General features: G+C 38.7%; 2 protein-coding genes across 2 annotated transcripts in view; one reads left to right on the top strand and one right to left on the bottom strand.

The window, feature by feature from the left end:
* Window positions 1-15,917: 15,917 nt before the first annotated feature.
* LANCL1 (LanC like 1) lies at window positions 15,918-37,102 on the bottom strand. Its single transcript, XM_032217057.1, has 9 exons — window positions 36,988-37,102; window positions 29,896-30,013; window positions 25,550-25,757; window positions 22,806-22,941; window positions 21,870-22,016; window positions 21,033-21,215; window positions 18,171-18,347; window positions 17,025-17,097; window positions 15,918-16,093 (listed from the first exon to the last, which is right to left on the bottom strand). Exons 1-9 carry the CDS (start codon window positions 37,066-37,068, stop codon window positions 16,017-16,019), a joined length of 1,200 nt encoding a protein of 399 aa, XP_032072948.1. The 5' UTR covers window positions 37,069-37,102; the 3' UTR covers window positions 15,918-16,016.
* Window positions 37,103-69,267: 32,165 nt separating this feature from the next.
* CPS1 (carbamoyl-phosphate synthase 1) overlaps window positions 69,268-72,089 on the top strand; it is a 168,560-nt gene continuing 165,738 nt past the window's right edge. The window contains exon 1 of the mRNA XM_032233904.1: window positions 69,268-69,405. Coding sequence (XP_032089795.1) covers window positions 69,280-69,405 — 126 coding nt within the window. The 5' untranslated portion in view covers window positions 69,268-69,279. The remainder of the gene's footprint in view (window positions 69,406-72,089) is intronic.

Genomic DNA, 72,089 nt, shown 5'->3' with positions numbered 1-72,089 from the left:
ACACAAGACTTCTTGATTTGCTTACTTTTCAACAATTATTTTCCTTTTCTTCTCAAAACATTTTAGCATATTTTTTTTATTAAGGTTCCTATTAAATAGACAAAACAAATAAAAAACCTAATGCAAAAATACAATAAAAAGGAAAAAACATTTAGAAAGTGCAGTACCCTCCAAAAAGAAAAAGAAAATATGAGAAATTTCCCCCTTCATCCCCAAGAAGTATATTCAACATTAACAATTTATCACTATCTCATAACACAACCAAATACTTCTTCATTTCATATGTCACCCCTTCTCTAAATCTTCAGATTTTCTTATTAATCAGCAAAGATCCAGAAAAATTAATGAAATTACCCAGTAACCTAATTTCTCCTTTAGTTTAGTCTAAATTCCCTTATCCCTCTCTTAACAATTAAGCATTGCAACAAAATAATTTCAAAGCTATCAAACATTACCAGAAATAATAAGGTGTGGCGCAGTGGTTAGAGTGCAGCACTGCAGGCTACTTCAGCTGACTGCAGTTCTGCAGTTCGGCTGTTCAAATCTCACCGGCTCAGGGTTGACTCAGCCTTCCATCCTTCCGAGGTGGGTAAAATGAGGACCCAGACTGTGGGGGCGATATGCTGACTCTGTAAACCGCTTAGAGAGGGCTGAAAGCCCTATGAAGCGGTATATAAGTCTAACTGCTATTGCTATTGCTAACTCTTTATTTAGAGATCAAAAATTAATCCATCACACTATTAGACATTTGCCAAACTATCCAATTCAGATAACTGACCATTATCAGAAATAACAACTCATTATTTAACCTGCCCAGTCACCTTGTAAGGGAGATGGGTGCCATAAAAATGTAATAAATAAATAAATAGTAATTCAAAAACCCACAATCAGTTTGTATTTTTCCTTCTACCTTTCAACCATACTGAAGTCCCATAAATAAAAATCTAATTCTTGTTTTTTTCAACTATTTTTGCCTCATCTCTCAAATTTCTTACCATCTCAAGTCCGCTTGTAATTTCCATGAAGTGACTCTAGTAAATCTCTTGTATTTTGATTTAAAAGGCTAGTCCGCAACCTCTTTTTCCATTCTTAAGCAATCATCCAATTTCATGTATGAATTCAGTACTTCCATCTTTTTTATAAGTGGTCATTTAAAAAAATCTATCTTGGGATCAATCTGTTACCTTCAGAATATTTGTTCATCTTCAGTAACAACTTTTTGTCCCAGTAAAGAGTTAAAACATTCAAGCATTTCACAAGCCACAAAATCAAACATTTCTTTTAAAATAGCCATCTTGGGCTTTAGAAATCAACCTTCAAAGTCTTGTTTCATGATTGATATGTAAAGGCGACAGATTGGGGAGGGGGGGGGTTCCTACAGAAGAGGCTCATTCTAATTAACCTCAATGTCTTTTTTTAAAGTGAATTTCACAAAGTCTTAGCATTTTATAAAACCTTCCAGAAACAACTCTGTAATCACCTCTTTACTGTACATTGCAAGAAAGCACAAAAAAAAAAATACCTTATATTGATTTTCTTTGTTTTAAAACAAATGGAAAAAAAATCGCATCCAGCAATTGGTAGGTTGTGATTCCAAAGGATTTTCAATCCTAAAGAAGCAATAAAAAAGTAAAACTTCAAAGTGATTAAAAATATGACGTTGTAGGTCACCACGCTCCAGATGTGGGTTCCTACCAGTTCGCACCTATTCGGTAGAACCGGTTCGTCAAATCTACCGAACTGGTTAGAAGAGGTTCCATCAGTGGACCCGGAAAGCAGGCCACACCTACAGAAGAGGTTCCAAGCTCTTTTGAAACCCACCACTGGTCCTTGGATATGATTATTCTACACTGTCATGCTCACATTTATAAAACTCAGGGCCTCTGTGGAAGGTAAGGATGGCCACTGTGTTTGTGGTGCAATCAGAACATTGCGTGTGTTGAAGTTGTTTTAACGCAAACCAAAGATGCCTTTTAAAACAACAAGTTTCCATCCTATTCTTATGGATGCCAGTGCTGTGTGTGAGGTAATTTAAGGTGGTTCTGACAGGTGTCGTCGGCATCTTCATATCCGGTCACATGGGCGGTAAGCCACTCCCACCAGTTCACATGGCCGGCAAGCCACTCCCACAAAGGAGACCACACCCACAGAGTAGGTTCGAACAATTTTTGAAGCCCACCAGTGCCACACTCCAACTAGATTCCTGATAGTTTATAACTATAAGGATTGAAATATCAAAATACAACAAATAAAACGATAACTCCTTGGGGTCAAACAAGTGGCCACACTAATTAAAAGCTGTCTGAAAAAAAAAATCTCATAACTGTGTCTCTGAATGTCTTAATGGAGAGCACCTCAAGAATCTGTAGAGAGAGATGGCAGCACCACCAAAATAATCTCTCTGTTGGTTCCATCCCAGTCATACATGGGAGCAGAGGGTGAGCCGGTAGCGGAAATTTTAACCGGTTCGGAGAATGGGCAAATATCAACCTCTGGCTGGCCCCTCCCCTCCTCTCCCTCTTCCTTCCAGGAGTCCCCACGCATCCCGGGTAAGTATATGCTAGGCCAAAAATGAGAGGCAGTGTATGTGGGTGCCCCCCCCCCCCCCATGCTGTTTGGCTCCCAGGGGGCTTCAGTGAGGCTTGCTAGGCCAAAAACGGGGGGTGGGGAGGTTTGATGCCGCCCCTGTCCCCTACTTTGGCTCTCAGGAGGCTGCAGAGGGTGTGGGGGGGCCTTCAAGGGAGAAAGAAAGAAAGAGGGAGGGAGGGAGGGGAGAAAGAGAAAGAAAGAAGGAAGGAAGGAAAGAAAGAAAGAAAGAAAGAAAGAAAGAAAGAAAGAAAGAAAGAAAGAAAAGAAAGAAAGAAGAAAGAGGGAAGGGAAAAAGAGGGAAGGAGATAGGATGGATGGATGGATGAATGGTTAGAAGGAGGGAGGATGAGAAGAAGGAGAGGAAAGAAGGACCACAAACCTGGCACTAGACGCAGCTTCAGAGCATGCTTTGAAACAGCACAGCAATCCAGGGCTGGTAAATACCTCGGAGATCATCTAGTCCAACCCCCTGCTCCAGCAGGAGATCTTATATCATCTTGGGTTATTTTGGTGCCTCTAACACAGAGGAGAAATTCCCAGAAATCCCACCACTGCATGGGAGGGTGATCAACTTCCCACATGGTATTTCAACCTAGACTTTATTGTCACTTTAAATGTACACTAATGAGCATACATTAAAATGAAATTTTGCTGCATATAGCTCCACTGAAATTGCGTTACACACACCTACGTTGACCATGAGCCCCCCCGAAGTTGAATCTTAATAAAATCAAATTGTGATGTTAGATAGAGAGAGGTTTCTGGGGAAATAGTTGCAGGACACTGGTGGCGCTTACCAGGCTGAAGGTTGTGTCCAAGGATTGAAATATGGATTTCACATTAGACCAGTGGTTCCCAAACTTCAGCCCTCTCTAAGCGGTTTACAGAGTCGGCATATCGCCCCCAACAATCCGGGTCCTCATTTTACCCACCTCAGAAGGATGGAAGGCTGAGTCAACCCTGAGCCGGTGAGATTTAAACAGCCGAACTGCAGATAACAGTCAGCTGAAGTGGCCTGCAGTACTGCACTCTACCCACTGCGCCACCTCGGCTCTAACACAACTTACATCAATAACCCACTGCAATGAGATCCACTAACACAGCTGGTCCAGCAAGGATAACTATAGGCCAGTGGCCCCAAACTCATCTCAATCCACGCTTTTTCTACTTTTCTGCACACATTTCACAACTTGCTTCCTTTTTGTTGCTACTTGTTCCACAACTGATAATCAGTTTCCACTTATACCTGTGTACATCTGAAACCGCCATCTATCTGCTACTTTCAGTTCCTTATATCTGGCGGTTTCATCCTCCTTATTCCAAATATACTCATGAAACTATCTACTTTGCACAAGTTGTAACTGTTCAGCTGTTTGCAAATATTTTTGGTACATTATGATAAAGCAGCCGTAAAGTGTGATTTGGACATCAAGTGTGAAACCTACTGGGTCAGTCTGGACAGCCTCTTAGAACCCCTTTACTTCTATATTAAAAGTCACATAGACAAGAGTTGGAACTTGCAATAGAATAGGGACAGTTAGAAGTTACTTAAAGGAAGTGTCCCCATTCACTAACCACAGGATATTCTTGCCAATGTCCCTATGTCCTAACTTATGTTAAGAGTCCAAACCACAAAGTTCAATTAAAAGTTCGTTAATAACATGTAAGCCATACCTGAAACAAAAGGAGAAGAAAGAAAGAAATGTGTTAAGTATTTCCGTGTTGCAATGCTTTTGAGAATGTATAAGAATGCGTGCTTCGATAATTAAGGTTGTTCAGAACTTGCAATGCTAAGCCATGGGTAGCTTTCTGAACCTGGCTGCCAAATAAACTTTTCCTGTATCCTGAGATGTCTAACGCCTGTCATCTTCTGCAACAATGAAGTCATCCTAAAACTTTGGTTCATTTTGCTTTCCAGAGGACTGCTATTTTCCACTTAGGCCCCATCAATTCCAATAGATCAACAGGGTATTTTCCTTCTCCCTCATTAGTAAGGACTCAAAAGGTAGATAAAAGTACCAAATCCAGTCTAAACTTCTGGCTGACTATATGACAAACCATAATCATTTCTCTCATGCCTTTTTCCACTTTTAGATAGATCAACAATGTGTGTGTGTGTGCGCGTGTAATTCTCATTTTGCTGAACTCTTCAAAGAGAAAAATGTTTAACTTGAAATATTTCTCACTTGCTGATTTAAAATCTGAGGATTACCACGCATAACGCTAATTCTGGTAATTCTGATTTGCCCTTTCTGTATGTTTAAAAATAACAATCCCTTTTGTAATTCATCCAGCAGTTCAGATTCTTGGAATTGCAATGATCCACAGTCCATGTATCTGGTATGGTTTTCCTATATTTCTCCACTACAATCAAGATGTACTAAAATCTATTTTAAACCAGCCCTCTAGCATGAAGAGTTTGCAGTTAATAAATTTCATAGGGATTTTATGTAACTATAACTTAAATGTTGACACCCACTATATCAGAGGCTAAATTTCAGAGACTGGAACACATATATTCATCATTAATCTGTGAGTGGAATGAAATGAAATGTTACTTACATGTTTTTAGTATCACTGTTGTGAATTCTGTTGTATATTTCTAAGACTTTTAGTTGTATTATTATTGCTATTTAGTCTTTTATGCCTTACTAAGGAAAATGAAGTAAATGTTTTAAACGAGGCACAAATGAAAAGCCTTAGAAACTGAAATCTAAATTAAATGGCAAGAATAAGCACCAAGATTCTGCACCTTCTTCTCCAATTGACAGGGAGCATGTGTGAGGTGGGAATGAGTAGCTACATCCTTTTAAGAGATCTCCTTGCTTGATCACTGTCATTACAGTTGAAAATGTAAGGAAGACTTGGTCCCTGATTAGAAGTTTACATTCTGTTCTCTGGAGAAAGGAGCACTTAGTCCCTAAGGAAAATGCAGGATGGGAAGGAATCACTCTTTCCCCCAACACTTTTGACAGATGAAAGGTGCCTTAACTACTTCCCTAAATGGGGTGGAGGTTAGTTCTTTTAATTATTTTATCAACGATTCATAACAGTTTCTGGAAGACGCATGAAATACATGAGCTGAGTAGCTTAATAGATTTTTTAAAATTCTTTTGGAAGCCAGTTTCATGCCTTCAGTCCTATTGCATGGCTTGTTGAAATGCCTTCTTGAAAAGCCCATCCCAAACACCTTATTTAGCAGTGGAGTCAAAAGGCATGTGTCTTAAGAATGTCATTCTGCTTCTCGTGTATCTTATGAATTCTGAGGTCATCAGTAGAAGATATCCATTCGCTAAGACTGAGATAATAAATCTCAGATAATTAAGCAGCACTCAAAATAGGATAAAAACGGCCTCCGCAGACTGGGTCAAAGAGTTTTAAAGCATACGCACACATAATGAGGCTAAAACACACAGAAGACAACATGTTAAATAATTTAAAGTTGAGAAAGTTACACACACACACACACACATATCTTCGCATACTCTTGGTGTATGCATGAAACACTCATGGGAATTTTCAATTAAATATTTCTGAGACTATTGCAGTTTTCATCCTGTTTTCATCCATTGCTTCTCTAGGTATCTTTTTCTTAGTGATCTGGATTTTGTAATCCATTAATATTTTGCAGCCTTAAGGCTATTATAATAATAAAGTCAACCTTAAATTGCCATGATAACAAATTGACATACCGAATCAGATTAATATATAACTTTGTACACAATTCTGCACAAATGTATGGGCTAGTGTTGCAAATTAAAGAAAAAATTCTTCCATAAGCAGTTAGTGAGGATAACCATACATAAAATTAATTTTGACCAGCTTTTAACGTCTCAGAAAATCCTGTCCAATTCAGAAACCGTATAACAGTATTCCTATACAACTGGGACTCATTGAAGAGATTACCTAACCCGCTAACTATAGATATTAATTTCATACTGGGAACAACTGAGGTCACACTGGCTTCTCCAGGCTCATAAAACTTCTGAGCAGGTTGTTCTGTCTCAAGAGTCTGATAAAAATTAATTTATAGAAAGAGATATAGGAGGTTCTAAGAGGTCTGGAACAAGTGCTGCTTAATGGCCAAATGTTTCACCTACAATCTTAGAAATATGGACATTGGGCCTGTCACTAGACATTTTTTGATTGGTTCTACTACCATATTGCTGAATCAACACAGACTCATGGTGGTTTATAAAACAATCAACAAAACCAAGGGTGACATTAAAAATATCCCCAATAAATACATCAAAACAACCAATAACTCAACAAAGTTACAATAATGTTTTTTTCTTCCTAGTATTTTCCTTCCAAATGCAGGGTTTTTTGGGGGGGGGGGGAATCAATGGAGTATTGATTAATTGATGGATACAGGAATTGACAAACCAGCTTGTCACCTGAACCTAATGTCATAGGCCAGTGGTTCCCAAACTTGGCAACTTTAAGACTTGTGGACTTCAACTCCCAGAGAACTATACAGCAGTGGTTCCCAAACTTGGCAACTTTAAGACTTGTGGACTTGAGAGTTGAAGTCCACAAGTCTTAAAGTTGCCAAGTTTGGGAACCACTGTCATAGGCTGAGAGAAAATGACTGGTTCAAATTCACCCAGTCAGCTTCCATGCATAAAGTGGAACTAAACCAGACCATGAAATGAATTTCACAGGAAGATTAAGATTACTTGTGTTGAGATTATAGTTAGCAGTATCTTGTAAATATCCCGTGTATCTCTTTCTTAGAGTGGGTACACCACAATATCTTTCAAGGTTGGAGATATCACCCTCTTATAAAGATGTGCTAGCAAACCTCCTGTTAACCTTTTTCTCCATTTTTTCCTCGAGCCAGAAGGGCCAGAGGTGGTAGAAGTTATACAAGAGAAAACCCTGCCCATTTCATCAGAGTTCAGAATTTCAGATGTCACACAACTTACCTCATCACAGATACCCATAAATAATCAAGATTTTGGTAAATATGAACTATTTTGTTGGCAAAGTGCTGAACAACGTGAACAGAAATGCTAGCTGGAATCCATTGATTCACCCCTCTCCAACAGGGAGTCAGCATTATTAAGGAAGGCTGAGAGTCTTTTATTTATTTATTTGTTTGTTTGTTAAATTTCTAGGCCGCCCAATCCCGGAGGACTCCGGGCGGCATATATAGAAAGAAAAAAAAAAGAGAAGCAAAATAAAAGAATAATTAAAAAATTCCCAACACGAATAGGTTTCTGATCAGGGCTGGACCTTAACAATAAGACAGCATAATAACGGCAGCAAGACTGTTGGTGGCGCAATACTGGAAGAAGGAAGACTTGCCTACAACTCAAGAATGGACATTGAAAGTTACAAACTTAGCCGAGATGGCTAAAATATCAGCATATCTTAAAAGACCACTCAAATGAGAGATATAAACGAGACTGGAAAAAATGGATTGACTATATACTAAATAAATACGGGACCAAGAAATTCCAGTTAGCCTATGCTTAAGATCAGGAATGATTTAAATGGTTCAAAGTTAGCTCAGCAAGAAGAAGCTAAGATCAATGTAGAGATGTCATTAATTTCTTTATTTCTTTTTTTCTCAATAGATTTTAGACTATGTTTGTTAGAAATCCATACCGTGTACGGGGTCTGGGAAGTCGGGGGGGGAAGGAGGAGGGGGGTTGGGGGGGAGGGTGGAGGGGGGGAGGGGTATACATTAGGCTAGACAAGAATTTGGTGGTAAACTAGAACTATTTTGACACACAAAAAATTGTACTCCGATGTCTCACTGATTGAGGAATGATGAAATGTTTGTTTGAAAAGAAATAAAACTTTTGAACACTGAAAACAAACAAACAAAAAAAAATAAGGTCAACAGCCCCAGGCCTGCCGGAACAGCCAGGTTTTTAACATCTTTTCTTGATGCAATAAGAGAAGCGGAGATGTTTCCACCCAGTGAAGGCTCAAACAGATACTATATGTAGACTCGGATTCACTTCTTTTTCTTCACCAGCACTCCAGGATTATTATTATTATGGCTTCATACTTGTTTGGTTTTCAATATGCAAGGGACTCAGGTTGGTTCGCAGAGGCCATCCAGGGGCAATCCTGTTGAGAATCTGGTTTGCTTCTTGTTGCCGATTACTTTTTCCTAGTGATTGCCAGCAATTCATCCAAATAGCAATAGCAGTTAGACTTATATACCGCTTCATAGGGCTTTCAGCCCTCTCTAAGCGGTTTACAGAGTCAGCATATCGCCCCCAACAATCCGATAGATAGATAGATAGATAGATAGATAGATAGATAGATGATAGATAGATAGATAGATGATAGATAGATAGATAGATAGATAGCAATAGCAGTTAGACTTATATACCGCTTCATAGGGCTTTCAGCCCTCTCTAAGCGGTTTACAGAGTCAGCATATCGCCCCCACAGTCTGGGTCCTCGTTTTACCCACCTTGGAAGGATGGAAGGCTGAGTCAACCTTGAGCCGGTGAGATTTTAACCGCCGAGCTGCAGGACTAGCAGTCAGCTGAAGTGGCTGCAGTACTGCACCCTAACCACTGCGCCACCTCGGCTCATTCCCCACCTCTCAAATCCTTGAGAGGACAGGGGAATTGGTCTATTCACCTGCAGAGGGTGTAGTCAACCTCATTTAGAGCAGGAAATTGACCCTGGGAAAGGGTTAAAGAGTACTCCTTCCATTTTCAAATCATACAAGCACTGTGAGGCGAAAACATTGCTCAACATACAGCTATCTGTTTTTAGTTTCCTGGTCTGAGCATTAGTGAGAGCTCGGAAAGGATTAGTACAGGGGTGTCAAACAGGGAGCCCGCGGGCCGCCTGAGTCATGCACATGCCACGCCCACCCCAGCTCCGTGAATGGGAAAAACATTGCAAAACATCACATGATGCCACGAGTTTTGACATCTGTGGATTAGCATAACGACTGAGAAGGAACCACCCCAAGTTTAGGAGTAGAAGGAACAGATTGCTCTGTTCTGCATGAAAGTCAGTTAAATGAATCTATCCAGTAGAATCCAGAATTCTTTTGGAGCAAGGAATTATGCTCCACAAATACTGATTTTCCCCTTCCATTCAAAATTACCCAAGACTGCTGAATGGAAGGAGATGAACTATTTTAAAATGAAGACAAATGGAAATATGACTGAATCCGTTTATGCCCAATGGTCCTCACACGAAGCATTTGTTCCAGTTATACGTTCTGTTGCATGCTCAATAGCAACTATTTATGGGCCTGGCTCCAACTAGATTTGTTGATGAGGTGGAGGAACAGCCCCTCATGGTTTTGGTTAGTCACTGTAAAAACTGTTAACAAATTGTGGCTGCTGTGAACAACACAAACTCTGCTCAATCAGAACTTGAACCACTTGCCGGGAATTGCTGAGGTGTGATGAAAACTTTTCAAGAAACGTCAGGGCTTCTGTATTTGCTCCGTTCAATCCCAGGTTCTTTTCATTCAAAGCCCGTTATTAACCACATTCCTTTCTAGTGTTTTTCAGACAACCGAAGATCAACACAGGCATTCATTTGGGGGAAACTAATTCAGTAACTTTTTAAGGCACAAATGGCTAATAAGCCTGTGGTTCATGAGATGTGGCATGGCAAACACTTGTGGAGACCATGCAATCTCTCTTCTACTGTGTTCCAATTATACTAAACAAATTATATCGATTATATTATATTGATACATAGACACAGAAACCAACTTCTATAAACATGTGCAATGATGAGGTAAAAGGTCAAATAGAGTTAATTAATACCCACAAGTGCATAATTTTGCTTATTTTTGTATTATTTTTGGGTGAAGTCTCATCTATGTGGATTTTTCTCAGCTGCTTCATACATTACCTGAGTAGTTTTGTGAGGTATAGCTTCCACTTAGATGCTGGTCTAGATCAGAGTTTCCCAACCTTGGCAACTTGAAGATGTCTGGACTTCAACTCCCAGAATTCCCCAGCCAGCATTCGTTTATTTATTTATTTATTTATTATTTATTTATTTTATTTATATATTTGCTTGTTATATTAAATGGTAAGCAAATTACCGAATCTCTTCAGTAATTAGACCAGTGTTTCTCAACCTTGGCAACTTGAAGATGTCCGGACTTCAACTCCCAGAATTCCCCAGCCAGCATTCGCTTATTTATTTATTATTTATTTATTTTATTATTTATTTATTTTATTTTATTATTTATTTTATTTATATATTTGCTTGTTATATTAAATGGTAGGCAAATTACCGAATCTCTTCAGTAATTAGACCAGTGTTTCTCAACCTTGGCAACTTGAAGATGTCTGGACTTCAACTCCCAGAATTCCCCAGCCAGCATTCTGGGAGTTGAAGTCCAGACATCTTCAAGTTGACAAGGTTGGGAAACACTGGTCTAGATTATATACCGAACATACTTTGCAAGAACTTTTTCTTCAAGTAGAATTCCTTAAAGGTAGATTTAGCATCATCCCCCAAAGAGGGATTGATTGTTCTACAGTTCTTGTTCCAGTCCCTTTATAAGCGATCAGTTACATGGACATTTAACCAAGGAAGATTCAGTATGATTCTATATCCCAGTTGACTGTTAAAAAAGAACTGGAATGTGTCCAAAAGTGACAAAAATAAATGATAAAGGATCAAGCAATTCTGCAACAGAATTATCTTGCCATCGAAAGATGAATCAATGCATTTCATCTAATTCAGTGTTTCTCAACCTTGTCAACTTGAAGATGTCTGGACTTCAACTCCCAGAATGCTGGCTGGGGAATTCTGGGAGTTGAAGTCCAGACATCTTCAAGTTGCCAAGGTTGAGAAACACTGGTCTAGTTACTGAAGAGATTTGGTAATTTGCTTACCATTTAATATAACAAGCAAATATATGTTAATATCTGACAATATATTTAATTATCTTTCAAGAGCATCCTAGTGACCATCCACAAAACTGCAAAATGGCAGTATAATTAAAATTAATTAAAACACCTTTTGATTTCACAATAATAATTTACTAATTAAAATGCATTAACATAACTTTTTAGTAGTTAAGGGTTTTAAAGAACATTAAAAATGTTCCTTTATTACCTTAAAGTGAAATTAATTTCATGCATTTTTATATATAATGGACACGTCAGAGAATATTTTAAAACTTGGCTGTCTGCCTCGTCATGCCAAGTTAAAAATGATAGAAGCAACATTTGTATATGATGCCGTTTTCTTGTTTAATATCCATGTTTGATATGCTTTAAGGAGTATGACTTAAAGGGTTCACCGACAAAACCGCGAAGCCCTTATCCGCGCCGACATAAGTGCGGAGGGCAAATCCGCGCCGTCCGAAGCGCTAAGGAAAAAGGCGACCCTAGCGTGACGACATAACCGCGGAGGGCAAATCCGCACCTTCCGAAGCGCTCAGCACCCTAACCCTAACCCAAACCCCTAAACCTAATCCTAACCCTTACCTTAATTTAAATCGGCTTTCTGCCGCCGCGCTGTTTTAAAACGCCCTTCTGTCGCCGCGCTGTTGTCGCCGTGGTGATGACATCGCGGCTTTAGCGACGCGGTTTTGTCGCCGCTATTTTGACTAGCGCAGTTTTGTCGGGCCACGGACTTAAAGATATATGATTTGAGATTATAAATAAAATATCTTGAATTGATCAATATCTATAGGGCAAGAGTTGCTGAGTGGAAGGCACAGCAGAAATTATTACTGCTTTATAAAAGAAAGACAATTAAAGCTGATTTGTTTTCACCTTTGGCATAAGGACTGGCTCTTTATAAACATAATGACTAATATTGTTCCATGTGATTAAGGTTTAATATGTTTTTTAATTTATTTTTTATGTCAGTACTTTTTCTTTACCTCTTTTTAACAGCATATTGGTAGTAAAAAAAGCATTCAACTAGACTGCCATCTGTTGGCAGTGGAGACATACAATTAGCACATAATATTTGAGCAAAAGACTAAAATTGCATTGCCTATGTAATTAATAATTTCTGTATAAATCCTTTATACATTTACATTAGATATCATGTTACTTGACTACAGGCACACTGATAACATTAAAAAAATGTACAGCTGTTAAATCAAAACAAGCTATTTACCTCTATCAGCAAACATTCACTAATATAGTAAATTACATTACATCATAATAAATGTATTTTCACATGTTGGGAGATTTTTTAAAGATGCCAACAACATAATTACTGTCCCAGAAGAGACCAAGGAAGGGAATTGATTTTCTCAAGTCTCACAACTTGAAGCAATAATGATCTCTGCCTATAGTTTCCATGGCCTTTAAAATACCCGCTGGCATAAATGTTCGGGGACGATACTTTCTTCTAAACAAAGTTAGCCATAGCAAAGGCAGTTTTTATTCTGTCAGCCTCCGAGTCGTCTATATGAGATGGATGGCCATATAAATTTATTACACAAATGAGTGAATCAATATGCTGATAATCCAAACCTGTCACATTTAGCCCCCTGGAATAAAAAGCTGTAGCTAAAGACACAAAGATTATGGCAACTCCTTGATCAAAGGCTGCAGGCTGATTCCAGCACAGGGGAGCTCAGGGGAGCAGGAGATGCATCTTTCTCCCCTCCCGTAATTCTTTCTGGAGATGGCTTAGGTACAAAACAGCAAGGCCTACTCTTCTGGCCCATCGCTTTCCTCCTTTCTGATCCAATGACGGCAGCCTACTGGCCTCAGCTGGCTTGGGCCATGTTCTTCTTCTCTTTAGGTCATCACATTTGTGGATTACATTATTCTACTCTCTCAGTTCTTATCCCACTGCCCCATTCCTGCTTTCTAGTTCCATAATCAAGTATGATTCTCAATTCACAGCTTGATTAAAAGGTATCCTAAGGTATCCAAAGATATGGCAACTCCATGTTCTGTGATCTTATCTACCATATTTTTCGGAGTATAAGATGCACCAAGGTTTTGAAGAGGGAAATTAAAAAAAAAAAGTAGGTAGGTAGGTAGGTAGAGGGATAGACAGGGAGAGAAAGATAGAGAAATACAGTAGGTAGGTAGGTAGGGAGAGAGTAGTTAGGTAGGTAAAGGGATAGAGAGAGAGAAATAGAGAGACAGAGAGAGAGTGTAGGTAGGTAGGTAGAAGGATAGAGAAATAGAGAGAAATACAGTGGATAGGTAGGTGTTTCTGCTGGCACAGCACTTGATCAATGTAATTCTCATCAATCAGTTTAAAGAGCTTTCCAAAAGGGAAAAAAAAAGTTTTTGCACTCTGCAAACCTCCCCAAAACGGGCCCATTTGTTTTCTCCAAAAAAAGCCATGAAAGCCTTGGGGGGGCTTGCAGAGTGCTCCTGCGGGGGGTGGAGGGTCAAAAACGAGCAAAAAACGGGGTCATTTTTTGTCAAAAAATTGCATGTATAGCCTTATGGAGGCTTATAGAGTGCTGATGGGGGCTGGGGGGGGGGGAAACTGCCCATTTTTTGCTCATTTCTGCCCTCCCCAGCCCCCCCGGAGCTTTCTGGAAGCCTCCATAAGGGGATGCACAGCCATTTTGGTGTAGGGGCGGGGCTTCGGGAGGCAAAAAATGCTGCATTTGATGTATAAGACGCACCCAGATTTTCAGCCTCATTTCTGAGGAAAAAAGATGCATCTTATACTCCGAAAAATACTGTACTTTTGCATGGTTTCACAGAAAGCAAGATGGGCATAACCTCCCATCAAGCTTGATAGAAGAAAAACTTAAGGTAGCAAAATCTAACCAACTTGACTTACCTCAGGAAAAAGAGAAGTAGGCCACGCTTGGTTGTATCTACATGTAAGACATCATATTGCTTATCCAAAAAGGGAACAGTGGGATGTATATGTACATTTGTATGCCTGAACATGGCAATAACAAGCCACTTTATTGCTGCAAAAAAAAACCACTGTATAACTGTGTCCATATGGTTATCAAAAATTGAGGTTGACTTGCGGGATTCTTTACTTGTGTAATTCATTTTTAATTTATACAACACAGCTGTAATCTGATCATTTGTAGAATTTCCTTCCTTTAAAGAGCTATTATATTTTCTCTCTCCCCTCTTTCTCTCTATCTGTGTGTACTTATATGTTTGACATTTACAAAGAGCAGAAAATGAGATATTTGTCCAAAACAGCTTTAATTCAATGAACCTTAACAACAAAGCAGACTAGAGTATGTTCCAAAGGCTTCAAACTAATTATCCACATAAACAGAGCTTATACAGTACCTAAAAGTCAAATGAACAAGATACTTTTATTGATATTCAACATACTGAATACTGCTGTCTGAAAGTTATGAGCCTCCAGGTAACTGCCCCCCCCTTCCCCCCAGTTCATATTGGAAACCATTGCAGCCTTGAAGTAACTTATGCCACTATAAGATGCAAGAACTACAGAACAGTTCCTTTTAATCATTTGGAATCAGCTACCTCTTTTTTATGAAATGTATATTTCAGTATTTGTCTTGAAAGATTAGCCAGGTGTTAATTTAACTATGTGAGAAGAATCATTTCAGCCTTTTTTTTTTTTAAAGCCGAAGTACAGTTTGCATTTTACCTTAACTCAAGCTAATACTAGTCAATTGGTAAATTCTTTTTTTTATATAATAAATTTATCAGAGTTTACAAGCTACTAATAAATACTGAGTGATACATGACTGTTAATAAAAAGATTTCAGACAGGTCTCCATACTATAAGCCATATTGTTCTAACCTGTCACAGGTAAGAAAAATGCAACGGTAAATATAGCCACACATATTCAATTCCTGTTGGAAGTGTGCTATAAACATTCATCCAAGAGTTATACGCTTGGTAACAAGTTGCTGATAAAGACAGCAGTGCATTTGTTTTAACAACAAACATGCATAGAAATCAGAAGGATATATGTTTCAGAAATGGCTTTGAAAAATTCTTGTGTTAGCCATAGTCTTTGTTTCGGGAGTCCCAACACAAGGAATATTCCTTGCCAGAATATAATCACAAGATCTGCCCTATAGTTACTAAGCAAGGCAAACTAATTGACTGCCAAATATATTATGCTTTTTATCTTCAAAAAACATTAGTCAAGTTGCAGCCCCTCCAATAAAACAGATAAAACTATTTTGTATTTTGTGAATCTAGAACAGTGTTTCTCAACCTTGGCAACTTGAAGATGTCCGGACTTCAACTCCCAGAATTCCCCAGCCAATGCTGGCTGGGGAATTCTGGGAGTTGAAGTCCGGACATCTTCAAGTTGCCAAGGTTGAGAAACACTGATCTAGAATGCTTACAAAAAAAAGCTAGTGGTTTTTAAAAGTAGATCAGATACAGACGAGAATGTAAACACGAATACTCCTCTTATTGTTTGAATTTTCTAGCGAAAAATTAAGAAATTAGCCTACTTAATCTGCCTTTTCCAAAGAACCGAATAACTTCTTGTCAGTATTTAATATTGGCTGAGAAGGGATTTATAGTTCAAAAGCTGGGAATCTGGCTTTGGTTGGTATCAGAAGATCAGCAAGAAAATATATTGTTCCAGCCATTCCTGTAAAAAACAATAACAACAGACAAACAATAATTATGCTTAAACGGATGCCTGGCCTTCAATCCGAGAACTATTAGCAAATATCCATAGTAGGTAAAGAAATCTGGGTACTTAAGTTTAGACATCTCCAGGGCACTTAGGATGGAAGAAGATTGATTTAGAAGAGCAGACAACATGTATTTTTGCAATGATTTATTTATGGCAATAGTGAGATACATAGCCAACGTCTAGATGTAATAAAAATTTCTGAGTGAAGAATGAACTGAAAGTGCTGCATGATGGCTGCTAGATGGAAAGGTGAAACAGGACAATTTTTGAATTAATTAATTAATTAATCCTAGATATGCCATTAACTAGCCAAAAACCTTACGGCGGGACATCTGCAATACTAGGATATACAAAATATTTCCAGTATTATATAAGTATTAATGCTAATTATAATATAGTATCATCAATTCCAATGTGTTATAGAAGAGGAACAGAGAAATCCATGTTATATTTTTAATTTATTTTTCTTTTTGTCAGTTTGACTTTGAGGTCCTCAAATCATTTTTCTTCATGAAAATCCATTTTAGTAAGGCAGACATCCCCCCCCCCCCCAAAAAATCCCAGAGACAACCCATTTGTCGGCTCTAATAGAAGCCTCATATAATCAAGGACACTTTTAGTTGTGTTGGGATAACTATATACCAGCATTCTCAACTAATAAATAATCCCTACACATCTGGAGGGCAACAGATGCAGGGAACTACATACAGAAATATAACCTTCAGCTGCAATAATTTGATTTGATCCACATGTATGCTATTATTAGCTTACGCAGAAATTTGAGTGTATGAGACCATACTTCAGTTATCCAATCCCAATTGTTACTATTGTTCAGCCAAAAAGATTAAGATTCTGAAAAGAGGAAAAACAAAGTGACTATTACCTTCGAAAAGGGAAAAAGGAGTATCTGGTGTCCGACATCCATGTTGCCCGTAACTTAAACACCATTCTGCAAACTAAAAAAAAACCAAAAAACACAACACCACCACTTTTATCTAGTAGAAGTAATTTTTGTAGGAATCATTTCTTACAGTCTTCATTAATTTTATGCACAAGATATGTCTCAATATATGCTAATACTGAAAATGAATCCTAGACATAGAGAATATTTGCTGATAACAATATATGTGTAGGTGCTTTGTAAGTATTTTCTAAGCTCCTTTTGCAAACATTTTAACAGCACAAAAATAAAAAAATGACTGGTAAAACAAACTCGGGGGGTGGGGGTGGGGGCTTGGGCGGGAAGAACCTCCTCCTGGCGTAAATCCAAGCCTTCTGAGTCAAAAGCCGAATAGAAGCACACATAGGGGACAAGAAAACTTAGGATAGGCAGATTAGACAAGGCTGGGGGAATTTTTCACATTCAGGCTCCTAATCCTGATTATTCCTGAGCTTTAAGATGGGTGGACTTCAAGGCTTAGAATTTTGGTTGGGGAATTTGGAAATTTAAGTTCAATTAACCTAGAATTATTACGACTGAAAAATACTGTACTAGAGGATCACATATCCTCCAGAGCAGGCTTTTTTATTTAAGAGTGAAAGGGCTGCAGAAAATAGGGCAAATGGCAAAAGTAATCTCTTTCTCCTACAATAAATTTCAATTACCACCACCACCAAAATTCAAAGCCAGTGACTATATAAGGAAAAAGAAAAGAATAACAAGTAACCTCGCTTTAAGCTCTGTGACTAATAGGGAAATGATAAGATTGACAAAAGTGGCTTCTGTGTAGGCAATTTGCAATATCAACAATTTTCCAATGGTAAACTGTGTTTTTGCATATTTGCAAAAAAAAGAAAAAGTAAAAAAAGGTAGCAGTTCAGAAGTTCTGCAGATCTAAATCCCAAGCAATTTGTTACCTTTCCCCCCCCAACAGTTTGAGGCTTTTTAAAAAATCCAGATAAAATAAGAATAAGACCTTTCAACACAGATCATCAAAGTTGTATGAAGTAGTCAACTACATTTTGTCTGCCTGGTTAATTTTTCTGCAGGCCAAGCTAGACATCTTGTCCCATATAGACATGTGCTCACCTTGCAAGCTCTGTAGAGATATTTCATGTCTTGAGTAAGGTTGTACAGTGCCAGGAAGGCATATGCGTTGCCTGCAGTACCATGGCACAGCCCGTATCCTTTCTTCAGCAACCCCCAATGCCATATCACATCAGCACATTGCAAGGCATCACTGAAATACTTCTGTTCCCCAAACATCTGAGAAAACAAGCAGCATTTTGTTCTCTTATTATTGGCAGCTTTTTTCATCATTCGAGGATGAAACAGAAAAGGCTCAACGTATTCTTGCTAATTAGTGGCCATTCACACTCTCTGTGGAACAAGAACAGAAAACGTGGGAAACACTGAAAAATATGATCATAAAAGTCCAGTCAAACACAATACCACTGAAAAATAAAAGCGAGAAATCCAAGAAGAAATCACTATGTCTGCACAAAGATCTCTCTGATAAACTGAAAGATAAAACGGGTAAGTACAAAAAATGGGAAGAGGGACACATAACTAAGACAGAGTATAAACAGATAGACCGAATCTGCAAAGATGAAGTCAGAAAAGGAAAGGCTCAAAATGAACAAAGGCTTACAAAAAAAGTCAAATAACAATAAAAAAATTCTTTCAACATATACTGTAAATAACAAGAAAAAAGCCAAGGAAACAGTTGTTGATCCATCAAAGAGAGATGATGGCAAGGAAGTAACGGGCAGTAGAAAGAAAGCAGAGCTGCTTAACTCATTCTTTGCCTTCACGCAAAAAGAAACTATAAGCCAACCTACTAAAATCAGTTTAGGTTAGGCCTCCTCCGAGTTCCATCTGCCAGTCAGTGCCGACTGACAACTACGCGGAGGAGAGCCTTTTCAGTAGTAGCTCCGACCCTTTGGAACGATCTCCCCGTGGAGATTCGTACCCTCACCACCGTCCAGACCTTCCGCACAGCCCTTAAGACCTGGCTAGCCCATCAGGCCTGGGGACAAAGATAACTGTTCCCACCCGAATGAGGAATGAATGTTGCTTACTATTTTACTTCGATGTATTGTTTATGTCTATTGTCTGTATACCCCCCCCTCATTTTATGTAAGCCGCCCTGAGTCCCCTCAGGGAAAAGGGTGGCCTATAAGTATTAATAAATACCAAATACCAAATACCAAAATCGTACCTGTAAAAGGCAGACTAGAAAGTATTAATAAATACCAAATACCAAAATCGTACCTGTAAAAGGCAGACTAGAAATAAAAATTAAAATAAGCAATAAAATGGTAAGAGAACACCTTGCCTGATCTTGATGGATACAAATCACCAGGACCTGATGTTCCAGAGTTCTGAAGGAGCTGGCAGATGTTATCTCAAAACCATTGTATAATACCTTAAAAAAATCTTGGAGCACCAGGGAACTATCAGAGGAAAACCACACGCGCACACACAAATAACCAGGAAACTAGAGACCAAGCAGCTCAATGTCAATACCTGGGAAGATACTGGAAAAGATAATCAAAAAAACAGATCTGTGAACTTTTAGAAACAAAGTTATAACTAGTAGCCAGCACGGCTTTGTTAAAAACAGATCATGCCAAATCAATCTTTCATTCTTTGTGACTAAATTAGTAGATCAAGAAAATGCGATGGACATTCAACAACAAAGTAGGCCACAACCTACTTCTTGGTAAGCTAGAAAAATGTGGGCTCGACAGCATCACCACCAGATGGATTTGCACCTGGCTGACAAACCTTACTCAACAAGTAGTCATTAATGGTACTACATCTACATGAAGGGAAGTAAGCAGTGTGGTACTACAAGGTTCTGTCTTAGGTCCATATCTTCATAAATGACTTAGATGAGGGAATTAGAAGGGGAACTCTTCGAAATTGCAGATGACACCAAGTTAGCAGGATCCAAAAATGTCTTGACAACTTGAACAATGGGTCCTATCCAACAAAATGAAATTTAACGTGGAGAAGAGCAAAGTTTTACACCTGGGGAGGAAAAACGTACAGATTAGGCAAAACCTGGCTCAAAATCAGTAACTGTGAGGGGGACATTTGAATCCTAGTGGACGATCACTTAAACATGAATCAGCCGTGTGCAGCAGCAGCCAAAAAGCTAATACAATCCTTGGTTGTATAAAAAGAGGCAGAGGATCAAAATCACGTGAAGTATTAGCTTTATAAAGCCTTAAGTAAGACCACACTTGGAATACCGTATCCAGTTTTGGTCACCACGTTACAAAAAAAATAATAATGTTGAGACTTTGGAAATGTGCAAGAGCTACTAAGATGATTAAAGGCCTGGAGATGAAAACATATGAAGAATGTTTGCAGGATTCGGGTTTGGCTAGTCTGGAGAAAAGAAGGACATGGGGGGACATGATAGCAGGATTCCTGCATTTGAGGGGCTGCCACAAAGAGGAAGGGGTCGATTTATTTTCTATAGCACCAGAAAGCAGGACAAGAAACAATGGATGGAAACTAATCAAGGAGGCAAGCAACCTGGAATTAAGGAGGAACAGCTTCTCCTTAACTAACCAGTGGAACAACTTGCCTTCAGAAGTTGTGGGTGCTTCATCATTGGAGGTCTTTAAGAAGAGACTGGACAGCCACTTGTCTGAAATTGTGTAGGATCTCCTGCGTGAGCAGGGGGCTGGACTACAAGACCTCCAAGATCCCTTACAGCTCTATTCTGATTCTTCTGACTGTCATTTTCCTTGAAAAGATCTCTTGAGCAACAAATGGAAGAATTGTCATTGCCAGCTGTCACCATTACACAGAAGTAAGACCATCAAAATGTATGGCAGGGGCATATAAAATCCGTTTTAGTTACAATGGACATATCAAACAATCTGACAGGAAGGGACAAAAGTCTTGTCCGGTTTTCTAACTATTACTACCTACCTTGTAGGCCTGAAGGAGCATGTAGATAACACCGGGCGCGCCGTGGCACCAATGGACCAACAAATCTCTGTTGTCTCCGATGCAGGGGGGGTAATTGCCAGAGACAAACTTTAACTGGCAGATATAATCCACGCTTGGCTTGACCATGTTATGCAATTTTGCTTGACTCACGCCAAGACCAGGCTGCAATAAGAAAAATACCCACGATCTTAAATCGGTCATAAGATGCTACTTCATCTGTGTTTTAAAGCATGGCATTAAAAATATAAAAGATGGAATTGCCCCTAAATTGTCTGACTCTGGAGGGGGCTGTAAAATACTCCAAACGTCGGATAAGCGTGACCATGTTCTCAATACCTAATAATAACAAATTAAAGTGAGATTTATTTTATTAAAAAGGAGTATCATAATTCAGAAGAGTACTATCAAGTCATATTAAAAGCAGAAGAAAAAGATATTATCGTTTAGCAATTATCTGAAGAAGCTATCAGGAGAATCAAAGCAAGGTGCTCTGAAGCTTTTTATTTTCTCAGTTTCCATCTAAAAAGATTTCAATTAAACTATTGAGTTTATTACACTTGTCTTATGTTTCATGTGCTGCTATTCAAACATTTTAAAATAACCTAGTTATAATTTTGGCTTATAGTTGCAACAATTTTGTACATAGGATATTAATTTCTGTAGAAAAAGAATATTTGTCGCATTTGGAAACTCAAGAGTTTTATTTTACAACTTGTGCCACATTAATGGTGATGAAATCTCTGGCCATGTCTAAGCCAACATGAATGGCTGTACTCTTCTAAACAGACCTTTTCCTTACTGTGGAGTGCCTCTCACCTGCAACAGGTAGTAATAAATTCCTGCTAGACCATGGGCTGCTCCTACGTAATACTCCTGGTACCATTCGTACATGAGTGGGCTCTTAGCTGTGAAGTTCCTCTTCTGCGCCAAATTCTCACCAGATGCCATAACTGCTTCACAAACCTACAGGGAAAATCAGAAATAATGATGGCCATGCTTCAAAATTTTGTAGCTGGCATAAATGAAAGGGGAAAAGCATGACAATAATCTTTTTTAGGTATTTTATATAGCAGGATAGACTTAAAACTTTTAAATATTCCAGTATCCCTCCATCAAGTTTGCTGAGAAACTGCCTCACAGGAGTCTCACAGATAAAATGATTACATAATCTACATCTCTAATCTGTTCATAGCCAAGTGGGATTTGAATAAATATTTTTTTCTTCATTTACAATTATCATGGTGGCCGATAAGGAACAGTGTTGTAATTTTTTAATAAATGAGAGAATAAATTAGATGTGGGCAATAATATTTCCAGGCAACCCCTATCTCCCACCTCCCCCCAAAAATGGGGGGGGTGGGTTTGGGACCTGTCCAATTCTGGGAGTTGAAGTCCGGACATCTTCAAGTGGCCAAGGTTGAGAAACACTGCTCTACGGTCACATGATCAAAATCCAGATACTTGGCAACTGGTATGTATTTATGATGGTTACGGTGTCCCAGCGTCCTGTGATCACTTTTTGCAACTTCTGACTAGCAAAGTCAATGGGGAAGCCAGATACACTTAACGGCCATGTTAATAACTTAGCAACTGCTTTGATTTACTTTAAAAAAAGGTTGTAAAATGGGGCAAAACTGACTTAACAACTGTCTCGCACAGCAATGGAGGTTTTGGGCTCACTGTGGTCAAAAGTCAAGGACTACCTGTATTTTGAGTAGCTCAGGATACAAAAAGAAAAAAGGGATAGAATACCTGTTGGATGTGATTTGGAGAGATCTTTTCCTCTCCAAAATGTTTGTTCACAAACAGCAGAGCGGATAAATACCCCATACGTCCATAAAGCATTTCATCGGGGATTCGTGGATCTGGTTTAGGCAGCTGCAATAAGCTTGGAGGGGAAAAAAGTCTATTAGACTTTATAATTCAATGGCAAGGAAAGTCCCCCCCCCCCCCGAATGGTATGAATGTTGTGTTTTATTTTTACTTATGTATTGCTTTTATGTGCTATTGTTTGTATCCCCCTCCCCATTAGTTGTGAGCCGCCCTGAGTCCCCCCAGGGAAAAGGGCGGCCTATAAATAAATTTCAAATACAAATTCAAAATACAAAGGATTTCTAAGCATCTTTAAAGTGCGCTATAATTTATTTTACTATGATATTACATTACATTGCATTACACGTAGTCTTCGACTTACGACCACAATTGAGCCGAACGTTTCTATTGCCGAGGAAGACTTTTGTTGAGTTTTGCCCCCATTTTACAACCTTTCTTGACACAGTTGTTAAGTGAATCACTGCATTTATTAAATTAGTAACCTGGTGGTTAAGTGAATCTGGATTCCCCGTTGACTTTGCTTGTCAGAAGGTTGCAAAAGGTGATCACGGGACCCCGGGACACTGCAACCGTCATAAATACACGCCAGTTTCCAAGCAACTGAATTTTGATGACATGGCCATGGGGATGCTTAATGATTGTGTGAAAACAAGTCACCTTGTTCAGCGATGTTACAACTTCAAATGGTCACTAAATGAACTGTTGTAAGTCGAGGATTACCTGTACGTTACATTATCCTTATTTAGGCTCTCTTCAAAAATATACATATATACTATTTTCTATCAAAATTTACTCTGCGATTTTGTTCCCACTGTTGGCGGTGTGTGTATGTCATGCTACAATCACTCTGTGATTTTGAACTCTTTTTTATTCTTAATTTTTTCTTCCTCTAATAAATTATTTTACAATTTCATTTTTTATTCCAATAATACCATTAGAGGGCACTATGTGATTATACTGAATTCATATTCTCAGAACAGGAGTTAAGAGTGGGGGAAACAAAAGAAAAAATTCCCAACTGAAACAAAGAATAGAGAATGCGTTTAAATGAATACTGTTCTGATGGAGAATGTGTGTCTTTCTCCAGTTCTGTATATAAAAGCCAGAGTCAGATGAGACTACGCAAGCTGCCTAAATATATTTCCAGAATTTGGGGCAACAGAGAAGCGGGATGACCTGGAATCCCTATCTTTTGGAGAGAGGAGGGGAGGGAAGGAAGCCCAACACAAAGTGACAGGGCATTATACAGCATACACTGAAGAACATAACCAAATAGCTAGCATTGTGTATAAACATTTGCACAGCCTATGGGCTAGGGTTAGACCCTCCAAAGTCCAGATAGGAGATTCTACAGAAGGTGGTGGAGAATAAGAGGAATAAGGTCCCGTGGGACTGATCCAGACAGATAGGCAGGTACTAGGCCAATAAACTGACACTGTGGTTGCATACAAGGGCCAGAAGACAGTGGTGATGTTAGATGTAGCAGTTCCAAGTGACAGCAACCTCAGGAAGGAGTAGGAGAAGCTGGAGAACTTGGACGGCCTGAAGAAGGAACTAGAGAGTATGTGGAAAGTAAAGGCCAAAGTGGTATCAGTAGGGCTGGAAACACTCAGGCCTGTAACTCTGAAACTGGAAGAGTGGCACCAATAGAACTCAGAAACATCAGAGCGCAGTGCTAGGAAGTATTCAAACATTCTTGGATAACTATAGTACAAGAAATATAAAAATAATGTACAATATGCCTTCTACATTGAAATCAATTTAAAGTGGCATCAGAATTTTATTATAGATATAAAATAAATCTTACATATGGTTACAACAATCCATAAAATGTACATATAGACATTTTCATACCAATGACTTTTATACAAACCCATATAAAATGAAGGTGACCTGTGTATCTCAGATCCCGTGCAGTCAAAATATCACTGTTCATATGCCATTGCTTTAAACAATAGAGATTTGCATTTTTTAGCAAAATTTAAATAGGAATTACAAATTTGGAAAAAGTGTTAGCAATGAAGCTTTAAATTCAGATGATTATTCAAGGAAAATCTATGCAATTTACCAATGTTTTCTCTATCCAGTCTGTCAAAATTAATCATTCTAAAAAAGAATGTACTTCCCTTCCTAAATATTATAATTTCGTTAAGAGTGACAGCTTTATTCATTGTCCTATTATGTCCGAAATAACAAATGTTGCACTCAACATCAACCTTCTGGTGGAAACAGCTTTCCCTCCTCATAAGTAAGGCTATATCTATATCTATCTATCTATCTATCTATCTATCTATCTATCTATCTATCTATCTATCTATCTATCTATCTATCTATCTATCTATCTATCATCTATCTATATCTATCTCTCTATCTATCTTTATTTAGATTTTACAACCCCCGGTATGCCCAAATATGGGAGGAAGATCACTACTTCCATTCTCTGTCCTTCGGCTCGTCATAAGAGACCATCCAGGCAGAAACCCAATATTTTTTTTTTACTGTTGCCTTTTTGTTACATTTGTTATATTTGTCCATTTATTTATTTATCAGCACAAACATAACATAACACACACACACACACACACATATATATATATATATATATATATCATGGAGAGTTTAAGGTATCACTGAGCATTTACTCAAATATTTTGAGACATTACCGAGCAATGCAATCTTCTGCTTGCTTGTCATTGTGTAGTTTATGATATACAACTGCAGCCACGGCCAAAGGTCCAGCATCACCACATAAGAAAGTGATTGACCGCTTTGTCAAGCAGCTAAGGCTCTTCTTTATATATTCTTGAGCCATCTGAAGATAGTAGGGGTCTCCATATACCTCATGTAGATGGAAATATAGCAAAGCAATGCCTGAAAAAGGAATTACACTATTTATTATTATTATTATCATTAAACCATTAACAATAATAATTTCATTTCATTAAGTATGGTTTCCTTGACTTACGATGGCAATTGGAACTGGAATCTTGATCATAAGTTGTGATGGTCATATGTCAAGGTACCCACAAGGGCAGACCTTATATTATGACAATTTTTACAGCATTAAGCAAACCATGTGTTAAGCAAATCACATGGTATTAAGTCTAAATCCATGCTCCCGATTTCATGGTTTGTTTGTTTTTTACCAAAAAACCCCAGCAGAAATCAGAAAAAAAACAACAGCCAACCTAATCATGGGATTATGATGCTGTAATCAGTCGTGATATTTATAGGTCATAAAGCACCTTTTCCAATGCAATTGTTAACTCTGAAAAATCATTAAACAGGAGTCATAAGCCAAAGACTACCTATAAAATTATATTGTCTATTAAGACAAAGCCTTTTTAATTGCATAGTAATACAAAACAGAAAATCATGTAATTACAGTACTAGCATTTTTATGATAATCCTAAACCATAAAATCATTCTAAAAACAGGGAAATACGCTAAAGTTACATTAAATGTACTATCTGCAGTCTAACCATAAATATCCATTGTCACACATTTGAAAGATAAATTCTAGATAATTTTGGGTTAATACTCCTAGGGATGGACAAACAGTCTGTATTTCTGACAATCATGGTTACCATATACATAATACTCTTGTGAGGATCTTATTGATAGGAGCTTATATTTGATGCATTTTCATCTCAGATGCTAATGTCATTAATAGACATAACTTTCAAACCTAAAATTTTAATATTTAATACCTTGGAAAACTTTGATCATATCACCTTTCTAAGTCCATTCATCAACTGCAGAATGACTCAGTGATATGTAAGATTAGTACGGTCGATGAGAAGCAGTATAATGCAAAAGCAAAACAGAAAAATTGATGATGTTGCGAGCTGACTCGTCTTGAGACCACCTGCCCTGTCTCACTTGCTGACCTAGGTGGGCACTCCAGCCGAATAAGCTGGTGTCGGTTGTGACGACTAGTCAGTCTGGTTCCTTGAAGGTGATCCTTCGTCATGGCCGATGATGTCCACCACCGCACGGATCGCTTCACTTTTGGGGGAACCCGAATCAACGTTGTGGAACTGCTTCTGTTGGCCTTCTGAATGGGTAGCAAGAACCATCTCCAAGCAGCGCACAGGAGAAATCATTATTCAGCATTTCTAAGTTTGCGTCAGTGAGAGTTTGAATATTTGATGCATAAGATATGTCAAAAGGTGATGGTTTTGTTTTATAATTCTTACATTTCCATTATCGTGATTTAATTATGTCAACTAATTTTTAGAAACCAAAACAGATATAGATTCATATCCAAATATTAACAAAGACTTGGAGACTTTGGAATAATGTCTTTTTTCACTGTAGCCAAAATGCAATGATAATCTTTTATCGGAAAAAACACTAACAGAATGAAGAATGATCAGCAAGAAATAAGAAGTATAAACCTAGCAAGCCATAAAATGCCAAGGTCAAAAATGGGACAGTGATTTACTGATTTAAAAGGACATTAGGAAATGTGAATTATTGCTAGTAAAGAAGGAAAGTTGGTAAATGTATTAAGTACAAATGAAAACATTATTAATGTTAGTCTGAAGTCTTCAAGGAAACAGTATGCATTCTAGAGGCATCTTCAAAAATAACACTGTAGGAAAGAGTGACACAGTAGATCCAGATTTTTCATTTTTTCGATTTATAGCACTATAAAGTACACTTGTACTTTCAAACTCATTAACCATTGCTAAGAGAATGCAGACCTCTGTATTTAAGCTTATATTAAAAAAATAAAAAAATAAAGAGAAAGAAGAGCTGCTTGCAAAATTACTTTCTCTTGCTCATAGAATATTTTTAAATTTAGATCATTTTCTCATTCTGCATAGGTAATCTCCCAAGCGTCATACCAATTCAATTATGCATGAATATTAAAGACAAATCTCTATTTCCTGCTGAAGTTAATAACCTTGTCCACTCTCTAGGCAGTTTCTGTGTTAGTACTATCAATGAAGGCTGTGAAAAGGTATTTTATCCTAAGTCTCATCTGCAATGCTATGTACCTGAAACTATTTTTAAGAAGAAAATGTCTTATTCTGGATATCACCATATTTCCTTCAGCTAATTAGTCACAGCACAGTATCAAAATTTTAACAGCAGCATGGAATAAGCCATGTTTCCACATTTTAATTTGTATGATATGGAGTTTGCAGACTTTAGGGTTAGATGTCACTTTTGGTTGAAGTTTGCAGATGAAATAAAAAAATGGGCTCAAATAGAAAAGTAGGTATGGAAAATGTATTGTATAGGCCTGTGAGAATAACTGATACTCCAATATTCAAACTCTAGCAGTATTCAGATTTTTGCTTTTTCTGAATCTGAAAGTAAAAACTGTTCAGAATCATAAGAATTTACAACTTTTAATTTTTAAACAAAGGCTGAGATGTTTATGATACTGCAGAAGGTACTGAAGGTTTCATAACAATTAAACCACTATGGGTTATAATCAAATCTTACACTCATTATTTTAACTGTCTTTAATGGTACTAGTATGACACTATATTTCTTTAACAGTCCCTCCTATCTTATCTATATTTTTTTTTCCTGAGCAGCTAATTTGTCTTGAATTGGTATAGTACAACGTAGCAGTTTGTTACTCCCCCATCACAACTGGTTTACAAAAGATCCAAAGACCCCTTTCTTTACAGAGAGCTTACACCAAATGAAGAAAGCACAAGAGGTATATACAAAATATAAGTTACAGTATATATTTTGCCAAAAGTGGAACTAATAAAAATACAACTTTCAAAGGTAAAAGCCACGGGCAGGATTTTAAGGGGGACGGTAGCAGAAGAGGGCTATAAAGTAGGTAAGGCCATACCACATGTGGGCGGGTAAAGATTTGGAAAGTTTCTTCCTTTAAAAAAGTCCATATTGATATGGCTTGATACACTACAGTTCTCATCAGTCCTCAATGTCAAAATGGAGGGAAACGTACTGGTCATTTTCAGAAATCATAATCCGAGGACATTCAAAGGGCTACAAAATGAAAGCCTGCAGGTTGCCCACCCAACCTATGATGAGGAAGAAAGAGCATAATATATAATATTTTAATATAGATGCCTACTGCTTGGTGACAATAAGATGGGAGGAAATGTAGAGTTAAACTTGCTGTTTAACCTCAGTTCCAGGATACGTCTAAATGGCATCAGCCTCTACAACAGTTGAATTGTGACAGAAAGCGTTGGGGATGGTCTCTCCCAGTATTATTTATTAGCAATCATGTAAGTGTCAATTGTTTTCAGATTGCCACAGAATTAATTACATGAAAATATACTCAACAAACCTTTCTCTACAGAGGCAGTTAAGAGAGGTGGTCTTACCTGAACTGTAATTTTAGGAGTTGTTTGCAGGATGGTCCAGTAGTGGTACTGTGATAAGATTGTATAGTGCAGGGTTTCATTTTTCCCAAACTGGAGCCCACATTAGTTTATTCATTAATCATGGTTAAATGTGATGTGTGCAAATGCACTCCTAGTTTATTTCAAAAGAATAATTTGAAACTGGCTTATCAAAAAGTAAAGTTAACAGTACACTAGTTTAGAATTCCAGTATAAGAACATAGAGCAGTGTTTCTCAACCTTGGTGACTTTAAGTCCTGTGGACTTCAACTCCCAGAATCCCCCAGGGAGTTGAAGTCCATAGGACTTAAAGTCATCAAGGTTGAGAAACACTGACATAGAGACATCTCTGATAAGAAAGGTTGGCAGCCAATGGGCTGCAGCAATAGCAAAAAGAGGAAATCTTTTTTCTTTCTCTGTCCAGAGAATTACTATCACATTCAGGAATACTTTGGAAATTCAGGAGACAATCCACCCTGAAAAAAAATGAATAGCTTGCAAATCCCTTGATAAATAATATTTGCAGGATTCCCCAAGTCTTTCCTTCTTTGAGGCAGATTCAATCCCAGCAGTAAAATAAGACCGTATGTCCTCCAGCCATTCTTTAAACATCCAGTTTAAAACATGCTATTTAACATTCACATTTTGCAGCTCTCCCATCCTACCTGCCCAGCCAGTATAACAAGTGCAGTCCCTGGGGTCGGCAGATTTCAGACCTCTTTCCATCTGTTGGAGAAGCTCCTTGATTTTATTATTCACATGCTGACTGAATTCAGGAGTGAGCTGTAGATGTTAATAAAAACACAGTGGTTATGTCTCAGCAGACACACTGTCACTCATCAAGATGTGCCAAACTAAGTACTTTGAAGTGCTCTATACTTTTAAGAGAACCACCTTTTTAGAAGTATAAAGGAAATAAACAGCTGCCAGACTGGAAGCAGTTAATTTAAAAAGGGAAAGAAGAATCAAAATTCATTTTTATAGAAAACCCTATTACTGCAGGCACACTTTCTTCCAAGTAACTATTAATTAAGAATTTAACCTTAAACATTTAAAACTGTATTTCTCTCCCCTGGTGATACATGGGCCATCCATGCCTATTACCTTGAGGTTATAGCCAGTGCAATACTTTCCCCCGAGGGGACCTTGAAGGCTACTCAATTTTTTAAGAGTAGATTCTGCTAGATGATTGCCATTAGACAAATAGGACAGAAATAGCATCGTACAATATTACTTGACAGTCTGCGCTGACTCACCACAATTCTACCACATGGAAGCTTTTGTACAGGGCACTATAGATTAACCAACATTTGCTGTGGCAAGCATAAAGCGCTTACCACAGCAAATGAAGGAGATATCCATTTCTTAATGGAGTCAAGTATTTATTGAAGCTCCAAGCCTAAAAACCCTTTCAGGATTGAAACGTTGCGATGAACACTGGCATTGTATAGAAATACATACATAAATACATGAAGGTTGAAAGGGAAATTACGCAGGAGCTCATTACTATAGGAGATCCCTGACATGGAGATCCATCCCGTTTAAAGATCTTCAGCAAAAGAAAACCCAAGGTAGTTTGTCCCATTGTTGAACTATGGCTATCAAGAAATTTTTACCTCATATAGAACCAAATTCCATCTCCTTGTAAACCCATTATTTCTTTTCAAATACATTTTATTTATTTCATTTTCATTTTCATTTTATACAATCACTTATATACTGTGCGTAACAAAAAAACAAAGAGAAAAAAAACAAACAAACAAAAAAAAACCCCCCCAACATAACACTTCAATCCCCCATACACCCTCTCTTCTCCCCCTCCAACTTTCATTTCACCCCTCCAGCATTCCCCTCTTCTACTTCCCTTCCCCCTCAGACATCTCCCCCTCCCTCCATCTCACCCTCCTTACATTCCCTCTCACTCCCTCTTTACTTCTCCCTCCTCTTTCCCTCTTCTCCTCGCTTTGGTGTATCCATCAGTTTGTTTTTTTTTTTTTTAAAAAAAAGAATAAAAGAGAAAAAAAAAAAAAAGGAAAACGAGCCGCAGTATACAAGTGAATTCTTATTGTTCTAAGAATTGAGACTGTAATTCCACCCTCCCCCCTCCCCCCTATAATCCCCCCTCCCTAACCCCCTTACGGCTTCGCAGGTCCCATACCCGGCATAATTCTTTAACAAGCATTTGAGTATAATAAGGCCAGCTAACTTTAAAACTAAAAAAAGAAAAGAAAAGAAAAGCCAAAAAAAAAAAGGAGAATAATAAAAAATACACACACACCTAAAAAGAAAGGGGAAACAGAGAAGGGTCAATAAACCCACTACGTTAACACAGCTTCCCATTATCTGTAAATCTTAAACAATGTAGCTCATTCCAAATTTCGATTATTTTACTACTTGCAGGGTTTCAAACTATATTAGAGCCAGGTAAGTTGATCAATTAGGATTCCCCAACTAAAAGTCTCATTGCTTTGTCTATCTATTCAAACCTTTAATTTCTCTCTTTTTTATCCGAATATCCAAACCTTTCTATAAAACCATTAAACTCAAGTACTTCTTTCATTTTTCATTTCCAACACCTCCCTTTCTATCCTTACCCACCTCCACATGTAAATTTTTTACCTTCCACCCTGCCTTTATCCATGTCCATATATATATTTTATCCGCGTCCATTGCTCCTCCCATATTTACTCCACTTTCCTGAAGACTCTCCGACCAATCTTTCTTGACCTTATATTGAAATAGCAACTCAAACAAATATCAGCTTGCATTCTAGCCCCAAGTAGTCTAATTAAGCTTTCGCTACCCTTCCCTCTCCCACGCGCCTCCCAACTCCGTTCGTCCCAGACCACAACTCAAAAAGATCGCAATCTCCGCTCTCCTCGCCTAAGAAAATAATTCATGCGCAATTTGAGTTAGAATTCAGACAAATCTTATATACAATATGTGTCCACAATCAGCAACGCTTCTTTCAGTCTCCATGTCTCATCATCAATATACCACTTTTCCATTTTATCCCAGACGGAAATCATAAAGCTTTAAGAACATCGCTTAGTCTTTATTCTTTAGTCTTCTGCCCTTCCGGAAGAGGAAAGCAACACCCTCCGCCTTGTAGCCACGTGTCTCGCTGTTTGTCTTCTCCTTCTCCTTGTCTCTCTCCAGGTCCGGATGAATCAGGAAGTCCCGCCTTCAGGGTCTCGTAGTAAAATTCTCGGGCTTCACAGACAGAGTTAATGCGGTGTTTTTGGTTGCCAAATGTAACTGTAATACCAGCTGGGACTTCCCATTTGTATGGAATCTGAGAATTTCTGAGTTCTTCGGTTAAGAAAGCGTACTCTTTCCTTATTCTTAATAATTGAAATGGTATCTCTTTAAAAACAATCAAGTCCTGTCCGTCAATTCTCAACCTCTTGCTGTAAAGCCTCTGTATTATCTCATTTCTGGATTCCCTTGTGGTAAAGTATATTATTATGTCCCTCGGAAGCTGTCGCTGTTTTGCTACCCAGGAATTCTGGCGGTAAATTCTTTGAATCTGCCAATCAAAGTTAAATCCCGGACTTCCCACCAAGCGGCTGAAAGCCTCAAAGAAGATCTGTTTCAAATTCTCCTGTTGGTTTTCACGCAGTCCTCTAACCCTTATTGCAAAGGCAGTCTTATTATAATTTATCATGACAAGTTGTTTTTGAGCATTTTCCATTTCCTGTTGTAACGTTTGAATTTTGGATATCAAATTAAGGTTAGTTTCTTCCAAAAGTTCCAATTTGTCCTCCGCTTCAGCAATATAATCTGTCATGACTGTCATTACTCCGATCATATCCTTCTTTGCCTGAGCAATTTTAGCATCAAATTGATCATATAAATCCGATATCAGTTGATTAATTTCCTGTCTGAAGTCATTAAGCGTTTTGAGAAGAAATTCTTGTGTTAACAAATCTCCCGTGGAGGGTGTGGGAGGCAAGGGTAGCGGCTTCGTAGCAGTTTTTAGAGATATGTTATTAAGGAAGCGCTTCTGTTTAGATTTGGGAGCCATTCCAAAGTAGAAATAAAAGACAAGCAATCAAGCGAGCCAAAAATCAAAGTCTCTGCTCCCCTCAGTTAATCTTTTAGCAATTAGTACAGAGAAGCCTTCAGGAGGGTAGGGCTGGCTAAGTACGTCACATCAAACACAAAAACTACGAGATCGCCATCTTGTGACGCAGCTAAAAAAGGAAGGGAGCCTTTTGCGAAATTGAAGCTGGTATTTTAGATAGTAATAAAAGAAATTCCTCAGGAATGGTCCCCGCCCGGATTGACTTTTAAATAGCTTAGCTTTGTCCTGGGGGGGGGGGGGGGCAATCTGCCTAGGCTGCAAAAAAGGCAGCGCGGAAAACTGGCCGGAGTAAAGGCTCAGCTAATGTTGAACCTCTTCTCCATTCACAGCAAAAAAAAAAAAGCTATGAATTACAAAGAGATCCTAACGACTGACCTTCTCCCTGCCCCTTTCTGCCAGAAAGGGGAGATATCTATAGATCTTATAAGATATACGAACCAGAGTCCTGGCAGGAGCTTCGTTGAGCTCCCGACGGCGGCAGGCTCCACCCCCCGAAGCCCGTAAACCCATTATTTCTTGACTTGTACTCTGGTACAATTCTGAACACTTTTGTCGTCCATCATTTCAAAGAGAAATGATTATTTCTCTTTGCTCTTCTATTTATGTTTATGCAGCCTAGGATTGCAATTATTTATAGCTGCATCCCATTGTTGATTCATATAGAGGTTGTGATCATCAAAGCAGCCAGAACCTTTTGTTGGCGAGGGAGGACAAAACCCTTTTTTTCTTACTTACCTCTTTGAAATCATGGTGCGTCTTATAGTCCAAAAATACAGTGTGTGTGTATCTATGTATTTTGTGTCAAAACCCCTGGTATGCCCAAATATCGGAGGAAGCCTACTGCTTCCTTTCTCTGTCTATCGGCTCATCCTAAGAGACCATCCAGACAGAAAGCCATTATTTTCACTGTTGCCTTTGTTACATTTGTGTTGCATTTGTGCTGATCAATAAAAGGAGACAAGTATAGATCTATTTCAAGCTATTTAGCTCTCATCATATATATATATATATATATATATATATATATATATATATATATATATATATATATATATATGGGAGAGAGAGGGAGAGAAAATGTATATACACACACTGTACTGTGTTGTCTGAAAAGAGCTCAGATGCATGTATAGTAAGTGACCATTTGTAATGACAATAGCGATGAAAAATTAACTTTGCGGCCAATCCTCATAAGTCTGTAAAGCACAGGAAGGCTTAAATAAGACATAAGCACTATTGCTGTATCATTTAGCTTTGTTTAATAACCAAGTTGTTAGCCCCAACTGTGATTGCTAAATGAAGGCTATCCATACACAGCGAAAAACAAATGCAACACAACTAATGCACTTACAATAACTGATGTTTATTTATCTTGAAGCAGAATACATTTTCCATAAAGTGTTAGGTATATAAAATCATTATGAAATACAATAAGTGGAACCATTTAATCAGTAAATATATACATCCATATATAATAGCTAATATTCATACAAGGAAGACTTGGGTAAAGATGCATCTCTGGGAGGCATCTGAAACAGGTCCTAGCAGTTATTGCTAAAGAGCAATCTACACAATAACTTCATCAAAAATGATTCTTCTCTTGAATGTTGTGATTCTTTGGAAAGTTAAATGTAAGATACCAAAGTCTTCTCCCAAGTTAGCTAGGCCTTTATATGTCAATAACAAGATCAATGATGATTAAATCAAGATGATCAATCATCTTGATTTAAAGCTAACACAGTCAGTGATGTCTCTTCAGTACTGCTACATAAACTTCATAGCTAGATGCTTCACTCAGCATTTATTGGTTCCCTTGACCCTCTTCCACCTAAATTGCCTGACATTTTTTTATGATTTCAGAGATATGGCAAACACAGTGCTGTTTATAACATACCTGGGTTTTTACATTCATATTTGTGGATGGCACAGTACATATTTCTGCACAGCATAATAAACACTTCATACTCTAGCCAAAAATCTTATTTTGAATGTATAGGTTATCTTTTGAAAAGCTAAAGCTGTTGCCAAGTATTCTGCCTAAGGGTACTGACAGAGTAATTACAATTCAGAGTTCCTGGTTTTCTTAGGGATGTTCTCATGACACACCCTTCTCTAAAGATATCTGTTGTAATGTGAGCAGCAGCCACAAAAACATACTTTAATCCAAGTTTCATAATCAAGACAATCTCAATATTTAGAAGGCCTCCTTAATTGGGGTTTGAAAGAAATGGCATAGTCCTGATTCTATGCTTTCCATGTACACAATGTATGAGTGTGAATCTTCTGTTTCTTCATAGTCATGAAGGTGATGCACTTAAGAAAAAAGAATTTCACTATCCTGCTTCCCAATCAATTTAACACAATTAAAAGTAATTTGCTTCACAACTGGCATGACCTATTAAGGTAGCTAAGTCAATGAGCACCCTTATTGGTTCCCTTGACACTCTTTCACCTAAATAGCTGCCCGGAGTCCTCCGAGATTGGGCGGCTTATAAATAAAATTAAACTTGAAATAAAATTATACTTGAAATTGCCTGACATTCTTTTATGATTTCAGAGTTTGGCAAACACAATGCTCTTTATAACACACCTGGGTTTTTACACTCATATTTGTGGACGGCACACATAATTCCCCCCCCCCCCCGATTCCCATCACCACTCAAGTCATTAAAAATTATGGAACTGCATTTCCGCGCTGCAGTAGGTGACACTAAGATTTATCTTCCTTTATCAAAAGCATATTAAACTTAACCCACAATATTACCTGATTTTTTTTTTTGGGGGGGGGGGAATGTTTTTACAGAGTTTCCTTAAAAACACTGAGAACGTCTTACCTGCCCTGCACCTGAACGCCCCCTGCTGTACAGGAGTGGGCATTGCATAAACAGAAACCACGCCAATGCTGTAGATTGGTCAACTTTAAGACTTGTGGACTTCAACTCCCAGAGTTCCTCAGCCAGCAAAGCTTACCTGCCATGTACCTGAACGCCCCCTGCTGTACAGGAGTGGGCATTACATAAACAGAAACCACGCCAATGCTGTAGATTGGTCAACTTTAAGACTTGTGGACTTCAACTCCCAGAGTTCCTCAGCCAGCAAAGCTTACCTGCCCTGTACCTGATCGCCCCCTGCTGTACAAGAGTGGGCATTACATAAAACAGAAACCACGCCAATGCTGTAGATTGGTCAACTTTAAGACTTGTGGACTTCAACTCCCAGAATTCCTCAGCCAGCTTTGCTGGCTGAGGAATTCTGGGAGTTGTAGTCCACAAGTCTTAAAGTTGCCAAGGTTGGAGACCAATGCGATATAATTTTGGAAAGGAGAATAATGGATTTCTATTTTTAACTAGCAGTTGTAAGGACGAACTAGGGGATATTGTTAAAGTAATTCTTCTTTTCGGCATTTGAATTCAAAGTAAGACTAACGACCCAGACTCTGGCAAACGACGCTGGGAAAGGTCCTTCATGAAGGCGGCAAGACTGAAAAACGGTAAAAACGGCAGCTTGTTGACATTTATTATACGGCTTAATTATGAGGGGGGGGGAAAAAAAGCCCTTTCTACCAAAATACTCCCTCAGCCGCTTCCAACCTCGGCGGCTTTTTTAAGTTCCGCGGAGGCTGAGGGAACACCGGCGTAAAAGGAGCAGCGGGAAGAAGCCAAGCACTCACCCGCCCTGAAGGGTCGAAGTATCCCGCCGCCAAGGATTTGTCGTAGTCCGCAAAAGGGTTCGGAAAAGCCCTCTCAGCCATGGCGGCGCCAAAAAAAAAAAAGAAAGAGAGTCTCCCGCTTCCGCCACCCACAGAACGGCTCCGGCCTCAACCGGAAGCCGCCGCGGGCGTTGCGGAGCGCGAGCAGCGCCCCCTACCTGCAAATACCGTGCAAATACCGCCCCCCTCCCGAATAGCAGCAGCAGCAGCAGCGCCGGTCGCCTAGGAGAGGGAAAAGGAGGGCGGGGCGGCCGATCCTGACACTGATTGGCCAGCCCCGAGCCCGCCTTCGACTTCCGCCGCCCAATCGGCGCCTCCAGCCTCGACTCCCACGCCGTGGGTTTCTTAAAGGGGCCGGCGCCCTTTTAGTCCTAGGTGATGAGGCGATGGCCCCTCTGCTGCCCTCTGCCGGGCGACCGGGGCAAAGCTCCCCACCCCCGTAACGGAGCTTTCCCCCCCGGCAGATTTCCACGGGTGTCCTCCGGACTCTACCCGCGTTATTGTTATTTGGAAGAGCGTCTCCCTAAACGGGGCTTCTTGGACTGGGATTGAAAGCCTTGCAGCTCCTCCTCCTGAGCCTCCGCCCCCCGACGCTGCAAACTTTCTGGGAGATCAGAAGCTCGCTTTTCCCCCCCTTACGACGTCTAGCATTTTGCAGAGTGACTGATATTAATAATGAATTCAGATTATGGACAATTTTTTTTTGCAATTTTATTTTATTTTTAAACATAAAAAAACAACATAAAAAAAATTCTCATCCATTACCTACAGCATGTCGTTTGGTTACAAGTGTTTTTTTGCATCCATGTTCTCTTTTTTTTAATAAACATATTTTTTATTTCCATTTTCATAACATACAATCACATGCATACTATACATAGCCAGCATCATATAGTATTAAATAATGATTACATCAGTTCCTCTTGTCATCAACGCCCCCAAAAGATTAACACCCATTATTAGCTCTTCTACTCTCCATGCAACTCTTTCTTCTACCTCTCTCTTACTTCCTATCTTCCCTCCCTCTTCCTTTCCTACTCTACTTCCCCTTCCTTTCTCCTCCTCCTCTCTCTACATTCCACTCCTCCTTATCCTCCTCATCTTCCCCCCTTCCCCTCTCTCCTATCCTTCTCTTCCCATCTTTCTTCTCCCTTCTGCTTCCCACTCTTCCTCTCATTGGTGTATTTCCACTTCCATACTATATTTCCTCTTCCTTTCTCTTTCTCCTCTCTCCCCTTACCACTCCTCCTTATACACCTCATCTTCCCCCTTCCCCCTCTCTCCTATCCCTCTCCTCCTATCTTCTACTCTCCTCTGCTTCCCACTCTTCTACATCCTGACTTCCCTCCATCATTTTCTACTCTACTTCCCCTTCCTTTCTCCTTCTCTTCTCTCCCTTTACCACTCCTCCTTATACACCTCATCTTCCCCCCTTACCCTCCCTCCTATCCCTCTCTTTCCATCTTTCTTCTCCCTTCTGCTTCCCACTCTACATCCTTTCTTCCCTCCATCCTTTTCTAGTCTACTTCCCCTTCCTTTCTCCTTCTCCTCTCTCCCCTTACCACTCCTCCTTATACACCTCATCTCCCCCCTTCACTCTCTCTCCTATCCCTCTCTTCCTATCTTTCTTCTCCCTTCTGCTTCCCACTCTTCCTCTCATTGGTGTATTTCCGCTTCCATACTACTCTACTTCCCCTTCCTTTCTCCTTCTCCTCTCTCCCCTTACCACTCCTCCTTATACACCTCATCTTCCCCCTTCCCCCTCTCTCCTATCCCTCTCTTCCTATCTTCTTCTCGATTTGCATCCATATTCTCAATTACATTTACAATCACAGGTTTTTCATCTAATATAACTAGATACCTCACTTTCATTGTGCAAGGTATATTCAATTGCAATTCATATTTTTTTCCCCAATAAACCTAATTCCCTTACATTCTTGATTACGGACGTTTATTAAAGTGCAAACACTAATATTGGTTTTTATTGTGTTTTAATTTTTAGCAAATGCATTTTTATTTTTCAGCCCCGCGAAGACATTAATTTGAGATGGGTGGGAATATATAAATCCATTAAATAAATGTTCGAATCGTCTACTTTAAAAAAAAATATTAAAATAGCTTACCTGTAGTTTCACATCATATCCATCCTGCATCAGACTTATTACTCCACACGAAACCTCTGAAATGAGTTTCCTGTATTTTCCCACTTCAGTTTCACTTCAGACCATTTCACGGCATTTATTTTTTTAATATTTCTGATCGTTCCTTAAATGATCCTTATTTACCCTTTATCACTGAATACCAAAGCATGAAAAGAAATCTGCATTTCTCTGCTTTCTTTGACTACAGGTAGACCCCATTTTCATAGGTTGGAAGAAATATCCTTCTGGTTCAGTTCCAAGCTGGGAGAAAGACACTGGAAACACGGAGGCTGATTCTGAAGATGGTTTAATGGTGAACAGAACAACCAAGGGTTGTGATTCTGGTGCAGCTGACAAAATGGAGTTGAGAGGGGGTGTGTGTGTTATACCTTCTTTGGTCTTTGAGCTTCTTGTTCCTGTGCAAGAACATGTCATCTAATATTCTACTGGCTGTTGTTAGATTCCTATGGGGTCATGTAGGGGGTCATAGCTGGCTCTAGAGGCAAAAGAGGAAATGCAAATCCTAGGTCAGTGGTGATGGCTAATCTTTTCCTAAAGCTGTGCCAAAACGGTGTGTGCTATCATGTGCATGTGTGCCCACGCACCTGAGCATGCACGAGTGACCCCCCCCACCCGTGCATGCATAAGCAACCCCCATGTGTGTGTGTGTGTGGGGATTTTCACCCTCCCCAGGCTCTGGAGGCTTTCCTGAAGCCTAGGAAGGATGAAAACGGCCTCCCCTGGTCCTTTGAGACATATTTCTTAAGATATTTCATTCCTGGGGAGGTGGGGTCTCTCTCTCTCTCTCTCTCTCTCTCTCTCTCTCTCTCTCACACACACACACACACACACACACACACACACACACACCAAATGCCATTTCTCACTTAAAGAGCTTTGGGTTAGTTCTGCCATAGCCTGTCCTGATTCTATTTAAATGCATGTGTGGAGTAATAAGTCTGTAGTGATACGCAGGATGGATTTGATGTGAAACTACAGGTAAGCTATTTTATTTTATTTTTAACAGTAGACGATTCGAGCATTTATTTAAGGGATTTATATATTCCCATCCATCTCAAATTAATGTCTTCGCGGGGCTGAAAATTTTTTAAAAATGCATTTGCTAAAGGCTCTATATTTTGGGGGGGGGGCAACTTTTTTCTTTTTACAACACTTTAATCCCTTTATTCCAGGTGGAGTTGAGGTGATTGAGCCGAGGTGGCGCAGTGGTTAGGGTGCAGTACTGCAGGCCACTTCAGCTGACTGTTATCTGCAGTTCAGTGGTTCAAATCTCACCGGCTCAAGGTTGACTCAGCCGTCCATCCTTCCGAGGTGGGTAAAATGAGGACCCAGATTGTTGTTAGGGGCAATATGCTGACTCTGTAAACCGCTTAGAGAGGACTGAAAGCCCTAGGAAGCGGTATATAAGTCTCACTGCTCTTGCTCTTGCTATTCATTCAGTTTCCCTGGCTCCACCCCAAATAAAGGGATTAAGCGGTCATTAAAAAAAAAAGGTTATGCCCACTCTAAAACCATGAATACTAAGTGTGTGAGTTACAGCAAGTCAAGTCTGTCTCAGCCGAATTGATTGTTATGCAAATAAAATGAAAGAACTCCCCCCTTCCCAATTAGCTGCCTTGAACAACATCTTCCTCTTCCTACTTCAAAAATTATCATCAACATGGCCAAAATCTCAGCATATTTGAAGGACCATTCAGATAAGAGATATAAATCGGAATGGAGAGGATGGATTGATTACATTCAAAATAAATATCGGACTAAGAAATTTCAATTAGCTTATGAATGAACAAGGAATGTTATAATTTATCTAAATTTAGTTTAATAAAAGGGGAGTTAAAGTACAAGGGGGAGGTAGGATGCTATAGTTAGTTAGCTTATGTTAGTGTATCATTGTTAAATAGCAATAGCAATAGCAGTTAGACTTATATACCGCTTCATAGAGCTTTCAGCCCTCTCTAAGCGGTTTACAGAGTCAGCATATCGCCCCCACAGTCTGGGTCCTCATTTCACCCACCTCGGAAGGATGGAAGGCTGAGTCAACCCTGAGCCTTGGATGGATAGATAATAGATAAGATAGATATAGAAGATAGATAGATGATAGATAGATAGATAGATAGATAGATAGATAGATAGATAGATAGATAGATGATAGATAGATAGATAGATAGATATAGCAATAGCAATAGCAATAGCAGTTAGACTTATATACCGCTTCATAGGGCTTTCAGCCCTCTCTAAGTGGTTTACAGAGTCAGCATATATTGCCCCCACAGTCTGGGTCCTCATTTCACCCACCTCGGAAGGATGGAAGGCTGAGTCAACCATGAGCCGGTGAGATTTGAACAGCCGAACTGCAGAACTGCAGTCAGCTGAAGTAACCTGCAGTGCTGCATTTAACCACTGCGCCACCTCGGCTCTAAATGTTTATACCTTGTATTTTGCTCTGGGAAGTTGGGAGGGAGGGTTAGAGGGGGGAGGGTTGGGGTGGGGGGAGGGAAGGGGAAATATTTGTAAAACTTTTCAATAAAAAAAGAAATGTTTATTTACTAAAAAAATTATCATCAACAGCATTCTATTCTTATGCTAGAATGCAAGTTAATAACAAAAAATGGGTTCTTGTTTAAATCTCTAAAACAAATATATCACACTGAAGGTAAATTCTTATCTTGGGTAAATATTATCAACATTTGAATTTGTGACCTGTTTTAATTATCTTGTTTCCTTCATGTGTAAGCTTAAGTCAGCCTTTGAGGTTTCATTTCCCATATTGAAAATGAGAAAAGTCTATCCTCAAAATTAATAAAATATCATTTTGGAAGTCTGCTGTGCATATACCACATTTTTACAGAAACCCTCCTTCCCTTCATTCTGGCCTATAGTTTAAATATGTACACATGTCAATTTAGATGATCATCCAAAGAAGGATTGCAACACATTATAAGGTCTGAGTACTTTTTCACTTTTCAAAAGTTTTATTTTTCTTTTAAAACAAACATTTCATCATTCCTCAATCAGTGAGACATCGGAGTACAATTTTTTTGTCTGTCAAAATAGTTCTAGTTTACCACCAAATTCTTGTCTAGCCTAATGTATACCCCTCCCTCCCTCCCCCCTCCCCCCCAACCCCCCTCCTCCTTCCCCCCCCCGACTTCCCAGACCCCGTACACGGTATGGATTTTTAACAAACACAGTCTAAAATCTATTGAGAAAAAAGAAATAAAGAAATTAATGACATTCTACATTGATCTTAGCTTCTTCTTGCTGAGCTAACTTTAAACAATTTAAATCATTTCTGATCTTAAGCATAGGCTAACTGGAATTTCTTGGTCCCGTATTTATTTTGTATATAGTCAATCCATTTTTTCCAGTCTCGTTTATATCTCTCATTTGAGTGATCTTTAAGATATGCCGATATTTTAGCCATCTCGGCTAAGTTTGTGACTTTCAATGTCCATTCTTGGATTGTAGGCAGGTCTTCCTTCTTCCAGTGTTGCGCCACCAACAGTCTTGCTGCCGTTATTAAATGCAAAATCAAGTTAGTCTCTACCACTGTAAAGTCAATACTTATACCTAGTAAAAATAACTGAGGAGTAAACTTTATCCTTCTTTTAAAGATATTTTGCATAATCCACCATATTTTTATCCAAAATGCCTACATATTTTCATATATGGTGGACCTGCCTAAAGGTTAAGGTCTGAGTACTTTTGACTGATTCAAATATGAGTTTAGCTACAAATAAATCCCTGATTTAAGGGATTACAGGATCGTTAAAAAAGGGAGTTGCTATAATCTGAATTTATTATGTTATATTATTGTTGTACAGTTTTGTTTTATTGTTCTGATCGCGTATCAAATCATAAACAAAGGGCTGGCACACTAGCCAGTTGTTATTTTTTCCTAGCTCTTTGATATCATTGGCCATTATCACACTGTGGCAGCTCATTCCAAAGATTAATGGATACTGTTCAGTGACATCAGTGAAAAATATAATTTGAAAATGTATTTTGAAAATAACCAGAACCCAATTTTTTCCCTCCCTTGTAGTTAGCAACACAAAGGAGGAGGTAAAATGTGATTTCTTGTATAAACCACAGGGACACACCGTGGTTTGACAGTGTGGGTGTATTTACTACTCTTGATGCCAACTTCTTATGGGTATATAAGGAAAGAAGTTGGATACGGATTTAAAAAAAAAACATCAAGGGAGCAAATATAATGTAGGGTTGTGGGGAAATTGTGAAATGACTTTAAAAATATATATTTTAAATTCACATTCTTTGTGTATTTTCTCTGATTTGATAGGATTTAGCTGTCAAGTCGGTATTTATTTATATTTATTTTTTAATCCTGCTTTATTATTTTTATAAATAAGGCAAGGTAGCAAATACATTTCTTTCTACTTCTATTTCCCCCACAACAACCAACACCTGTAAGGTGAGTTGGACACAGAGAGAGAGAGACTGATCCAAAACTCTTGTCTTAGTGGTTTCCTGAATGTTGTCAGGAATGGGGTGTGCCTGAAGTCAACAGAGAGACTGTTTTAGAGACACCTCCCCCCGCAAAGCAGCATCTTTTGCCAGCTGAAACTTTTTTGGAAGTAAGACATCAGATGGAATTATTCTCAACCTGTCTTCATGATTTGGGACAATTCTGGTTGGCAAATTTATCCTGGAGCTAACTAGATCCAAACATAAAGTTCTTTGTAAGTTAAAACCAGCATCCTGAAAACTGTAAATTGTACCCAGAAACTGATAAGGAACCAGTATAGGGTCTGAGAAACAAATGGAATGTGTTGTTGATAGCAGATGTTATATGGTAGTGGTCTCCAACCTTGGCAACTTTAAGACTTGTGAAGCAATTCTGGAAGTTGAAGTCCACAAGTCTTAAAGTTGCCAAGTTTGGGAACCACTGCTCCAAAGTAAGCAACACAAAGATTAAAGAATGACATCAGTTCTCCTCTTGGTGTCAACTCTGAAGCTGGCTTGACTAACTTATTGTTTTGGGAAAAGGGGAACTTTCACTTTTTAATTAGGTGAAAAACGCGGGAACTTTCACAGTTGGTTTTTCACCAGTCTGGGCCAAGATGATATCTCCAAATAAAACTTTCTTTTTTTTTTGCAGAATCTACCTGCCTTGGAGTTCTGTTTACTATGGGTGTTTTACTTGGAACTTTGACACTTGGTATTTCTCATCCTATATTTATATATTTCCAACTATTCCTCAAAAGTATGGTATTTCCAATACTTAATAATTTTGTTTTGATGCAGTCAATTTGGGCAATTAGATAAAAAAAAACCCTCCCTGGATTCTCTTTCCTTAACAGAGTCAGTTTAACTGTGTCAGTTGTTAGTTGTGATCCTGCCTTGAAGTCTGTGTTTTTAACATGTTTCAATCTGTTGTAAACAAATTCAAATTTGATATTTCTACAAAGTGTGCTTTGTTCGTACAAACCTACATGTATTTAATAAAGCTACTGGATCTGAGCTGCAGACATCCAGATCATATAACCCCTAGATGGCAGCAAAGTGATTCCGAAAACTCCACTGCTCTCTTTTGGTCCAATTGCAGCCCAGATCTAGTTGCTCTCCTTGAGCATATTGTCACATTAAGTCATGAAATGACTTAGTTTGTTTAAAAAAAAAAGGATAGTTGAAACAAACCATAACTTATTTTATTCTCTTTTTTTTCTCCTTGCTTGATTTTCGTTAGTGTATTTTGTCTTATTGAACAATGTATATTTAGAAAGATTGTTCTAATATAAAATATAAAAAGATACCCAAAGTGCAAAGAATTCTGATATTCCAGACAAACTTGATTAAGGTAAAGGCTAATTAATCTGAATTATAGCAGCAGTAACAATAGATTTTATTACGATCATTGACCAAAAATATAAAGAAAAAAAAAGTTCTGATATAATGAGTAAAACTAATAAAATGTATACAACAAAAATGGTCAAAATATGATGGTGGAAACACAAAGAAAAACTTCGCTAAATACATAGAAATAAAATAACGTTGAACAGACACGGGTTTCAAAAATTGTTGGAACCTACTCTGTGGGTGTGGCCACCTTTGTGGGAGTGGCTTGCCGCCCATGTGACCGGATATGAAGATGCTGACAACACTTGTCAGAACCACCTTAAATGACCTCACACACAGCACTGGCATGCATAAGAATAGGATGTAAACTTGTTTTTTAAAAGGCATCTTTGGTTTGCGTTAAAACAACTTCAACACACGCAATGTTCTGATTGCACCACAAACGCAGTAGTCATCCTTGCCTTTCACAGAGGCACTGAGTTTCATAAATAGGAGCACGATAGTGTAAAATAATCATATCCAAGGACCAGTGGTGGGTTTCAAAAAACTTTGGAACCTCTTCCGTAGGTGTGGCCTGCTTTCCGGGTCCACTGGTGGAACCTCTTCTAACCGGTTCGGTAGATTTGACGAACCGGTTCTACCGAATAGGTGCGAACTGGTAGGAACCCACCTCTGAACAGACAGTAAATAAAAGGATCTGGTTGGCTGCGATATTTGATTGGAGGAGGAGTTATTAATTGCACTTGGCCACATTTTTAATAAGGGCAATAATTTGGAAAAAACAGGGGGTCATGCAGGAACAGAATAGTCCCCGTGATTTCCCCTCTAAAACAACTTCTAAACTGGAAGCTCAGTTTAGAAGCATTATTTAGCTTAAATGTCTTGCCCACTTGAAAAAACCAATTAGGTATGTCTGAATTACATGGGCTGACCCTTGGATGTAGATAAATACACATTATAATCGAATTATAAAAATACTGAACATTCCTTTTTATTTCATTTCATGTCATTTTACCAGTTACTGGTTCCTTGAAGCAGAGATATTAGTAAGCTTCTCAAACGAACTTCCCTTGAGGTGTCAGTTGAAATGCATCCCCTCCAAAGTGACTCAACTGCCATGGAACCTTATGCTTCTATGTCTTTATGCATGCATTATTTCTTATTTAAAAAAATATAATCTTTGACAGTTGGCAACTCAGCTCAGTGTCTCATTTGGGCTGTTACCAGCATTTATTTATTTTATTTATTTATTTATTTATTTGAACATTTATAGGCCGCCCTTTTCCCTGAGGGGACTCAGGGCGGCTTACAATCACAAAGGAAAGGGAGTGTAGGACAGTGCAAAAAGAAATGTGAACAAAAAATAAATTAAACAATAAAACTCAACATTCACTCAACATTCGGGAGGGGCGAAAATAGGCTTAGCCCCAGGCCTGACGGGCTAGCCAGTTCTTGAGGGCTGTGCGGAAGGCCTGGACGGTGGTGAGGGTACGAATCTCCACGGGGAGATTGTTCCAGAGCGTCGGAGCAGCAACTGAGAAGGCTCTCCTCCGGGTAGTCACCAGTCGGCACTGACTGGCGGATGGAATACGGAGGAGGCCAACTCTATGCGATCTGATGGGACGCAGGGAGGTAATTGGCAGAAGGCGGTCTCTCAAATAGCCAGCATACCTTGCAAAATGAATAGAATTCTCAATAAACGGAGAATAAGAAGGCTGGACTGGGTGTCACGATAGGGAGAATTCCATGTTTTGGTTCCCTCCCGTTTCAATTGGTTTCAGGAAAAGAAAAATCTATGGACACTTTGCCTCTTCTTATTTCTTTGAATGACAAGCTTTCTGTCTCCTAAACTATATCTCCTAAGGCCATATCAGTGAACTCCAGGTTTTTCCTTAGATAATTTGTACTAAAATCAGTGGTGGGATTCAGCCAGTTCGCACCTATTCGGGAGAACCGGTTGGTAACTTTCTAAGCAGTTGGGAGAACCGGTTGTTGGAAGAAATCTCATTTTGTTTTTTCCCCACTTTACAGGGCTAATCCTGTAAGGAAGGCAGGAAGGAAACATTCTGGTGTTGTTCCTAGCCTAATCTTTATTGCCCTGCTTACAGAAACTGCCTCTCCGGTTAACCCTTATTCCATTTTAACAGCTAAGGCGAAGCGCCCATCGACCTGAATAATATTGAGTTGGCCACGCCCACATGATCACATGACCACCGAGCCCCACCCACCCAGCTGGTCATTAGGGTTGGTAAATTATTTGAATCCCACCACTGACTACAATATATGTGCTTTACACTGGCTACTAGGAATAATGCACATTTGCTTATTGTAATTGATTACAGTATTAAAATTCCTCATTCTCTCAACCATTCAGAGTTTGCAAAACGGTATCGATGCTCACTTATAACTAAATGTAAAAAAAATATATGCTGCAATCTCTCCACTCTCTTTAGTTGTCTTTTACAGTTGAGGTGGCCATTTCTGCAGGCATTTCTTCCAGAATGTGATAAATCAATGCTTCTGGGTTTCATGGAAAGCTCAGTTCCACTAGCCTGGGATTTATAGGGCTTTAACTTTTAGTTCACTGCTAGGAGTTGCTGTACTTTCTTATTCTTTGGTTCTGTAGTCTGTACATATACTAATCCAGAGGTGGGTTATCTTTTTCAGGTGCTAGATACCAACATGTAATTTTACTGCTCATCCTAAGCCAAAACAATGCTTATGAAAGTGGTTGAATTTCGTAAGGCAGCCAAATCTTTTTAAGACATTGGCATTCTGACTGAAAAATCAAACAAGAATCATTCATTCATTTTTCATTCTTTCTTGAAATCAGTGATAAGAGCAGCCATCTCATAATATTTGATATTCTCAAGATAGTTGAGCAGTTTGTGAAATGTTATTTATGCTTATTTAATTTGGAAGACTCACAGTTGGCAGTGAGAGATACCTGTGACCCGTCAAAACCGCGGACGACAAAAGCGCGCTCGACGAAAGCGCGTACCTGACGTCATCAGCAGCGCGACGAAAAAAATTAAAAAATAAATTAAATTAAAATTAAAATAAAATTAAAGCAAGCCGATTCACATAAAGGTAAGGGTTAGGTTTAGGGTTAGGGTTAGGGTTAGGGTTAGGGTTAGGTTAAGGGTTAGGGTTAGGTTTAGGTTTAGGGTTACGTTAAGCGTTAGGATTAGGTTTAGCGTTAGGTTAAGGGTTAGCGTTAGGTTTAGCGTTAGGTTAATGGTTAGGTTTAGGGTTAGGTTTAGGGTTAGGTTAAGGGTTAGGTTTAGGGTTAGGTTTAGGGTTAGGTTTGGGGGGGTTAGGGTAAGGTTTTCGCTTTAATTTTAAATTTTCCGCTCACAGCACGATGTTTTCGTCGCGCTGTGATGACGTCACGTACGCGCTTTCGTCAAGCGCGATTTTGTCGTCCGCGGTTTTGTGGTGGAACCGAGATACCATGTGGACTAGAGCATTGGTGTCCAACCCATTTGGCTTTCCTGGGCCACATTGAGTGAAAAGGATTGTCTTGGACTGCGATATAAAATATACAATATAGTTAATGTATATAAAAATCACTAAAAAAAATATCACATAATTGTAGTTAAAAGTGTACAATCTTCTGGAACCACATCACTAGCTGTCCAGGGTCACATGTTGGAAATGCCTGATGTAAAACGTAGAGCTAGGGATTTGAGTGAATCCCTACTCCATCCCTTTTAGATAACCTTAATTCTTTCAAGATTTATTAGGAAGTATCCTTTTGCTTCATGAGTAAAACATGTTTTAGCCTGGCCTCTTAAGCTTGCTACCTGCTTGGTTTGGACTTACGGGGCTGTGTGAGTAGAGTTAAGTACTGATGAGTTCCATTCTTTTCCCATAGGAGCCATTTCACTCCTTTCCTATAAGCAGCCCTGGGAAGTTTTGTCATTGGAGGGCAGTGTAGAACTATGTTTGAGATGACCTGGTCGTAATAGCCCTGTATTTGGAAGGAGCACACGACAGTCACATGAATTTCCTAACCTGCAAGGTTGCTTTATCTACTAAGTTATAATTCCTCAGCGGGAGGACACAGATAAATTTGTTAAAAAAATTGCAGCAAACATTTCAGCTGAGTTAGTAGATTTGTTACATTTCCCCCCCAAGAGGACATTTTACCAGTCAATCAAAATTTGCCTCCCTTCCCAGTAAACAGCATATGATATGTTGTCCCATTTAAACAGTTGTCTGTCGCCTAAGGCACATCTCTGCCTACTCTGTATTTATGTATAAGTTAAACCAACAGAGTGCATGGATATATTTATTGTGAACCACAGCTGCAGCTTGTTGGCAGCCTTATCTGGGGCAAGAAGAGAACGCAAACAAAATGTGGCCTTTTCTTCTTCATCAGAACATGGGAAATGAAAGATAGATAGTCTCGACTTACAACAACAACTGAGCCTGTTGCTAAGCAAGACAGTTATTAAGTGAGTTTTGCCCTATTTTAAGAACTTTCTTGCCAAAGTTGTTAAGTGAATCACTGCAGTTGTTAAGATAGTAATATAAGCTGCAAAGTGAATCTGTCTTTGCTTGTCAGAAGGTGGGAAAAGATGTTCATGAACCCAGGAGACGGCAACTGTCATAAGTACATGCCAGTTTCCAAGCATCTGAATTTTGATCACTTGACTGTCGGGATGATGCAACAGTCATAAGTGTGAAACAGTGATGTGCGGTGAGGATTATGGCAACGTCCCCACCGCTGTGTCTGACAGGCCAGGCATTTTTTGCCTTTTAACCCTTGCTTAAGGGTTAAAAGGTGAAAAATTCCTTATGCAAAGGAGGACCGTAGTTCTCTCGCCTCCCCCTGCAGTTAGCACTAAGCAGACTCAGAGTCATCCACTGTGAATCTGGAGTCTGGCAGCAACTACTGTTGTGACTCAGCAGTTCTGCTGAGAGCTTTTTCGGGATACAAAATTCAGTATGCAGCTGGGGCTTGTGGGAGGAGGTTTGGGGATAAAAGGAGAGATGCTGCCACGCCCCAGTCGCTGGAGTCAATGTTCCTTCGTGTGTTCCATGTTTGGTAAAACATTGTTTGATTACTAATTGTGATTTATGCCTGTTACACTTGGACAAGTGCTTTGGTGTTTCATGTAAATTTGTTCTGTGAAGACTGTGGAAGAACTGCAGAGTTTGTAAGAGCTTTTGTTTTGAATTCTTATCGGAGATTTGTGTTTATGTTATTTTCTGGGCTCGAAGCCAGTTTGAACTGAAAACTGATAAAGACAGACTTCCTTTTAAGTTGCATGCCTGAGTTTGTTAATGAGCCATCAAAATGGGAGGGGTCAGAACAACTACCTTAGCCTTTTTCTTTTTAATTTTTCTTTTCTTTTCCTCATGACACTGGTGAGCCCCCCCTCCCCTGCCTCCCCTGACTGCACGTCCCTGGTGTGAAAAACAGTCATAAGTCACTTTTTTTAGTGCCTTTATAACTATAAGTGTCACTGAACGAATGTCATGCACAAATTATGTAATAACTGTCATTGCACAGCTATCTATCTCTCACCGGGCACAATTTTCTCAGGAGGCACAATTAGCTACACTCGGGTTATGTTCAGCCAACTCTCAAGCTAGGACCTGATGATTTTGGACTGCCATGTGGCAGACTATCATAGGTTCATTACTTTGAAAAAAAAAGATCCAGGAGTAATTTGAGAAAACATCTGAACTTACACTATTATCTTTTATAGCCATTTGCTTAAGAAATAAATGTTTAATTATTTAATAAAATTATATGATCTCTCAACTCACACATAGGTAAGTCCAGGTGACTTACAACATTAAAAATCCACAACATAAAAATCCCAGCCCACCCCCCCACTCCTATGGCAGCAGCAACACAATCAAATCAACCACTTGATAATCTCCATCTCCATTTCTGGTCCGCAGAGATGCTGACAAAGCCATATCTTCAGGGGCCTTTTAGAAAAGCAACACGATGGGTCAACTGCATCTCAGGGAGAATGAAATTCCATGGGGTCACCACCAAGAAGGCCCCTTTTTGTGAGCCCACTGGATGTACATCTTTAATTAATGGGATCCATAACATACCCTGGCTTCCCATCCTGATGGGCTGGGTGGATGTAATGTGGGACAATGTTGTCTTTGTTCCTAGACTCATAAATGCCAACATAAGCTAATGACTACTCCAATACACATAGATGAATCATACCAGAGAAAGTGGGCATTTTCTTTAATTGTGCCAACAAAGTGAAGGGAAATCACCTTCACGTGAAGCTCCATTCCTGGTGATTTCATGAACTTATTCATGCAGATTTAATGCTAAGCAAACATTGAATTAACTGTAATGAATAAATAAAACAATGACGTTTATTATGGTTCATGAAAACTAACAGAAAGGTGTTATGCATGTCCAACTCTGTAATACTACTTATTTATTTTAAAATGTACAAAGTTCTGATAACACATGACAAAATACCTCGTGCCTCTTCTCTGGGTGTTCGGGGGGGATAACAACAACAACAACAACAACAACAACAACAACACTACAAACTAATGCCATGAAAGAGAAGATACAAAAATCCACTGACAATCCAAACTGCCGACTTTGCAATAACAAAGTTGAAACTGTTTCACATTTAATATGTGAATGCAGCAAAATCACACAAACTGATTACAAAGTTAGACACGACAGAGTTGCTAAATTAATCCACTGGTCATTACATAAAAAATATGATTTACCTGTATCCAGAAAGTCATGGGAACATAAAGTGGAAAAAGTTATTGAAGATGAGAAGGTGAAGATCTTGTGGGATTTTCGAACACAGACGGATCATCATTTGGAGCACAACACCCCAGATATCACAGTTGTAGAGGGCCAAAGTGTACAGTTTATTGATATCGCTGTTCCTGGAGATGCCAGAGTTGAAGAAAAAGAACTAGAAAAATAATGAAATATCGTGACCATCGAAACTACATGGCTATGGATGAAGCATGTAACAGTGATACCCATTGTCATCGGGGCACTTGGCACCATGTCCAAGAATTTTACAAGATACATCAACAAATTGCAGCTTCCTGCAATAACACCAGTGGAATTGCAAAAAACTGTGCTACTTGGAACATCTTATATTTTAAGAAGGTCCTTGGTTGATACCTAGGATGCGGGCAGCAAACCGTATCAACCATTAGCACCAGTCACTGGTATTTGTAATGCATTTTTGAATGTTCAGTTTGCTGAGTTTCATGTTTAATGAATAAAGTAGAAATAATAATAATAATAATAATAATAACGATGAAAGCCACAATCACATGATCAAGTCTTACCCCTTGACTCCCCTCCTCCCCTCTCTATACTTCTTGAAAAGATTTGTTCAGTCTTGATAGTTAGCTTTCCTTCCTTCCTTCCTTCCTTCCTTCCTTCCTTCCTTCCTTCCTTCCTTCCTTCCTTTCTTTCTTTCTTTCTTTCTTTCTTTCTTTCTTTCTTTCTTTCGAACCTCTTATCCAGAGAATGAAATCTAGTGGAAGAAAATTACTGGAGACTTTCCATAATATGTTTCCTCATCAGATCTTTGTAGACATACTGGCTGACATGATTAAACTATTGACAACCAATGCCCATGCATTTATGGTGTAGTCAAGGTGAAGATTGTAAATGCTTCTAGATGGAACAGCAAACAAACGAAGGGAATTCATTGAAGTCTTTTAAGTGCTTAACACCCTGGCTTAAGAAAAGAAAGAGAATATTACAAACCTTGAGCAAGAAGTGTCAAAAGACATGCTTAGCTTTAAAAATGCATATTTCTTTAAAAAAAAGGCCTTTTGCATACAAAATGCTTCCACCCTTTGGATTTCTTAGTGAGCAAAGTCCTTGTTTCCAAGATAAGCCAGTATCAGGAGGAAAGGGTCATTGAAACAAAAGGTATTTTGGTTTAAATCAGTTGATATTGCAAGCAGTAATTTGGAATTATTGTGTTTATCTCTTCCTTTATATGTCTATCTGGAAGAAATTGTATTTTAACACAGTATTTTTACTGAAGCTTTAATAAAAAGAAGTTAAAAACCTATCCAAACTAATATGAAGGGAGAAAAAAGAAAAAGGAAAAAGAAAATCAAAGACAAAGCAAAAAGTGCTAGAAAACAAGCAAGTTTAAGGAAAATAGAAGAGAAAGATACAGGCAGTCCTCAATTTATAACAGTTCGCTTAGTGACCATTTGAAGTTGCAACGGCATTGAAAAAAATTATTTATGACTATTTTTTCACATGTATGGCTATTACAGCATCCCCATGATCTTTGCACAGGATTACCTGTACAAAGATGTAGCTTCCAATATTCTTTACTGCAGTTATATGCACACTTATATTTTAACAGAATAACAGAGTGAAAGGGATCCAGAATGGATGGTGATGGGATTCAATTTTTTTTTACTACTGGTTCTGTGGGCGTGGCTTGGTGGGTGTGGCAGGGGAAGGGTAGTATGTTTGTTTGTTTATTGGATTTATAAAGAGCCGAGGTGGCGCAGTGGTTAGGGTGCAGTACTGCAGGCCACTTCAGCTGACTGCTATCTACAGTTCAGCGGTTCAAATCTCACCGGCTCAAGGTTGACTCAGCCTTCCATCCTTCTGAGGTGGGTGAAATGAGGACCCAGACTGTGGGAGCAATATGCTGACTCTGTAAACCGCATAGAGAGGGCTGAAAGCCCTATGAAGCGGTATATAAGTCTAACTGCTATTGCTATTGCTATATGCTGCCCTTCTCCCAAAGGACACAGGGCAGGTACAACATTAAAAAAAACCACACATATTACAAAAGTTAAAAAAAATTAGATAGAATATCCAAAAAACAAACCCAATTAAGATTAACAATAACATTTAAAAATTTGATTAAAATTAACAATAATCAATCATTTATTTTATTTTGTTCAGGTCGGCTTGCTGGAAAAGCCAACTTTTTAGGGTGCGTCGGAAGGACCGGAGGTCGGGGATTATGCGAAGCTCCAGGGGCAGCTCATTCCAGAGGGAAGGCGCTCCCACAGAGAAGGCTCTCCCCCTGGGGATTGCTAGCCGACACTGTCTGGCCGACGGCACCTACTATAAAATCTCCATTCCCTCCCCACTCCAGGGGAAGGATACTGTAAAATCCCCATTTTCTCCCGATCAGCTGGGACTCGGGAGGCAGAGAATAGATGGCGGTGGGGCCAGTATGGTACTGAGAGTACTAATGGTACTAATACTCAGAGATGGTATTTACCGGTTCTCTCTACTACTCAAAATTTCTGCTACCAGTTGCCCAGAACTGGTCAGAACCTGCTGAATACCACCTCTGAAGGGATCTTGGAGGTCTTCTAGTCCAGTGGTCTCCAACCTTGGCAACTTTAAGACTTGTGGACTTCAACTCCCAGAACTCTGAGATTAGAACCGCTGAACTGCATCTAGCAGTCAGCTGAAGTGGCCTGCAGTACTGCACCCTAACCACTGCACCACCTCGGCTCTGGCAAACGATATCATTTGCCATGAAAATAGCATGAATAGAACAAGTCCAGACACAAGAAATGTGGGCATGTGGGGAAAGAATTGCTTACTTTTCATTCAATATTAACAATATTTCTGTCTCCTACTTTATATACTAAGTATTAATTCATTAATCAAATCAACAAATATTGCTGCCCATCTTGCAAATTTGACTCTGAATGTCTAACAACAACAAAAATAAAAAAATCAACTATGACAAAAACAATAAAACCTATAATGGCTGCTGGGATCAAAATCAGTAAATACTCAAAAGGCACAATGTAACGTTGGTGATCTAACCTCCCAACTCCCAGATCTGGATCCCATCCAAGTGTTCAACCTTTTAGAAGGTCAGCACGTTCAGGAACAATCTAACTTCAGGGAGGGGAAGGGTGTCCTACAGGGCAAGAGAAATACATGCCAAACTGGTCACATTGAATGGAAAAAATGTAAGTAATGAAGACTGTTCTAATTGTGGTCCTCTTAACCCCTTTCTAAATCAACCTCTGGGCTTTGGGTGTTAAAGTGCTTATATTTCCTGTGTCAGCTGATTCCATTAATCCTATTGGCAATGGAGTTTGACCAATACGTTGGTTCATTTTCTTCTGCTGAAGATAACAGAAGGGTCTTATCTTTCTTACGCCTGGAAGAAATATTGCTCCTATGTCCAGCGAAGAGCAATCAGCTACTAATAACCAAAAAAAATATTTGAACATGGATTTTATTTTACTAACCTGAGAAGGAAACAACACACAATGAACACAGCTAGGACATTTCCAAGGAAGTGGTTGATTGTGTCAAGTTACCTATTAAATGATTATCTGTTTCATGGTTACGAAAACAGTTTTTGCCTTTTGTTCTGTGTATGCAAATAGGAGTTGTTCTGGAGGTGGGTGGGTAATTCCATTTGGAAGGGGAAGGGGATTCTCTGTGATTCTCATAAACTACAACTGGCCGAAGTTTTCAAAAATGTTTCAATGATATGTTCATGTACAAACCAATTATTTGTGTGAAATAGTGAGGACATCCCACTAATTATCATTTGTATAAGAGTATTTTAAGACATACTGGAAACGTATATGAGTTTTTATATCTGATAGGCAATCCTGCTTTAACATTGGAGAGTTGGAAATGAGTAAGGAAAATTACATTAGAAGATTTGGAATGATGATATAGGTGTATCTCCCTTTTTACAGATTTTTAATATTTCAACACATGTTTTGAAGTGTTACTATGATTATGTCAGTTGTCATATCTTACCTGAGTTATGTATACTCATTTAGAAGTTGTAACATTTGGTTATATAATGGAATTATGCATGCATTAAGAATATAAAATCAGCAAAGCGTGGGTTAGAATGATGGAAAGAATGATTGTTTTCTGAGTAAAACTAGCAAATACGAAAAATTTGCTATCTGGCTTGAAGGCAAATGTCTTTAATTCCAAGTTCATGGAAATTATTCTCAACTGGCCAGTGCACACTATAATAGAGTGTATGTGGACTAAAAATAGGAATATTGTAGTATGCTTTTCACTAAAAGTATAAAATTGGAAAATTGTCCTACTTTGGACACTTAATGTGAAAATGCCTAGTTTTCTGGAGAAAGCTCCAATTCTAGGAAAGATGGAAAGGAGGAGGAGAGGGCAACCAGCAGAAAGGTTCCAGTGTTGATAGGTGCAAGAAGACCTGAAGGGCTATTTTAGACAAATGTCACAATGGATAAAATCTTTTAAAAAAATAATTTTTATTAAACTTATTTAAACTTTAAAAAAAAACCCACAAATTTCCACTCATTACAGCGAGTACATATCAGTATAGCAATAGCAATAGCAGTTAGACTTATATACCGCTTCATAGGGCTTTCAGCTCTCTCTAAGCGGTTTACAGAGTCAGCATATTGCCCCCAACAACAATCCAGGTCCTCATTTTACCCACCTCGGAAGGATGGAAGGCTGAGTCAACCCTGAGCCGGTGAGATTTGAACAGCCGAACTGCAGAACTGCAGTCAGCTGAAGTAGCCTACAGTGCTGCATTTAACCACTGCGCCACCTCGGTATCATTGATATCATTCGTATTTACATAAGCTCTATTTCTATATTCTCTAATATCCTCTATATTGTATACTCACTTAAAATATAATAATATTTACAGATTTATACAGTGTTATCATCTGTCGTAGATAATACTTACGGTAGTTCTTATACAGTGTCTTGCATCTATTGTCCAACCATTTAAACCATCTATTCCACACTTTATAGTACGCCAATTCTTCTCTATCCTTTAGTTCCATGGCCAACTTATACATCTCTACACACTCAGGTATCTTTCTTATCCTCTGGACAGTGGTGGGTTTCAAAAATTGTTGGAACCTACTCTGTGGGTGTGGCCTCCTTTGTGGGAGTGGCTTGCCATCCATGTGACCGGATATGAAATTATGAATTAGTACTTAGGTCAGTCCAAGTAGCTATTCAGAAACTCTGGCATTGAAGCATGCAAGTCTTAAAGCTGTCAAGTTACAAGATCCTTGCCAGTGGTGGGGTTTCAAAAAGTTTTGGAAGCTCTTCTGTAGGTGTGGCCTGCTTTCCGGGTCGACTGGTGGAACCTCTTCTAACCGGTTCGGTAGATTTGACGAACCGGTTCTACCGAATAGGTGCGAACTGGTAGGAACCCACCTCTGGCTCTGGAGGGATATTGTTCTGCTTCCAATTTTGAGCGAATACTATTCTTGTTGCAGCTAATATATGTAGTGTTCTATATTGGGATTTTTTTACACATTTTATCACTTAGTATGCCCAATAGAAATAGTTCCGGTTTCCATTCAATCTTTCTATAATTTGTTCTAGCCATCCCTTTATTTTAAGCCAGTGTTTCTCAACCTTGGCGACTTTAAGTCCTGTGGACTTCAACTCCCAGAATTCCCCAGCCAGCATAGCAGTGTTGAGAAACACTGTTTTAAGCCAATATTCTCTGGCTTTGCCACAGGTCTATCACATATGGTAGAAGCTTCCTTGTTTATATATGTTTGTATGTATAGAAGACACTTGACTTGTTACTTTCTAATTACTATGTCTATAGAGTTTTCTTGACATCATTACGGAGAGGTTTTTTTTTAATTACCTTCCTTTGTTTTTTGGCCTTTTGACTTGCTAGTCCTGCCAACAACTCTAGAATTCCCAGATAATTTCCCATTTACTAATTAGTGCAGGAATCCACATTAAATGTTCTCTAGGAGATGGCTATCTGGCTTCCCCATGAACACATGAGTGTGCCACTTTTCCCTACGCAATTAGTTCCTCTACTTAACTTGTTCTCTTTTGGTTAGGAAGAACATTTTTTGCCTAATATTCAGTGATGCCTTTTCTGACATTCAATCCAATGTGGCATCCTTTCTAAAAGTGTTATCATTACCACTCTTGGTCTTCTCCCAGCACCTACAATCTCTCTTCATAAGGCAGTTAGTACTCTAGTCATTTTTTGCTGCCTTTCTCTAAATGTGGTTCCAGCTTGTCTGAAGGGGGTGTTCAGAACTGTGCGTAAATTTGAGAAGTGATCAATGCAGAGCAAAGTGAAACTATTACTTTCTGTGATTTGATGTAGTGTAGTATAAAATTGCATTTTTTTTATTTCTTTCGGTGGCAGACACATTATATTACTGACTTGTGCATTTTGTAATCAATACTGTTCCAAGATATTTTTCAAGAGAACTATGCTCAAGCTGGGAGAACTTTTGAAATGCATTCTATTATTCTCAACCCAATTCTCTAACTTGTCAAAGTCATTTTGAATTTTATTTCAGTTTTCTATGGTATTAGCTATATCATGTAATTTTGAGTTATTTCCAAATTTTATAAGCATTGCCTTCCATATTCAAGACATCAGTACAAATATTGAAAAGTAAAGGGTCTAGGATTTAACCCTGCTACACCCCACTCAGTATTTATTTAAAATTTTTACATAACTTCCCATCTTATGTTGAACTCTGGGCAGCTCTCAATCAACAATTAAAACAACACCATTAAAATGATATAACACAAATCTATTAAAACCATATACATTGAAAACTTGGCACTGAAATTAAACTTCTAACATTAAATCTTCTCATCCACTTCCCCCTAGCGTTCTCAGTGCTTGAGGGGAAAGCCAGGTCTTCACTGATTTATTGAAGGTGGCGCAGTGGTTAGGGTGCAGTAGTACTGCAGGCCACTTCAGCTGACTGCTATCTGCAGTTCGGCGGTTCAAATCTCACCGGCTCAAGGTTGACTCAGCCTTCCATCCTTCCGAGGTGGGTGAAATGAGGACCCAGACTGTGGGGGGCGATATGCTGACTCTGTAAACCGCTTAGAGAGGGCTGAAAGCCCTATGAAGCGGTATATAAGTCTAACTGCTACTGCTATTGCTAAGGCTATGAGGATAGAGGCCTACCAAACATCAAGAAGAAGGGTGTTCCAGAGGCCACAGAAAAAGTACACGCCTTAGATCCCAGAAGATGACTGTGTTTATGGGAAGGGACTAGGAGCCTCTAAAACTACGGCTCCAAGTATAGCCTTTTGAGACGGGGTATGTGTGTGTACCACTGCCTCCTTTTGGGCAGGCAGTACTACTCCATCCACAAAGAGGCAATCATCACTACTTGGACAAAGTTGAAAGGGACCTTGGGGGTCTTCTAGTCCAACATACCTGGAGGATTTAACTGCTGTTTCAATGAAGAACCATTATCCACAGCAGGGTGCAATAAAACCACACAAGAAGTATAATCACAGCAGTTAAAACTAAACAGCAGGGCCATAATGACACCAGTAACAAAAGTACATTAATTGCTAATAGCATATGATCAAACCAAAGCCAGGAAACCAGGCAGGCTTAGGCTAAAAGCCAACTAAACACAACTTAGAAACATGTTGTAAGGACGAACCTCTGAGGATTATATCACAACTACCTTTGCAAGTGATACTTGAATACTTGATCTTAGCTGCTAAGAAGATAGTGAATATTCAGGTGTGTGGTTGTATAATTTACTATAATTTACTATTTATAATTTAGTACTATTTATTATGGTTTGTATGCCATTCCAATAAGTTCCAAGCAATGCCCAGAGCACAGAGAATTAAAAATAGTGAGGTCAAACCATAGCATCATAATGGTGGTGCCATCAACTCGTGACCCAACAAAAGCGCGAATGTCAAAAGCGCGCTGACAAAACCGCGGCGCTAAAACCGCGATGTCAAAAGCGCGCCGACAACAGCGCGCCGACAGAAGCGCGATTTAAGTTAAGGTAAGGTTTGGGGTTAGGCTTAGGTTTAGTCTTAGGTTTAGTCTTAGGTTTAGTCTTAGGTTTAGGCTTAGGTTTAGGCTTAGGTTTAGGTTTAGGGTTAGGGTTAGGGTTAGGGTTAGGGTTAGGGTTAGGTTTAGGGTTAGGGTTAGGTTTAGGGTTAGGTTCAGGGTTAGGTTCAGGGTTAGGTTTAGGGTTAGGTTTAGGGTTAGGGTTAGGGTTAGGTTCAGGGTTAGGTTTAGGGTTAGGTTTAGGGTTAGGTTTAGGGTTAGGTTTAGGGTTAGGTTTAGGGTTAGGTTCAGGGTTAGGTTCAGGGTTAGGTTCAGGGTTAGGTTTAGGGTTAGGTTTAGGGTTAGGTTTAGGGTTAGGGTTAGGTTCAGGGTTAGGTTCAGGGTTAGGTTTAGGGTTAGGTTTAGGGTTAGGTTTAGGGTTAGGTTTAGGGTTAGGTTTAGGGTTAGGTTTAGGGTTAGGTTTAGGGTTAGGTTTAGGGTTAGGTTTAGGGTTAGGTTTAGGGTTAGGTTTAGGGTTAGGGTTAGGTTACAGCGCGCTTCTGTCAGCGCGCTGTTGTCAGCGCGCTTCAGGGCTCATTCGTCTGTGCGGTTTTGTCGGCGTGGTTTTGTCGGCGCGGTTTAGTCAGCCGTGCTTTTGTCGTTCGCGCATTTGTGGTGGAACCCCATCAACTACAGGCAAGCCCAAATTCAATGGCCTCTAAATGTTCTATCAAGGAGCCATGTTTTCATAGCCTGTGGAAACTTACCAGAGAGCCCATGATCTGTATGTACTTTGGGTAAACGGTTCCACAGTATTTAGCAGTTTGGCAATGTATGGTTATATGGACAGAGTAAAATGGTTCCCTAGGCAAAAGACCCCAAAATATTTTTAAAGTCCATAAGTCCATAATGTTCCAGATAATGCTTAGAAGTGGTGACACCTCTGTAATTTGCTAAACTTTAATTAGTAGGAGGAGGTACAGCATAATCATACTTGAAAGATTCTACTATTACACTCAAACTCAATGGGATTAGTTTTAGGCATCCTAGGAAATTGATTCCATGGTCTGGTTTACCAAGAGGGGTGGACAGTAGTGTGGTACTTTCAGAACAGCCTTAGTGTCCATGGGTGTTTCCCATTCCAGCAATAAACCTGTGGCATTTTGCAAAAGCTTCAGTTTACACATCAACTTCAAAGGGAGTTCTGTGTAGAACTCCTTTCAGTAAACCAGCATAAAGGCAAATACTGCATAAATCACTATGGCAAAGTTATTCCTGTGAAGGAACAAGTCACACTGACAAAATAGCCAAAGCTGGGAAAAACATTCCTAGCTGTGGGAGTTATTTGAACCCCCCCTGAATAAATGTGGGTCTAGGATTATCTTGGATTACATGGTTGCTTCATCTGTTTATGTGGGCAGATGAAGCAACCACATAATCCAGATTGCTTCATCCCTGAGTTCAGTGTCATCTAGTGCAAGAAAATGCCTTAATTCATGGATAAAGGAGTAATCTATCCAAAATGCTTCTTTTAAATGTTTTAACTCCCATTATAAAGTTTTTTTATTTTTTCCCTTTTCATAACATATAACCACATGTATACCATTACATAGCCAACATCATATTGTATTATTAAATGTTTACATCAATTCATCTTACCATCAACTCCCAAAAATAATTATTGGCTCTTCTGCTAACCATACACAATATTTATACCTTATCCATCACTTTCTTCTCCCTTTCTCCTCCCACTCCCTACCTCCTTTCTTCCCTTTGTCATCCTTCCCTTCTCTACTTCCCCTTCCTCTCTCCTTCTCTCTCCCCTTTCCACTCCTCATTTCTCTCTTCCTCTCCCCTCCCTTGCCCTCTCTCCTATTCCTCTCTTCTTCCCTTACCTCTCTCTTCTACTTCCCACTCTTCATCTCATTTACTTGCTGTTTTTCAGCTTCTGAGCAAGCTCCATTTGATGGCATTTATAATTCCTTTTCAATATACGTACTTAATTTTAACATGTAGTCTCCTCCTTTTTAAAAAAAATAGAACAAAAAAGTATACCTACAGTATATAGTCATTGTACTTTTAAAACCCTCCCCCCCAGCCTAATTTTGGCTGAGATGCAGACCTGGTTACAATTCCCAGCTAGTCTCATCATTATCATCAACAGAATTTGACAGGAAGTTCTCCAGTTGGACAGATGTGGGGAATGTGAGCTCTGAAGAGCCTCACATGAATCCTGTTTGACAAACTTACTTCGGTGATCCTTTTTTGAAACAGAACCCTCCTGGAAGGGGGGGGGGCAAAAAAGGGAAGCGTCTCACTAGACCCAGAGGGAGGCAACAGGTCCCTCACATTCATAAGATTTTCCTTATGAATCGGAGTCGGGGCGGCAGCCTGCAATATGGCTGACAAGATGCTGACTTCCCATTTAAGCAAATGAACAGGAGGGTGAGGAAGAGATGAAAGACCGGTAAGAAAATTTATCTAACCCACAGCCATAAATCAAATCTGGTAAAGGCAAGAAATCTTGAGAGCATAAATACTATTGAGGGTCAGACCAGGATTTTCTCCAAAAGAAAGAAAGAAAAAAAGGGAAAATGGAGGGTTGAAACACCAGCCCCCCCAAAAGCTATTTTGCTTGAAACAAATTCGGGCAGAAAAGGAGAAAGCAAAGAAGTGACAAACACACTATTAACTCTAAATTTGGTTTTGGATTTGAAATAGAAACCAAACATTCCGAAGGATTTACTTTGCTTTGAAGCAACTCCAAAAAATCAAGAAAAAAAACCACACTTCTTCTCACTAATAACTGATAACTTAACCTTGACTGTGTGGGAAGTTTTAATTAACCAACTGCCATAAATCAGAATTTGGAAAAGCAGGAGGCAAAAGAGAAACGCACCCGAATCTGGCTGTTTACAAGTTTGTTCCAATTGATATGTTTTGAGCAGCTGTGGCTGACTGGAGGCCGAAGGTGACAAGGGAAAGAATTATTACAGAGTCAAGAACTGGGAAATGCTGAGGGTCCCCCCCCCCCACTTTCATCCTTTTTTTTCTCTGAAAAAGAATAAGATGGTCCTGGCTTCTCTTCTGGTCTCACAGTAGTTCAAATTTAAGGTGGACCAGACCCTCAAAATAAGACTTGTATAATTAACTGCAATTTTGGAACTGGACATTAAGGAACAAAAAAGTCCAAGATGGCTCCCATCGCTCTTCCCCACAGCAGCTGAAGCAGATAAATTGAAGGTGGATTAGAACTCTGAAATAAGAACTGTATAACTAATTGTAATTTTGGAACTGGATATCATGGAAAGCTGGGAATTTGAAGAACTACGTGAAATTATTAAAAAAAAAATGCATAAATCATTAAAATCAAGCCTAAATAGAATTCTGAACCCAGAGAAGCAGATATCTAAAGAAAAAAAATCTAAGAAGAAGGGGGCCAAGACAACAAAGGGATAGAAATGGAGGTAAATAAAAAGCAGACAAAAAACTCCATTAGTCTTGGCAGTGGTATAGGGAAAATTGTAAAAAGAGGAGGTGTCCCAACAAAAGGGAATAGAAAGCAGACAAAAGAGGTTGAGGCTGTTAGTGGCATAAGGGAAATGGAAGTAGGAGGTTTTGCTCTAACAAAGAGAAATATAAAATATCATTTTGATGGTGACCTGGGGAAAATTGAAGAGAGTGGATGTGTCAAAACAAAGAAAAGGGAGAAGAAAGGAACAGAGAAGTGGGACAAAAGACTTACTAGGAAAAAATCAGACAACTAGAAACTTTTATATGGGAAAATATAAAGCTAAGATAAGGGTTTTATTCATAAATATGACAATAAAATGGAGTTGCTAATTGGTTGCATATAATAATGGAAAGATAATTAAACAAAGGTTAAAATATATGGAATATGGATAAATATGAAACTGATATGGGGAGGTTGTAAAGCAGAAGTTTGTGATTCACTTTTATACATGATAATTAAACTGAGTTGCGAATTGATTGAATATGACAATAGAAGGATAGCTAAGCATGGGTTAAAATTTATGAAAAATGGACATATATAGAACTTTTAAGATGATGAATAAAGTGAGATGTTTACCGCTATTATTCTATATAATAGATTAAGGGAATTGTAATGAACATTGAACAGAGAGGATTGCCATTTATAGACAATTAAGGGTAATCTAATCCAAGATATGGAAAAATGGAGAGGGAACATGAAATACATCTACAATGGGAAACTATTGAGATTTAAAGACAGAATCACTAACTGGGGGCATGTAAGGATGTATAATTATATAAAGAAAAAAAGTTAAATGTTTTAACTCAATCTATAGAAGGCCTGCTAATCTTGGGCCCAAATATAAATTAGTGGAACCATCTACATTGGCAAAGCAAGGGTAGCATACTGTATAAAACACCTGAGATCCAGAGAGCTTTGCTGAATTACTGCAAACTATCCGTCATGCTAACAATAGATAGCAATCAATGTTGTTGCCATTCCTATTCTAATCTCAAAGGTTACCTAGTGTGCAGTGTGTATCTCTTAAGAGAGTTTATAATGAAATTGTGGGGCTAAAAAGAAAATCGTTCACTTCATCATAAAAATTCCATTGACTTCATACAAATAGCTTATTAAAAGGATGCTCATGTGTCACTGTTACCAGATATTTTTAAATGGACAAATTATTAAAGAATTAGAAATTATTAGTAAAATTATTTGGCTTACAGATAATGACCTCTGTGGTGGAGGAAGAAAAGTTTATGTTGCACCTCCTGATGGACTATGGATGTTTCCAGGGTGTTTTCCCCTTTTCAATGGCATTCTCTGAGGTAAAAAAAAATGAAATAAATAATTTGGAAAATATGGGACAGTGCCAAATGGAAAATAACAATGCTTGGATCTCCCATAAAATTGTGAATCAGGAAGTGATATGATAGGAAAAAAAGTGTGTAGAAATGCTCTATAACTTGAGCATTGAATAGAGTGAATTCCTAAAAATTAAGAAAGGCCTTGCTCTGGATTTCAACTATAGCATAGATTGTTAGAAAAGCTAATCAAGATGTCTAAACCATAATGTGCTTTGTTTGGTTTTAGATTAGCATAGAGTGTTATTTCAATCACTGTGTTTTATTAACAATGGTTTACAGCGTATAAATGAGCTATAATGGGAGTGTTTTTGTGAAGGTTTTTTCACCTAATTGTTGTGAAAGAGCTTAGCTAGTCAATCAATCCAACAGGAATTGCTCTCTTTCTCTCTGAAAAGGCACTATTTGCCTTGAACAATGTCTTGTATAATCCAGGACTTCACAAATTCTTCAATTCATGGATCCCCTCCATGAAATTTAAGATTGTTCATCAATCCCCAAATGTTTCTGACAATAATTTCAAATTCTTCAATTCATGGATCCCCTCCATGAAATTTAAGATTGTTCATCAATCCCCAAATGTTTATTATATGACAATAATTTAATGAATAGTACTTTAAGTAGTAGTACTATAAATAATGACACAATTGACTCCATGGATAGATCCATTAACCCCTGGGGTCAATACTGATTACTTTGGCGGACTCAGTCTCAAAGAATGTTGCATATGGACTATCATTTATTTAGCTCAGTATCCTGGAATGGCTAGAACTACCTTTGCAGCTCTCTCTTAGTAATGTTAAGAAAACGTTACCAATATGAGGCTATGTAAAGATGGCCCAGGTGCTACCTGGGGAAAAAAAATCAGAATTCAGACTGGAATAATTTAATTGATTATGCCTATGGAGTATTTCTTAAACTATATATGTTTGTTTTAAGACAGTGATAATTTTTATTTTTCTGGAAACTGACCTCTTGATATATGTAGATAATTTAACCTCATGATCCACCATTATACCCAAGCCTTGCCTAATTCATTTGCTGTGGGGCTTGTGACTTCCTAAAGATAATGATATCAATCAGATTATAGATATTACACAAAACCATCGATATTGATTCAAAACAGAACTATAAAAATGAAGTTTTGTACATTCGTTCTTTGGTAACGAAAACAGATGATACTCCTTAAAATACTAACTTTAAGCCATTTCCTTAGTACTAGAACATACAATGTGGATAGCCAAATGTATTTTGGAAAGCACTCTTTAGAGATGGGTCTGCTCTAGTTCAATTTCTTTAGGATCCTTCCTTCCTTCCTTCCTTCCTTCCTTCCTTCCTTCCTTCCTTCCTTCCTTCCTCCCTCCCTCCCTCCCTCCCTCCCTCCGTCTCTTCCTTCCCTATAGCCATTCATCTTGGTCAATGGCTGTAGGCTACTTACAATTCAAAAAATATACTACAAACAAAACACTAAAAACCTTTTTAAAAAAATTAAAAACAATTATGTAATTTAACACTATAAAAATGACATGGTAAACATTATTTATAATTTGTTTCTAATGACTTCCTTAACTTGCAAAACATATTTTTGAAGTGCAGCACTCACTTTGACTTGGCTTCTGAAGTCTAGTGGTGTTCTTTTATGAGCCCGGAGATGACATGGTGGTGCAGCAACTTAATGATGCTAGAACCGTCAGCCAGAAATTATCTGCATTTCAGCAATTCAAGCCCAGCTCCATGAGATAGAGTGAGCTCTCATCACTTGATTCCTAGCTCCTGCCTACCCAGTAGTTTGAAAGCATGCAATATTGCAAGTAGATAAATAGATACCACTTCAGTGGGGGAAAAAACATAGCTGATTTCATGTGTTCTTTAAGAACGCTAAAAGAACGTATAAGACTATAAGACCAAGCATTTAGTTGCTAAGCCATCATTGGACTGTTTTTTTAAATTTGTGAGAATTTTGATAGCCAAATTAATCCTGCACAGAGAACACCCACCTGCCAAAGTCTCTTGAATATAAGCAGCTCAGAGTTATGAACTAAAGGCAAATGATGAAGAAGAGCTAAACTGCAAGAGGAGAGCCCTTAGAAGTATATCTATTTAGAAGTTGGTCCACATTTGAGCGCTGAATCTCTGTGGAAGCATTTTTTATTTGAAAGAAGTCTCATGCTGAAAGAGCTACTGTCAGGAGGTGCTGCTTCATTTAATAATCAGGAAAGAAACCACTCAACTCCATTTGTTTGAAATTAAGTGTACTATTACTAATTACAAACGAATAGTAGCGAAGCAAAGCTGAATCTGGTTAATTAGGCGCGAAAGCAAAGAATATCATGTATAGGTCAATCCCCTCCCCTTGGCATCCCAGTCCATAGTCCAATTATAATTCACCCAACTGTCAGATGGGAGATATCTTCAAAAAACATCACCAGGGTGGAATGCTGGACAGTTAACCTTGGCGGGAAACTCCCTTCCTCCACATGCGCAATGAGGTGGTCAGGCCAGCGCCTAGAATCTTCCTCCAGCACATAATGATTCCCCTCCCAAATACCATGCCCCCCTCCCCTTTTCAATGGCAGCCGAAACAGCAGCAAAGCAGAGGCTGACAGCTACATTAGTCAATTGACTTAGTAGTCTCTTCTTGGTTCATCTTCTAAACGATGGGTGTCAAACTCATGGTGTCACATTGCTGTCACGTGACATTTTGCAATGTTCCCCTCCCTTTGCAGAGCTGGGGTAGGCGTGGCTTGAGAGTGACGTGTCTTGCCCTTGGGCTGCCAGTTTGACATCCCTGTTCTAGATTCTATAAATTGTCTCTTCCAGTTAGGAGACTTTTCTGTTATGTTTATGGACTTGTCTATCAACTTTCACATGTGAACAGTTACATAAAAAGGATACAGCCATTTTCTCTATTTAACATTTAAATGCAGATCATACTATGGACCAATGTTGAATATGTTGTGGGAAAAATAATTGAAATGCTCAGTTTTCAGGAAAGCTCAATATATTTTTCTTCTTGAATTAGACATTAATGATACAGTTTTTCTTGCTGGATGTTATCAGGTAAATAATTAGCTCTGAATTTAGTTGTAAGCAAAAGTTACTAAAATGTTTGGGGTGTTTGTCCAATTAAGCACAAACAAAAATATGCCTCAGTTATCACATTTTTACTGAAGAGTATTGAGTTTTGTATTGTTATGAGGTTACAACAAGAAACTCCAGCTTTATTTATCATTCCCTTTGGCCAATAAAACACAATTCCTATACTTATGTAGGAATGCAAAATTATACCCTCAGGGAAATGTTTGATATGGGAAGTTAAGCTGATGAAATGCAAGTTTTGTCATTCCTCTCATTGGTGCAGCTCAGGTTTATATTATACAAATTGTATTCAGGCTCTTTGTAACTTCCCATGTGTTCACATTGCTGCTTCCACTTTGAAAAATCTCTTTTCTCCTACTCAAAACCCCTTCATCGTATAGTCACACGAAGCCGTAATAATGTAACTATCCACATGAATATTGAATCAAAATATAAACATATAAATCCAGTTAGACTGGACTCTAAAATGTGAAATAATGCAGATTGTAACAGTTCAGTTGTAGTGTTTCTCATACTGGAATCACTAAATTTTGAGAGATGTTGGAATAAAAATGAATTAATAGCACTGTGCCATTTCATGGACCTACCTCAATATCATATTTATGTAAAGTATTTCAGGTTCAAGTTGTGTTGATCAATGTTCTTATTCTTGTGATGCAAATATGCCAATTCTGGAATAGAGGTCTATCTTCTAAGTTTTAAGTTTAAGTACTAAGTTTACTTTGTACGTTATAGCCGCCAGGCCTGGGGATAAAGACAATCTGTCCCCACCCGAATGATAAATGAATGTTGCTTTTATTTTTATCTTTATGTACTATTTTGTGTCTATTGTTTGTACCCCCCTTCCCCCATTTTATGTAAGCCGCCCTGAGTCCCCTCAGGGAAAAGGGCGGCCTATAAATGTTAATAAACATAAACATAAACATAATTTCTTAAGGTGAAAAATAAGGACTATGCATGTCTTTTTATTGGTAACTTGGAACATGTGCCATCATATGTAATCTATTTTGTAAAATGTAATTAGAATTAAGATCCTGATTAAGTCCTGAATTAAGTCAGAAACTAAATTTAAATGGAGAGTGGATACTGGGTAAACAGCTGGAATCCTTGTAAAATGCTGAATTAAATAGCTCTTATTTTATTCTAAGAAACATCAAGATTCTTAGAAAAAGATATTCCCCAAATTTGCAAATTTGATATATCAATAGAACTAGCAAGAATTATGTGATTTTTATATCTTAATAAATTGTAGCAGAAGAAAGCTGATACAACACACCACTGCATCTCATCCTGATTTCTAGCAATTGAAGCTTGTTTCATACTTGTTCTAGGATTCACCTTTTCCCTATCTATGCTTATATTTCTGTAAGGATTATGCTGAACCCTCCTTTAAGGAGGAGCAAGGAAGGAGGAGTCGTCTCCTTTTTTTTTTTTGATGGAAGATTGAGTAAAAACACAAAGCAAAAGTAGCACATTTGAGTTTTTAGCATTGTTTCTGTGCACACTTGTATAACAATCCATCCTGGAAAAATATAATCACTTTCCTCAAGATGACAAGAATGCTGAGAACCTACAAAATTGTTAAAACTTTGAAAGGACGATTTGGTGTTGTCCATGGAGCCATTCAACATAATCAGTACTTTTCAAGAATTGGTATCCGGTCACTCTCTGTGAAGGTAATTACAACTTCTCATTAAACATTTGACCAATGTTTTCTCTCAGTGCAGAGTGAAAAATTCATGGCTGCAGGTAATTTTTCTTAAAGCAAGCACAAGAACATTATTGAGCAAATATGGGTTTCCAAGTTCTGATATATTAGAGGCTGTTAACTGCAGATTTATTGACTTAACAAATACTAGTGTGTACCTTGAGTTTTAAACTATGGGTTGAATTGTTTTGAAAGGTGAAGGTTCAGAGATCCTGTTTAAGTGTATAGAACTATGTAATCTGGGCATACTCATGTTGAGGTAGCTGTTCTTAACAATGGGTTTAAAGTTAATGTAGAATTATTAGATATCAAAGATTACATTTATGAAGTTTTGATAGACTTTTACTCCATCTAATACTAGAAAACGTGAATGTAGAGTTTGCATTTTTTTTCCTGATAGAACCTGAATGTTCAATTCAAGATAATATTATGAAAATGTTTTATGGACAGCACATAGAGTTTGGTGATTAAGAGAATATTGGGAGAATCACCAAACTATTGTTCTTGGGTATGACCTCACATATAATCATTTATATAATATGAGTATTTATGAGATAATATGGCCAATATGAAATCATGAAAGTTAATAATTGGATTAGTGGGGACAGAGATCTGCTTCTTACTGATGTTAAACTTGTTTCTGCTTTGGGTTATCTCACTTCCATATGATAAAAGTCTTTCTCAAGTCAGTTAGTAACCATAAGCATATCTATTTTCTCTATTATCTCATCCTTGCTGAGAAATTTAATCCAGGATTGAAGCCGCCCTAGTCCTCCTCTTTATCATCCTCATTCTTACAGCCAGCACTAACTGGGGCCCTGAGGCAAGATGCTTGTGTAATCCCAGTATTGATTTTCTAAATTGTCCTTCTCAGATGGATTACCTGTCTCAGGGCTAACTTCTATCTTTGTTCCTACACATGGTCAGAAAACAGTTTAAAAGCCATAATACGTGGAGGTGTTGTTTGCAAAGCCCTTTATTTCTTTTTAAGGGAACTCATATATTCCCCCATTTCCTTTGAGTAGTGAAAATATATATGGGCACAAATCTTCTCGGTTTTTCTTTAAAAAGAAAGCACTAGATGCTTATGGTGTTTTTAAATATTTGACTTTATTTACAAACATATAAGGTGGCAACCAAGTTAAATTGATAGTTCCCTATCAGGTTTCCAGAGACACAGCCAGGCTCCCTAGCATTTCTAAAGTTTATTTTATTCCCATTTCTTCTTTTAGTTTGTTTCCTCATTTCTTTTCACAGACCTCTCAGGCTGGGGGGGGGGGGTCAAATATTACGCCCCTCAGACAGGGTCTGCAACTTGGGAGTCCTCCTGGACCCACAGCTGACTTTTGAACACCATTTGTCAGCTGTGACCAGGGGGGCATTTGCCCAGGTTCGCCTGGTGCGCCAGTTGTGCCCCTACCTGAACCGGGAGGCTCTCACAACAGTCACTCGTGCCCTTGTGACCTCTAGGCTGGAGTACTGCAATGTGCTCTACATGGGGCTGCCCTTGAAGAGTATTCGGCGACTTCAGCTAGTCCAGAATGCGGCCGCGTGAGCGATTGTGGGTGCACCTCGTTTCACCCACATAACACCTATCCTCCGCGAGCTGCACTGGCTACCTGTCGATCTCCGGGTGCGCTTCAAGGTGCTACTTGTCACCCACAAAGCCCTACATGGTAGTGGATCTGGGTACTTGAGAGACCGCCTACTGCCAATCACCTCCACTCGACCAATTAGATCCCATCGATTAGGCCTCCTCCGAGTCCCATCTGCCGGTCAATGTCGACTGGCAACTACGCGGAGGAGAGCCTTCTCGGTGGCAGCTCCGACCCTATGGGACGATCTCCCCATGGAGATTCGTACCCTCACCACCCTCCAGACCTTCCGCACAGCCCTCAAAATCTGGCTATCCCGTCAGGCCTGGGGCTAAAGACTGTAACCCGCCCGAATGGTATGAATGCTGTGTTTTAATGATGTATTGTCTTATGTATTGTCTTACGTGTTAAAAGTTTGTCTCCCCACCCCTCTCGAGTTGTAAGCCGCCCTGAGTCCCCCCAGGGAAAAGGGTGGCATATAAATAAACTTCTACAATCTACAATCTACCTTGATTGCACATCCTTAGCTCAGAGAAAGACAACAATGGAAAAACCATGTCCTTACCGATATATTTTCTAATAATTCTCAAATGTTCAGCAATATCTAGCTGTGGAATGCAATGGACAATTTCTCTAGCTGAATTTGCCAGGAATACTTCTGGCTTCATTTTTTTTTTGGCACAAAGCATCTATTTATTTTAATATCAGTTTATACTTACCCAAATCTTTCAGATCACCTAAAATATAGAATAATTTTGTTTGCACACAAATATATATTACAAACTACTTCAATTATATTATTTTATTGGTATGATCAGTACAATTCAGCAGATATAGAATCATGTTCTTACTTTTTTGAAAGCCAAATTGTAAATGATTATATAATATATATAATATATATATATATATATATATATATACACTATATATAATACATAATATTATATATATATATATATATATATATATATATATATATATATATATATATATATATATAGATAGATAGATAGATAGATAGATGATAGATAGATAGATAGATAGATAGATGTAGATA

Source organism: Thamnophis elegans, chromosome 1 (genome assembly GCF_009769535.1).
Source record: "Thamnophis elegans isolate rThaEle1 chromosome 1, rThaEle1.pri, whole genome shotgun sequence".
Lineage (NCBI taxonomy): Eukaryota > Metazoa > Chordata > Lepidosauria > Squamata > Colubridae > Thamnophis > Thamnophis elegans.
Note: the sequence above shows the minus strand (reverse complement) of the source record. Positions and strands in the feature narration are given on the sequence as shown.

Bases quoted from the DNA above. Each gene is read 5' to 3' on its own strand.
- LANCL1 (XM_032217057.1), bottom strand. From the start codon at position 37,068: ATGGCTGAGAGGGCTTTTCCGAACCCTTTTGCGGACTACGACAAATCC. The intron at 17,098-18,170 runs GTGAGCACATGT...GTTTTTTTTTAG, and splicing joins ATCTCTACAGAGCTTGCAAG to TTTGCAGAATGGTGTTTAAG. The intron at 16,094-17,024 runs GTAATAGTCACT...TGTTTTTTACAG, and splicing joins TCCTTTTTCCCTTTTCGAAG to GAATGGCTGGAACAATATAT.